This window comes from Apodemus sylvaticus, chromosome X (genome assembly GCF_947179515.1).
Source record: "Apodemus sylvaticus chromosome X, mApoSyl1.1, whole genome shotgun sequence".
Lineage (NCBI taxonomy): Eukaryota > Metazoa > Chordata > Mammalia > Rodentia > Muridae > Apodemus > Apodemus sylvaticus.
Window position 1 is genome coordinate 38,394,626 of NC_067495.1, and position 72,089 is coordinate 38,466,714.

At 42.2% G+C, this 72,089-nt stretch overlaps 1 protein-coding gene and 3 pseudogenes across 1 annotated transcript; 1 reads left to right on the forward strand and 3 right to left on the reverse strand.

Annotated features, from left to right (window-relative positions):
* The window catches only part of LOC127675236 (serine/threonine-protein kinase 38-like), a 1,397-nt pseudogene extending 1,064 nt beyond the window's left edge, over positions 1–333 (reverse strand).
* An 11,413-nt stretch (positions 334–11,746) lies between these two features.
* On the forward strand, positions 11,747–34,337 carry Anhx (anomalous homeobox). The gene is given in 10 exon segments (XM_052170216.1): positions 11,747–11,995; positions 20,858–20,985; positions 24,323–24,446; positions 25,342–25,549; positions 25,839–25,962; positions 26,760–26,880; positions 26,883–27,060; positions 31,896–32,007; positions 33,850–33,934; positions 34,215–34,337. Coding segments are annotated over 10 exon segments (1,452 nt in total).
* On the reverse strand, positions 12,865–13,014 carry LOC127675973 (uncharacterized; annotated as a pseudogene).
* A 3,652-nt stretch (positions 34,338–37,989) lies between the features above and the next one.
* LOC127675663 (60S ribosomal protein L28-like) lies at positions 37,990–38,403 on the reverse strand (annotated as a pseudogene).
* Between the last annotated feature and the right edge of the window lie 33,686 nt (positions 38,404–72,089).

Genomic DNA, 72,089 nt, shown 5'->3' on the forward strand with positions numbered 1-72,089 from the left:
TGTGTCTTTCTTCTGAACAAGCCCCACCTCACCAAATGCTCCTTGGCCTATGACTTTAAAAGACTCAAAATCTTCCAGTCCAAGCCTTGTTTGCTTTAATTGAAGAAATTCTGTTTCCTTCCAAGAGTGTGCAGATCTTCTGAGCCATTTCTCTTCGTCCTTCAGGCCTTCTTCTTCCACCACCTTTTCTAACTTCTTTTGTCTCATTTCTCGTTCTTCATGTTGAATGATAAGGTTGCTATAAAAAGTCTCCAGTGTTACTTTGGTCATTGACACCCTCTCCTTTTTATGATTACTCATGGATGAGCATGGGGTTGACCCTGTCATTGCCATGGCAGATCTGGGGTGGGGAGGCGAGGGATATGGAGACAGCCACAGACAGGACAGTGCAGGAGGCTTGAGAGCAACTTAAACACAGGGAGCCCACTGCCTAGCCACCAATTGCTGGAAAAGATGGCAGCGCGGAGGAGCCACCATGGTCCTTGTTCACATATCTTTGCTTGCAAATGTTTATTGCAATGAGTTATTGGTCTGTTAGAAACCTGGCTTCTGCTATACTATCAGTTCTGCATTTTCACTGAGACGTTTCTTGGATATACTATTTTTACCCTGTGTCATGGGAATCCTGCAACTTTGTATGTTAGGGACTGGCTCCATTCACATGCTCCTGTAGTTCACAGTTGGGGTAGATGTTGGGATGAACTAACACACATTTCTGGATTTGTGTCCCAGTAGCTGAGTTGGTCAGCTTCTAAGTTGTTCTGTACCCACACTACCAGGCAGTCTCCACAACACTACACTGTCTAGCTCACTCAGTGATACACCCAGCAAGGGGCAAGGGCAGCTATCCTGCTTGGGGCTAGCTCACATGTGCCTTCCTCACTAGGGCAAGCTGGATTGTGCTTTTCAGGTGATATGCACGGCCCCTTATCTTGAGTGCTACAGCTGGTGAGGGATAAAGCCAACTCTCAGGCAGCAGAGGATGGCCTTGTTAGACACCAAAGGGAGGAGAGGCCCTTGGTCCTGAAAAGACTTGATGCTATAGTGTAGAGGAATACAAGGACAGGGAAGTGGTAGAGGGTTGATTTGGAAAGAGGAGATGGCTTATGGGATTTTTTGGGGAGGGGGAACCAGGAAAGGGGACATTTGAAATGTAAATAAAGAATATATCTAATTAAATAAAAAGGAAAAGAAAATGCCTTGGTAAGATTGGGCTGTAAGCAAGCCTGTAAGGGCTCCCCAGTGGCTCGGCCCAGGTCAAGGCTGCAGGCAGGTGGCCAGGGAGGCAAAGGCAAGGCAGGCACCATAGCTGCAGTGTTGGGGGAGCCCTACTCAGTCTATGCCTGCCTACCCCATGGTGCCTGGGCGCCTGCTCACTCACCCGCCTGCCCTACCTGGTGCTGTGTCTGCACACAGCCCCCTGGCTAGCTACTTTTGGCCGCCCCTCATGTGTGCTACAGATTATTTTTTGTTTTCATGGGAACAGGCCTATGACATGGTTCTGCCTGGCAGCACCAAGAACCTTGGCCTGGGAGGAGGGCGAGCCTCCCTCAAGAGCGGAGCAGAGGAGGCCTTTCTTCCTTCTTCTTGAGCTTTATATGGTCTGTGAATTGTATCTTGGGTATTCTGAGCTTTTGGACTAATATCCACTTATCAGTGAGTGCATACCATGTGTGTTCTTTTATGATTGGGTTATCTCGCTCAGGATGATCTAGTTCCATCCATTTACCTAAGAATTTCATGAATTCATTGTTTTTAATAGCTGAGTAGTATTCCATTATGTAAATGTGCCACATTTTCTGTATCCATTTCTCTGTTGAGGGACATCTGGGTTCTTTGCAGCTGGGTTATTAGAAATAAGGCTCCTATGAACACAGTGGAGCATGTGTCCTTGTTACATGTTGAAGCAAATTTGGGGTATATGCCCAGGAGTGGCATAGTTGGGTCATCAAGTAGTACTATGCCCAATTTTGTGAGGAACTGCCAGACTGATTTCCAGAGTGGTTGTACCAACTTGTAATCCCACCAACACTGAAGGAGTGTTCCTCTTTCTCCACATCCTCTCCAACATCTGCTGTCTCCTGAGTTTTTTATCTTAGCCATTCTGACTGGTGTGAGGTAAAATCTCAGGGTTGTTTTGATTTGCAATTCCTTGATTACTAAGGATGTTGAATATTTCTTTAGGTGCTTCTCACCCATTCGATATTCCTCAGTTGAGAATTCTTTGTTTAGATCTGTACCCTATTTTTAGAAGGGTTATTTAGTTCTCTGGAGTCTAACTTCTTGAGTTCTTTGTATATTTTGGATATTATCCCTCTATTGAATGTAGGATTGGTAAAGATCTTTTCCCAATCTCATGGTTGCTTTTTTGTCCTATTGACAGTGTCCTTTGCCTTACAGAAGCTTTGCAGGAAATGATATAGAAATAATTGGGTTTTTGTTGTTGTTTGTTTGTTTGTTTGTTTTGCTTTTATTACCAAGAGGTGCTTTTTAATAAATGGAATTCTGAAGTTAGGGTGTTACTAATTTGATATATGGTTTCACAGTCCTAGCACACTGTCCTTTGAAATCTGCCTTTAAGACTTGGCTGAGTATCACACCAGTTTATCATCACAGATACGCAGTGTTATGCATGTGTATGTAAGTATGTGCACCAGCATCAAACATTGCGCATGTGGAAGGGAAGAAGCATGCTCCATTCTAAATGCAGTTGCCCATCTCATCACTTCAGGTCCTTAAGGGTAGACGCTAGCAACTTCCTGTGTGTGGAACTCATTTTCTGCTGTTTTGTGTTTAATTAGTACATTGTTTATGCCTCTCTTCTGTAGTGTCTCATCTCATTGACTGTAAATCTGTATATTAATCAAATGGCTACAGGTAATGCTCTTTTCTATTGTGAGGTCTCTTCATTTAATTCACTGTCCAGAAAGAGCCATGCATAAGAGTTATTTTCTGTGTGAGAAACTAACTACATGGAAAAGACTTCTGTGGACATAATTCTGACTTAAACCCATCTAATCCTTCATCATGAGAATGCTGTGTGGAAATCACCAAATATCTCACAACTTTATTTCATCTGACGTATATCTGAATATCAACATAGGAAAACTATCATGAGAAAATGAAAAAGCGTTAACACAAATGCAATGTGAAATGTGACTCTTAAACTGTAGATGGACTTGGATTAAGGGAATGGGGATTACAGATTTGGTGCTAAGTTAATCAGAAATTGTCAGCATTCACAGTGGTATGCTAGCCTGGATCATCTCTCCTGAAATGCTTACCTAGGAGAGCCATATTTGCTTGTGAAGGGAAAGAATGATATTACAGAAAAACCCAAGAAATGACCACGTGGTCAGTTTCATGGTGATGACTACTGTGTAGTGTGTAGGTTACCTGGGTCAAGACTGGTCCAGCTCAGAGTGCATGCTTTGTTCGTACTCAAGCCTGGCTCACGGTGACTTGTGCTTCACTGTCAGGATGCTCTGTAAAGTCCCTCATGCCCCATGACACAGGGGAAGAACAAAGATTCCTCTGGCTGCAGGAGAAAGGTGTAGTGCCAGGCAGTATCCTGTGAAGGGAGGGAGGAAAGGAGGGTGTAAACATGTTTACTGTGGATATTTTTTTCCTTTGAATTAAATTTTAGAGTGTCAGACTTATTTTTTAAACTTCGTTATTCCCATGCTAATTTAGTTTTTAGGTTTCTTTTTTTCCCCCATAACTTATTCTTACCTTCTCACCACAAGCATATGCATAACATTTAGACTTCACATAAAGTTTATGCGATAGAGACATACTCGTGAGGTTGGTAGAAAATATTTTTGGAAACAAGACCCTTAACACAGTTGGCTCAGGCCATTTTAAGGATGAAGGCTCTGCCTGGTCCTCCTGGTGTTGGGCATTTGTGACAGTCTCTTGGGGAGCTCATGAAACCTTTAAAAGAATGAGCTTTAACAAGTGTTTGGCCTTACAGCTTCCTCTGTGAGGTCTTGTTGTCCCAGTGGGCAGGCAGGACAAGGGTCCAGAACTGAAACGTGATTTTAAAATTTACCAAGGAAATGAAGTCTTAGCTCTTCATTAAAAGTGTGTACTTTATCTGTGAGAGACTGACTGTAGCAGAAGTGGATCTTAAGAAGGCAGACCTTGACCAAAGATGCTGAAATACATTATTGGGATCCTTGTACTCTGGAACCATGACATCATTGATGTCATGCTCATGCTAGCATGCAGGAGGATGCCGTCTGTCTCTTTGAGCCTTATTAGAGAAGGTAATGCTAGAAGAAGACTGTCAGTCACACAGATAACAGGCATTGGAAACAGCCGTACTATGGCTTCTTTGAGAGCTGTTTCCTTTTCTGGTTGTGGACAAGGTTGCCTTAGGACTCTGCTAAACCAATAAAAAACCTTTACATTCTTGTGTAGCCAGAGCCCCTCAGAAAGAAGGTGGTGGTGGTGGTGGTGGAGGAGGAGGAGGAGGAGGAGGAAGAGGAAGAACAAAGTGTGGATCCTTCAGTCCTTTTAAAAGTGGTTAACAAAATACTCATGGAAGGCAGAAGGTGGGAGGGACTTGGGAGGAAGAGAGGAGGGCGAGGGAGAAAAAGAAGGGGCAGGATCAAGTATCGGAAGAGATAGGGATGCTATACAGAGGGTCAGGAATTTGAACAGAGCTTTGTAGCAATGGGGGATGGGGAACTGGTGGTAGCCACCAGCAAGTCTCAGATGCCAGGAAAGCAAGAGGCTCCCAGGAACCAACAGGGATGAGATTAGTTGAAATGCCCAACAAAATGGAGGGAGAACCTGTAGAGACCATATCTAGGGGTTAGGCAAGACCCCCCCCCCAATTGGGGATGGGACCACCCACTCATCTTCAATTTCTTTTAGCCCAGAATTGCTCCTGTCTAAAGGAAAAACAGACACAAAGTGTGGATCAGAGACTGAAGGAAAATGGCCACCCAGAGACTGCCCCACCTGGGGATCCATCCCATATACTGTCACCAAACCCTGACACTATTGGGGATACCAACAAGTGCTTGCTGACAGGAGCCTGATATAGCTGTCTCCTGAGAGGCTGTGCCAGAGCCTGACAAATAAAGAGGTGGATGCTCACAGCCAACCAATGGACTGAGCACTGGGACCACAATGGAGGAGCTAGAGAAAGGACTCAAGGAGCTGAAGAAGGTTTGCAACCCCATAAGAGGAACCACAATATTAACCAACCAGACCCCCCAGAGCTCTCAGGGACTAGAGCACTAACAAAATAATACACATGGAGGGATCCACAGCTTCAACTGCATATGTAGCAGAGGATGACCTTGTCTTGCATCAAAGGGAGGAGAGCCCCTTGGTCCTGTGAGGGCTCAATGCCACAGTGTAGGTGAATGCCAGGGCAGTGAAGTGTGAGTAGGTAGGTGATCAGCACCATTATAGAAGCAGAAGGATGTATAGATAGGGGGTTTCTGGAAGAGAAACCGGGAAAGGGGCTAACATTTGAAATGTAAATAAATAAAATATCCAATAAAAACAAAAAGAAAATGACTTTGGAATTTCTGATTGAAAATATTTATTCTTTTTCCCCAAAGCAATTTTTGTTGTAAATCGTGAGGTTTTTGAAGTTATATCCTAATCAAAGTCATTCTGCATTATAACATCTATCAATAACATGCTCCATTACATTTCCAATACTACAATGTATTTTTATCTATTCTCAACTTCATACATAGATAGAATTAGGAACCACTACATTATAAAAAAGATATGAGTCATTATTTTAAAAAATATTTAAGGTTTAAATGGACAAAAATAATAATTTGATTCTGAAAATTAAATATTTTGTAGTTTTCAGATGAATGACAAATTCAGAATCCCTAGCCTTAACAGTTTCCTATGGTTTTGGTTTCCATTATCATCTTAGGCATTTATCCTCAATTCAGGTTGAGATTGAATGTTGAGATTGAATCAGAACAGCTTTTAAAATTATTTCTTTCTCTCTTCTTTTTTCCTACAGCTGATAAATCCATAAAAGTAGCCAGATATAAAATTAACTCAAACAAATCAGTAGCCTTCCTATACTCAAAGGATAAACAGTCTGAGAAAGAAATTAGGGAAAAGACAACCTTCACAATAGTCACAAACAATATAAAGTATCTTGGTGTGACTGTACCCAAACAAGTGAAAGATCTGTATGATAAGAACTTCTGGGGGAATCAGTATCCCAGACCTCAAGCAGTACTACATAAAGCTGAACACAGAAAATAGAAAAGAATAATAGAAAAGAAAGTGGGGAAGAGCCTTGAACACATGGGCACAGGGGATTTTTTTTTCTGAATAGAACACCAATAGATTATGTTCTAAGATCAACAATTGAGAAACAGGACCTCATAAAATTACAAAGTTTCAAAACCGTAGGAGATTGCTGGCAAGGATGTGGAGAAAAAGGAACACTCCTCTACTGCTGGTGGTATTGCAAACTGGTACAACCACTCTGGAAATCAGTTTGGTGGTTCTTCAGAAAATTGGGCATTGTACTGGCTGGTTTTGTGTGTTAACTTGACACAGGCTGGAGTTATCACAGAGAAAGGAGCTTCAGTTGGAGAAGTGCCTCCATGAGATCCAGCTGTGGGGCATTTTCTTAATTAATGATCAAGGTGGGAGGGCCCCTTGTGGGTGGTACTATCTCTGGGCTGGTATACTTGGGTTCTATAAGAGAGCAGGTTGAGTAATCCAGGGGAAGCAAACCAGTAAGAAACATCCCTCCATGGCCTCTGCATCAGCTCCTGCTTCCTAACCTGCTTGAGTTCCAGTCCTTACTTCCTTTGGTGATCAACAGAAGTATGGAAGTGTAAGCTGAATAAACACTTTCCTCCCCAACTTGTTTCTAGGTCATGATGTTTGTGCAGGAATAGAAACCCTGACTAAGACAGGCATAATACTACCAGAGGACCCTGATATACCACTCCTGGTCATATACCCAGAGAATTCTGCATGTATCAAGGATACATGCTCCAATATGTTCATAGCAGCCATGTTTATAATAGCCAGAAGCTGGAAAGAACCCAGATGTCCCTCAACAGAGGAATGGATACAGAAAATGTGGTATATTTACACAATGGAATACTACTCAGCAATCAAAAACAACGAATTCATAGCAAATGGATGGAACTACAAAATATCATCCTGAGTGAGGTAACCCAATCACAAAAGAACACATATGGTATGCATTCACTAAATACCCAAGATACAATTCACACACCAAATGAAGCTCAAGAAGTAGGAAGAACAAAGTATGGTTACTCTGGTTCTTCTTAGAAGGGGGAACAAAATACTCACAGGAGGAGATACAGAGACAAAGTGTGGACTGAGGGAAGGTCCATCCAGAGACTGCCCTGCTCCTCCTAGTCATCCATCCCATATACAACTACAAAACCCAGACACTATTATTGATGCCTACAAGTACTTGCTGACCTGAGTCAGATATAACTGTCACCTGGGTGGCTCTGCCAGTGCGTGACAAATACAGAGGGGGCCACTCTCAGCCAGCCATTGAACTGAGTACAGGGTCCCCAATGGAGGAGCTAGAGAAAATACCCAAGAAGCAGAAGGGGTTTGCAGCGGCATAGGAGGAACAACAATATGAACCAACCAGTACCCTCCCCCAGAGCTCCCAGGGACTAAACCATCAACCAGAGAGTGCACATGGAGTTACCGCTGACTCCAGCTGCATATGTAGTAGAGGAAGGCCTTGTTGGACATCAAAGTGAGGAGAGACCCTTGGTCCTGAGAAGTCTAGATGCCCAGTAAAAGGGGAATGCCAGGACAGGGAAGCAGGAGCAGGTGGATTGATGAGCAGGGGGAGGGGGATGGGTTAGGGGATTTTTTGGGGGGGGCAAACTAGGAAACGGGACAACATTTGAAATGTAAATAAATAATGTATCTAATAAAAATGACTAAGCATGGAAAAACAGCAAAAAAGGAAATAGATGCCTATAAACATACAAAAAGTTTACAGAACACTTATTTGAGTTTGCTAGAAAAGAAATCCTAGGAAACATAATAAGCCAAACACTAAATCTACAGAACAAAGAAAGAATATTAAAAGTTGCAAGGGAAAAAGTTCAAGTAACATACAAAGGATGACTGATCAACATCACACCTGGTTTCTCAGCACAGACTCTACAAGCTTGAAGAGCATGGACAGATGTCTTGTCAACCTAGACTACTATACCAGAAAAACTTTCAGTCAACACAGATGGAAAAATCATGCTATCCTTAGACAAAGCCATGTTTAAACAATATCTATCCATACATCAAGACCTACAGAAAAATACTTGAAGGAGAACTATGAGGGACATTCTTATATTATGAAAACTACCAGCAGAGCTAGTGGTAGGCAGCCTCATAAGAAAACCATATCTGTACAGTCTCTTCTTAGCTTTAGATATTTGTGGGAGATTTGGCTCTGTGATTAGTTTTATGTTGGCAATATAGGCTCTTGTTATAAAGCACAGGCTGGCCTCAATTCACAGTGCTCCTGCTGTAGGTTCAGCAGTAAGGGTGTCACAAACCAATGTGTAGTTTATTGTTTTTTTTTTTGTACTGATTTTGTGTGTGTGTATGTATGTGTGTGCTGATGTGTGAGCACATTTGTATATGTATGATGCATGCACATGTATGTGTGAAAGCTAGAGGACAATCTTGTGTGTCATTGTTCCTCAAGTGTCATTCACCTTGTCAAAAGCCAGACATTTATTTTTCTTTGTCTGATTCGGACTGGCTTACAAACTTGCACCACCATGAGGAACTTGTTACTTGGGTGCTGGGCCTTAAGTAATGCCCTGTCCTTGTGTTGAGATACACAATCTTTCCCAGCTGAACTATGTCTTCAGGTACACTTTATTCTGATTTTTGATGCACTCTTTACCTTGTATGAACGATATTCTCTCAACATACCAGTGATTTACCATCTGGTGCTTTAATAATGTTTGTTGCTGGTTGCTCGGGAGATGTGCGCCTGCCTAATGTGAGCCTTTACTGTACTATGGGAATGGAGGTGGTGGTGTATGGTGTAACAGGCGCCAAGACTCAATAGGTCCTGAGATCATAGCATACCCGGCCCCCAGATGGTGCCTTTCAAGTACTAGTGAGGCTGCAGAAACCATCACATAGACAGCCACACCTGCCAATACTAAAACAAAGACCTAATCCATCAAAATCTATATAATTCTGAGAAATTCTCTAAATGTACAAAGTTTTCAGTTTAGCTTCATTAGTTCTGCTCCTGATTAACTGTTCTTGTTAACTGCAGTAGGTCAACCCAGGACATGGTTGTCAGGTAAAAGCTCATCCCATGAGAAAGGTGCAGTGTTGCCCTGGCATCCTGAACACACAGTTTGTTTGCCAGCTGGCAAATTGTGTTCAATTTATGTCCCTGAAGTCTTCCCTGGCAAAAATCCCCAAAGAATGGGATGTGGTGGAGTAAATGCTGCAACAGAAAAGCTCTTACAGTCAATAAAGAGCAATTAAGAAGTAAAGAAGTGGTGTTTTTAGGTCTGTCCTACCTGGTATTTATTAAACAAAGAGAGAGAAAGGGAGAGGGGGGAGAGAGGGAGGGAGGGAGTGAATAAAAGAAAGAACAAGAAATAAGCAAATATAAACAAAACAAAAAATTGTTTATATACCCCAGAATGGCAGGACATCGCAGGCACAGAAGAGAGAGAAAGAGCCTAAGATTAGTAACTATCTGATTGAAAACTTTACATTTAGGAGCCAAAACTTTAACACATATCCCTTATCCCGAGGTATTGCTTACAGTGTTTAATTTATAATGTATGTCTAGCTATTTTTGCTTCAGCAAAATATCACAATGAAATTGGGAACACCCAAGCATGGACATGGAAAGGATTAGCACCACTAAACAGTCTGGTTTGGAACACCCCAACTTGATAAAAAGTTTTGTTTGAAACAGTGAACTATATAAAAGGATTATTTGATAAAAGAGGCAAGAATAGATAGGAAAGTGCATCATGACATAGGAAGAAACAGAAGATTTCATACATGAATGCATACACACATAGGTACACACATATCCTGAACACACCACATTCACATGTACTCACTCCACATACACATGCCTACAAATGCAAAAATGTACCAAACACATGTGCCCACACACACATAAGTGTACACACACACACACACACACACACACACACACACACCACACAAACACATCGCTGGGTATTTAGGGAGCCTAGAATAGTCTCCACTGAAGGACTGAGAAGCTCCACAACTTGGTTGTTCTCCTGGCTTGTGTCAGGAGTGCCCATAACCTCTCATGGTCATTGACCTGTCAAGGAGCACAGGGGACCAGAGTAATCCTACAAGGAAGACCCAGGGTGTGTCCTGAGTCAACTTTCCCCCACTGTGCTAAGTAACAGTGGTCACATGCAGTTTTTCAAGGTGCTTCTAGCCTGGAGGAGCAGAGTCTGATGTTTGGATACTTTGTATCTGTAGCTTGCTTGCGGCCCACGCAGAACCAGCCCTGAAACCACGGAAGTCATGCTGCAGGGTTTCAGGAGGAGTGGTTGGAAGAGGATAGGGCGGGACGATGTGGCAGGAAGGTGCTTAGGGTAGGCCAATAGGCAGTGATGTCCAGAAAGTCAGGTGGCTGCGGTGCAGACTATATTGTGCCTTCCCATCTCCACATCCGGGGTTTGGAATCTCGAGTCTGCGAGCACCTTCCTCAGAAGGAAGAGCATTTTGCAAAGGTACCAGGCAATGTGGACTGGCTTTCTGGTCCCAGCGTGGGTGGGTTTTCAGTGGGTGCCCCTTTCTTCTCAGATAAAGGTCTCATCAAGCAGACACTGAGCCTGACCCATCTGGGAGCTGCTCTAAGTATTGGATGAAACCGAGATCCCAAGATAGCCCTGCTCCTGGTCTGTGATAACCATGAACTCTCTCTCTTCTTTTGAGGGCTCATGAGGCACCTGAGGTACACACGCCGGTGTGTAAAGGAACTAGACGGGGGAGGCTCTTGGTAGCAGGCTTTACAGACTGGGCTCTCTGCATGCAGACAGTCCTCAGCCTCCATTTTGGAGGGTATTCCACAGAAACGGGATCTCCATGCTGAGGTTTTATGTCTGAAAAATCTAACAATATGAGGAACTAATGTCCTCAGCAAATGTCCTCAAGCGTGATTTGCTGAGAAATCGCTGCGATTTCTCTTCTAGCACCTCCCTCCTATTGTAAGATGCTTCAGAACCCAGCATTTCTTCAGGGAAATCTTGGTCCCCAGCTTGTGAAAAGAGTGAGTGTCTGTAATTGAGTGAGTGTCACGTCACCCATGTGGCTTTTGGGAAACCCACAGAGGCTACAGCAAAGAGCAAATGGAAACATGACCATGGCTTCTATGAAACCATGGAGCATATAAAGAATAAAAGAAATGAAAGGATCAGGCCAGGGGTAGAGGTTAAGGCTCAGAAAGTTGACATTGGGTGCTTGCAGGGAGCCCTGCTCAGTGGGCTCAGGACAGCTGCCTTCCTCAAGGACAGGGTTCTTTGAGGGATCTGGAAGGAGGATGTGTGTAACCAGCCTAGCTTTTCCCAGTTGAGTTAGCCCACCTTGGACATGGTATAACCTGAGACTCATATATCACATGCTGTGTGTAATGAAACTGAAAAGCTGTGGAACGAAACCAGTCGAAGTCACTGCTACTTGGAATGTTCTCGGTTGGCAGAGTCGGTCTTGCAGGATGCAGGATTTCCTGAGGCTGCTGAAGGCACATGCGGATGCCAGCTCTCCCCCACCTGACTTGGTGACCATGGCAGGCAAGCTGTGTCTGGACCTCGAGGACAACCCTGTTCAGGTGGTACAATTGGTGGAAGCCATTCTGGACAGCAAGCATCGTTGGGCTCTTCTGAAAAACATAGACGTGACCCTGGTGTGTGTCCAGGTCCTAATCCAGCAGGAGCAGCACCTTTTAGCCCTCCAGATTCTAGAGGTATGTTGGAGGCATGGTGGTGGGTATCGAGAGAAGTGGGGACACGGCAGCTTCCACTGTCCCCCAAGGTAATCCTAAGCTGAGGCAGGTTGGCACCACTGATTTAACAAAGTGACACCAAGCTTGGTAGCCTTAGAAACTGTCCTTTTAGTAAACCCTTCTTTGGTGGATATAGTGGACCAAGTGGTGAGCAAATGTGTAGTTCTGATATCCTTGTGTGAGAAAAATTTTCCTGGAAAGACACAACCCACTTGTCTACTCACCCCAGACAGGGAACCCACAATAGGCCATAGTAGGGATAACAGCAAAGTGCCTCTTGGATTCAATCTCTTCAGCCATCTGGTCTGATCAGTCTTCTTTGCAGCTAGATTTGTGTGAGTCTTTGCCTCTGGGCTCATATTGCTCTAGCAGGGAGGGGCCTAGTGAATCTTGAAGCTAACTTTTTAGTTGTTTGCCTCCCTTCTCGTGGAGCTCCACTGCAGGATGGAATGTTTTCATATAGGAAGAAACTGTTACACAACACTCCAACCCCTACTTTTGCATTTTCCTCTCCTCCTCATGCAATGACTCCTGTGCCTTGTGGGGGTGACTATAGATTTCTACCTGTGGGTAAGAAAAACAGCCCCCTATACCACAGTAACAGTCACTTGTGCTCAAGTGCTTCTTCACCAGTGGTTATGGGTGGAGGCTTATTACAACAGTGGCGTATGGGGACACGTGTGTTTACAGGCAGATTGATAGGAACATCATGTCCATAGAGTGAAAGCATAAATGTGACTTCCCATTGGGACCTGTGGCCTCTCCAGCCAGAGAATATTTTCCTGGCTTGCACTGCCAGTGTGAACTCAGTTGTGTGGAGCTATCCTTCAATATGTTCAGAAGGCTGGACCTAATTGCAATATCGGAGCCACTATTGCACAAACAGGCACATCCTGCCAGGCAGGTAAATATATTAGCTTGCAGGGTCCTTAGTCCAGCAGATACTACACTTGATCTTAGCCAAAAGGCCGAGAAGCGATCCTTAGTCCAGCAGAAATGTTGGTGACAGTTCTCTACCAGCAGCTCAGAAGGCCACTATGGGCATTGGGAAAGCCGATCAGCAGGCTGGGAGTTTCCAGTTCAGTCCCAGCTTAAGTTTTCCATCTCCTACAATCAGAGCATGGACATAGGGTGTCCTTAGCAATCAGGTCTTGCCATCCAACTTTGGCCTCCAGCTAGCAGCAACAGAAAGAGCTTTAATGGTCTGCCCAGCCTCAAGGACTTCCCTAACCAACAGGTAATAGGGAGGTAGCCTTCTCCTGGCACTGGGGTATTCATTCAGGAACCTAATGGCCTCAGTGTGTGTCCTTTTGGATTCCAGTTTTCTCAATCTTGGTAAAGCTGTAAGGTGATGGAAGTTCCATAGCCCATACATGTCTCTGCAATGGTTTTCCAAATCTGCACAACCCTCAGTGGTTGGCATTACGGCATCTGTATAACAAAAGCTTTGCCTGAGGATGGCAGAGCAAGGTAAATCCCAAATCACCATTCCATAAGGATCAGTGCAACTCAAAAATAACCTTTGCAAAACACTCTGATAGTGTATTGTCTTCTGTTCTCAGCAGAGGTCATGTTATCCCATAAATTCACAACAAAGAGCACACTAAAGTCTTGCATAAGCAAGGTCTTACACAGCCTAAAATGGTTCCACGCATATGTTATCAGTTGCTTCTTTGGTCCATCAGGGTAGGTAAAAAGCATGGATACAGGGAGCTAACTTTAATTGCTCCCTGTAACCCATGGTGTTTTTCTTTGAGCCCAAATGAATTCAGGCATTCCCTACATTGCTTTCTCCAGGCCTGATAAACTCAGTGTGCCTGACTTACTCTTCTGAGCTCTACCACCCAGTTCCAAAGGAGACCATGGTCTTTCTCTACTCTGCTGCACCACTGACTCTTAAGGTTGGCAGTAGGGACATATGAAGCTGTTGCCTCTCCTTTCACAATACCTGGCTGATAGAGAGTTTCTGACAGGGAAAACCATGTCCACCCCTAGCAGAAAGTTTGCTGTAGGAAAGTCCCCTTCCTTATTCTGGGGATAGGATTACCCACCTCTGGGATAGGGCAGGCATGATCATCATCCCCTGTATTTTTCTACCCTGGAAGTCCTCTGTGAAGTGGTCTTCGAGCTTTAAGGCTCCCAGAAGTTCTATAACATACAGTTTGTTTGGTTTGGTTTGCTGGTTTCTTTGTTGTTTTGTTTTTGTCTTTTTTTTTCTTTTTTTTTATTCGATATAATTTATTTACATTTCAAATGATTTCCCCTTTTCTAGCCCCCGACTCCCCGAAAGTCCCGTAAGTCCCCTTCTCTTCCCCTGTCTTCCCACCCACCCCTTCCCACTTCCCCATTCTGGTTTTGCCGAATACTGTTTCACTGAGTCTTTCCAGAACCAGGGGCCACTCCTCCTTTCTTCTTGTACCTCATTTGATGTGTGGATTATGTTTTGGGTATTCCAGTTTTCTAGGTTAATATCCACTTATTAGTGAGTGCATACCATGATTCACCTTTTGAGTCTGGGTTACCTCACTTAGTATGATGTTCTCCAGCTCCATCCATTTGCCTAAGAATTTCATGAATTCATTGTTTCTAATGGCTGAATAGTACTCCATTGTGTAGATATACCACATTTTTTGCATCCACTCTTCTGTTGAGGGATAGCTGGGTTCTTTCCAGCATCTGGCAATTATAAATAGGGCTGCTATGAACGTAGTAGAGCATGTATCCTTATTACATGGTGGGGAATCCTCTGGGTATATGCCAAGGAGTGGTATAGCAGGATCTTCTGGAAGTGAGGTGCCCAGTTTTCGGGGGAACCGCCAGACTGCTTTCCAGAGTGGTTGTACCAATTTGAAACCCCACCAGCAGTGGAGGAGTGTTCCTCTTTCTCCACACCCTCTCCAACACCTGCTGTCTCCTGAATTTTTAATCTTAGCCATTCTAATTGGTGTAAGATGAAATCTTAGGGTTGTTTTGATTTGCATTTCCCTAATGATTAATGAAGTTGAGCATTTTTTAAGATGCTTCTCTGCCATCTGAATTTCTTCAGGTGAGAATTCCTTGTTTAACTCTGTACCCCATTTTTTAATAGGGTTGTTTGGTTTTCTGGAGTCTAACTTCTTGAGTTCTTTATATATATTGGATATTAGCCCTCTCTCTGATGTAGGATTTGTGAAGATCTTTTCCCAATTTGTTGGTTGCCGATTTGTCCTCTTGATGGTGTCCTTTGCCTTACAGAAACTTTGTAATTTTATGAGGTCCCATTTGTCAATTCTTGCTCTTAGAGCATACGCTATTGGTGTTCTGTTCAGAAACTTTCTCCCTGTACCGATGTCCTCAAGGGTCTTCCCCAGTTTTTTTTTCTATTAGCTTCAGAGTGTCTGGCTTTATGTGGAGGTCCTTGATCCATTTGGATTTGAGCTTAGTACAAGGAGACAAGGATGGATCAATTTGCATTCTTCTGCATGCTGACCTCCAGTTGAACCAGCACCATTTGTTGAAAAGGCTATCTTTTTTCCATTGGATGTTTTCAGCCTCTTTGTCGAGGATCAAGTGGCCATAGGTGTGTGGGTTCATTTCTGGATCTTCAATCCTGTTCCATTGATCCTCCTGCCTGTCACTGTACCAATACCATGCAGTTTTTAACACTATTGCTCTGTAGTATTGCTTGAGGTCAGGGATACTGATTCCCCCAGATTTTCTTTTGTTGCTGAGAATAGTTTTAGCTATCCTGGATTTTTTGTTGTTCCAGATGAATTTGATAATTGCTCTTTCTAACTCTGTGAAGAATTGAGTTGGGATTTTGATGGGTATTGCATTGAATCTGTATATTGCTTTTGGCAAAATGGCCATTTTAACTATATTGATTCTACCGATCCATGAGCATGGGAGGTTTTCCCATTTTTTGAGGTCTTCTTCCATTTCCTTCTTCAGAGTCTTGAAGTTCTTGTCATACAGATCTTTCACATGTTTGGTAAGAGTCACCCCAAGATACTTTATACTGTTTGTGGCTATTGTGAAGGGGTTCATTTCCCTAATTTCTTTCTCAGCCTGCTTATCCTTTGAGTATAGGAAGGCCACTGATTTGCTTGAGTTGATTTTATAACCTGCCACTTTGCTGAAGTTGTTTATCAGCTGTAGGAGCTCTCTACTGGAGTTTTTTTGGGTCACTTAGGTAGACTATCATGTCGTCTGCAAATAATGATAGTTTGACTTCTTCCTTTCCAATTTGTATCCCTTTAACCTCCTTATGTTGTCGAATTGCCCGAGCTAGTACCTCAAGTACAATATTGAAAAGATAAGGAGAAAGGGGGTAGCCTTGTCTGGTCCCTGATTTCGGTGGGATTGCTTCAAGTTTCTCTCCATTTAGTTTGATGCTGGCTACCGGTTTGCTGTATATTGCTTTTACTATGTTTAGGTATGGGCCTTGAATTCCTGTTCTCTCCAAGACTTTAAGCATGAAAGGATGCTGAATTTTGTCAAATGCTTTTTCAGCATCCAATGAAATGACCATATGGTTTTGTTCTTTGAGTTTGTTTATGTAGTTGATTGTATTGATAGATTTCCGTATATTGAACCAACCCTGCATTCCCGGGATAAAGCCTACTTGATCATGGTGGATGATCGTTTTGATGTGTTCTTGGATTCGGTTGGCAAGAATTTTATTGAGTATTTTTGAATCGATGTTTATAAGGGAAATTGGTCTGAAGTTCTCTTTCTTTGTTGGATCTTTGTGTGGCTTTGGTATCAGCATAATTGTGGCTTCGTAGAAGGAATGGGGTAGTGTTCCTTCTGTTTCTATTTTGTGGAATAGTTTGAGGAGTATTGGTGTTAACTCTTCTTTGAAGGTCTGATAGAATTCTGCACTGAAACCATCTGGTCCTTTGCTTTTTTTGGTTGGAAGACTTTCTATGACTCCTTCTATCTCTTTAGGCAGTATGGGACTGTTTAGATGGTCTAGTTGGTCCTGATTTAATTTTGGTATTTGGTATCTGTCAAGGAAATTGTCCATTTCCTCCAGATTCTCCAGTTGTGTTGAGTACAGTCTCTTGTAGTAGGATCTGATGATTTTTTGGATTTCCTCAGTTTCCGTTGTTATATTTCCCTTTTCATTTCTAAGTTTGTTAATTTGGATACTTTCTCTGTGCCCTTTGGACAGTCTGGCTAAGGGTTTATCTATCTTGTTGATTTTCTCAAGGAACCAGCTCCTGGTTTTGTTGATTTTTTGTATGGTTCTCTTTGTTTCTACTTGATTGATTTTGGCCCTGAGTTTGATGATTTCCTCCCTTCTACTCCTCCTGGGCGAAATAGCTTCTTTTTGTTCCAGGGCTTTCAGGTGTGTCATTAAGCTGGTAATGTATGCTCTCTCCATTTTCTTTTTGGAGGCACTCAGGGCTATGAGTTTTCCTCTTAGCACTGCTTTCATTGTGTCCCATAGATTTGGGTATGTTGTGTTTTCATTTTCATTGTGTTCTAAAAAGTCTTTAATTTCTTTCTTTATTTCTTTCTTGACCAAGGTATCATTGAGTAGAATATTGTTCAGTTTCCACGTGTATGTGGGTTTTCTGTTGTTTCTGTTGCTATTGAAGACCACTTTTACTCCATAGTGATCAGATAGGATCCTTAGGAACTCTACTTCCACTCAAATCCAGACACATTTGCCTTTGAGTAAGCCAGATAGAACTCTTTCTCTGCTTGACTTCTTTCTCATCTCCTCTGGATTGTTCTCTAACTTTACAGACACTGCTTACAGACTGGATTAAGTTACTTTGATCAAGAAAGCCTTTCCTACTTTAAAAATATCTTGCCTTACCACAGATGACTCAGGAAAGTGAACTAACTCTCCCTGGGGGCTTCAAGGTCCTTGCTGTGCCAATTTTTCTTAGACCCCTTTATGAACATGGTTCTAATTGAGCCAGGGAACAGCTCCTTTTATTATTAGTTCCTTCAATAGCATCTGCCCCTTCTCTGTGGTCCTTCAACCACTTTTATTGGCCCTTTGGACACATAACCAAGTGTCCCTAGTGGCCTTGTTAATCCAATACATCAGGGATTTCTCAGAAGATCCTAGGTTCATCAGACTTTGCATTACAGATGGGTGGTTAGATATATTACTCAGTTTTCCAGGCTCTACCATGGTCGGACAAATCCCATCCACTCCCATGTCCTCAGAACAATAGCAGCCTCTTTCTTTTTTTATGTTTTTTTCTCTTGGATATTTTCTTTATTTAAATTTCAAATGTTATCCCCTTTCCCATCCCTCCTTTCCTTAAAACCCTATACCATCCTCCCTCCCACTGCTTCTATGTGGTTGTTTCTTCACCCATCACACTCCCTCCTCCCTGCCCTCAATTCCCCTACTCTGGGGCATCTATCAAGCTTTTGTAGGTCCAAGGACCTCTCCTCCCATTGATGTCTGACAAGGCATTACATGTGCAGCTGGAGCCATGTGTACTCTTTGGTTGATGGCTTAGTCCCTGGGAGCTCTGGGGGCTCTGGTTGGTTGATATTGTTGTTCTTCCTATGCACTTGCAAATCCCTTCAGCTCCTTCAGTCTTTCTCTCACTCCTCTACTGGGGACACTGTTTTCAGTCCAATGGTTGGCTGTGAGCATCTGCCTCTGTATTCACAAGGCTCTGGCACAGGGCCTCTGAGGAGACAGCCCTATCAGGTGCCATTCAGCAGGCATTTCTTGGCATCCACAATAGGGCCTGGGATTGGTGACTGTATCTGGGATGAATCCCCAGGTGGGATAACACCCAGGTGGGATTACATGTTTGAAAAATCTTCCCTCATTCCAGCTCTTCATGTGCTGAATAGGCCACACTAGTTTCTTGAATTGGGTCATGGTTAATGCTCCCATCTGAATGCTGGATTACATATTCTTACTCTTTGTCTATTAATCTTTGGACATGACAGGTGTCTTCAAGTGCTCTCTCTCTCTCTCTCTCTCTCTCTCTCATTCTTGTGTTTAATTTAAGTTGCTAAATCAACAGCAATGACTGGGATTGATGCAATCTTCATCTCCTATTTTTGTAATTGCTCCTATATAAAAACAAGTTACTGCTTGGGCCGCCATCTCTGCCTCAGATAAACTTCTAACTACACACAACAGTGCTCAGGGAACCTCTGCTGCTGATTATAGAAATACACACTCTAGTGCACTACTCTCAAAGACTGCAAAATTTCCTCTAGGCCTTCAACTGTTTTCAGCAATCTCTGTATTTACATGGCAGACCCCACTCTTGAATATCACAAGCTACCCTATTCCACACATAGGAGAATGGCATCCTTGGATTTCTTCCAAGGACACACCTAATCCTGATGACTCAGTCTTAGTTTCATGTCTCACTTGCCACATAAAGGACCATGTAACTGCTATCAGTGCACACAATCACCCAAAACACCACTCAGGAATGGTTAAACTGTGTCTGAATTTCCTGGACAGATGCTTGTCCCTGAGTCCTCCCAGCCTCAGTTTATATGCCCCGCAGGCATATAGAGGGCCATTCACAGAGTGCACCACCAACTCATCTGTCATTCTCTTTGGTCTGTGGGCCCCAATCATGGTGCCTGACTTATACAGAGGAGACAAAACCCTGTTGTGCTCTTACCCTGGAACAAGAACTCATGGCAGACCAAAGTATGGATACTATTAAAACCCAGATAGCGATCCGATGAGTTCTATTGGGGTTATTTACATGAATATGGGTGAGGGATTACTTACAGAAGTAGAAATGGCTCAGAGTGCCGCATCACCAAGACCCCCTCACCCCCAGCAGGTGAGACACTTTCACCAAAGCAGGGAGCCTGGAACATATTGCATGGCCTATAAACTGAGCCTTGTAAGCAGGGGCCTCTCAAAAGGATAGAGGGTGTCATTTCCACTTGCCTCACATGGACTGAACACCTTCCAGGCAGCTTGATTTGATTATCCTCATTCTAGGTAATTTGTCAGGTCTCAGTCTTCCTTGGAGCTCTGCTTGGCCGAGCATGTTCTTGGCATCTTGGCTCTTCTGTGTTCAGGGTCTTCTTGGCATCTAGGCTGTGTTTACTCTGGCACGAGGGGCTACAGTGATTCTGATCAGATTCAGGGTACCCTTGGGGCTAATTTTTTTAATCAGTGCTTTGTTTCCCTGCTTAAGGAGCAGCCCTCAGGGATCAGATGTTTTAGTCTGGGAGGAAAATATCACACAACACATGTGTTGACACATTCTACATAGAGCTGAATATAGATGTTTATACCTGTAATCTCAATACTCATGAGTCTGAGGAAAGACAGTGGTGAGTTGGAGGCCAGCCTATGATAAGTGAAAACACATAATCATTCAGAAAGAATGTAGTAAACGGAGAGGGACTACATGGTTGCTCTGAGGAGAATACAGAATGGTAGTCAGTAGCACTGGTGATTAGAACCCCTGAAGTGGGTCTTAAATTTTACTGAGGGAGCTCTTGCCTAGAGCCATATGAGGAGAACAAGGCATGGTTGGTGAATATGCCGTGCTTTGTTCTCTGTACTGGGGTGGTTGGTTACAGGACTGGCTTACTTATTTTTTGGAGGGTCGAAAGGCTTAAGATCAGAAACCAGGCCTCTGATCTATGCCTGGCTGGCACGAAGCCTGCCATGGTCTGTGTGGTAACTGGCTGGCCCAGGGTGTCACCTCCTCTGGGCCTGCTGCTACTGCAGGACTTTGAGTTTGGCTGATATTGGTGGTTTGCAGTCCCAGATGATGGCCTTTTCCAAAGGCTGGATTGCTGTGGATGACAGATTGCCACCCACTCCAGGAAGTACAGAGGTGACTGGGTTTCAGCAGGCTTTCCCTACAGGTGTGTCATGTGCCAGGAGGCAGCCAGGACCTGGTACATCTCTGGAATGACATCCACTACCAGCTGACCATGAGGAGACTGGGTGTCACGGAGCTGAGTGCAGCACAGAGGTTTCGCTGCAGGAAGAGGTAAATGCTGATTGTCCTCTGTGCAGGCGCCCTGATACTTCCTGGGGAAGAATGTGCCATACAAACCCCTAGGCACTGAGGAAACAAGGACACTAAGTCACCTTAGCAGTATTTATTACAATGTAATGAAGACCCTGGCTCCCATGTTTGGCATATCCTGGTGTGACCCTCACCAACCTGACACCTGAGTGTTGTGAAGGCTGGAAGTAGATGACTCTATGCATCTCTGGCATCTTGACTGTCCTGACTTCTCTTCATCCCTAGACACAGAGCCTGTGAGTGGGGATAGTGAATGTAGGGCAACTAATTGGGTTTTTCTTACTGGCTTCTAACATTGTCTAATCCCCATGCCCTACGCATCATGCTAGTCCCTGGGCATTGCAGGGGGAGTAGTCGTCAGCATTATTCTTGCCTTCATCATTCACAGAGGACAATTTGACAAGGAGCAGATAACACACCTTTCTGAGTTTCTCTCTCTGTCTCTGTCTCTCTGTCTCTCTGTCTCTCTGTCTCTCTGTCCCCCTCTCCCCGCCCCCCCCCCCCGTGTGTATGTGTTTGTGTGTGTGTGTATGTGTGTGTGTGTATCTGTGTGTGTGAGAGAGACAAGGCCAGGGTGGCCTAGACACTGAGACTGTCAAGCCTTTTCTCTTTATCTGAGGCCTCGCACCTGACTGAGGGCTGAATGCTCTCTCTGTTACTTGGATGAATGCAGGCTTGCTGAGTCACAGGGTCTACTCACTGAAGGAGGAAGAGGGTGTTTTGTTTTTGTGTTTTTGTTGGGTTTGCTTTGTTTTACTTTTTATCAGAGATTCTGCCACATATTGCATTGCTGAGACGTGTCCTAAGAAGCTCACTAGATACTTAGCCTTGACACAGGGGATTAAGACCACATCATAGCACAGGCTGATGGCCCAGCAGAGAACAGCTGAGCAGCGACAGTGTTGTGTCCCTTTGCTTGTGAACTGTTCTCAGAGTACTAGGTGCTTGCAAATTGTGGGTATAGACCCGGCCTAATTTTTTGCAGCTGGACAAGGGATAGGTCCAGGGACAATGGAGAAGAAATAAAGTAGCTTTCCTTATGTGGGGCTATGCCAGCAGTAAGAGGACTGAGACTGATAAGGTCTTTGCTGCTGGGAAGGGGCTATGTCTGACCATACTATCAATACAAGCCTATCCAGGCTTTGGAGAAGAGTGGGAAAAGCACACCGACAAAGTTTCCAGGCTGGAAGATCTCAAGCCAGAGATTAAGAGGTGCCACCTTGTCCTGACCTGCAGATAGTTAACAGGGTTCCTGAAGCTACCTAAAAGAAAGGCAATGGGACAAAACGACACAAAGAGAGACCAACAGCAAGTCTAATCCCGATCAAGCTATCAAATTTTAATTTTTACACAAGTCAATATAAAGAGAAGCTTACAAGGTCTGGGAGGTATAAAGGGGGAACAATCTCAGGGGTCTGGCATCATTTCTAAGAAACAGTTTCTCATAATTTCTGGTAAAGCTAGTTATTGCTGCTGGAAGTTTGGCATGATAAAAGGGTGGTCATGAAGAGGTGAAGTGGAAAGGGGTTGCTATAGTAACCTATCCACAGATGAACTTCAAAAGGAGGAGGTTTTGAGATTTACATAGGAATAGGTCCTGGCATGGAGATCTAAGTGAGAATGACTCCTGGTATCGAGGTCTCCTGGCATTGAGAGCCAGGTGGGGATGGCTCCTGGTATGGATAGTTCTTGGCATTGAGATCTAAGTGAGGATGGCTCCTGGCACTGGCTGTCTTGGAGCAGATAGCAGATGCCACAAGAATGTTTGCATGTAGCACTACTAAAATACAGATGGGTTCCCAGCCTGGGACCATATGAAAATGTGGGTTCCCTGTCACCAGGCTTCCTGGTACATTTGACAAGTAACCTCTGGACAGTGTGGGGAGAAAGCAGAACATGGGCTTTGCTGTAACTATGCTCTCCAGATCTACAGTGTTCTGAAGGCCAACTGTGGTCCAAGACTGATGTCTAGGCAGGAGGATCTCCCTACTTAGTATGAACCAACAGGCCTCAGGAAATTTTTTCTGGTTGTCTCTGGGCAGGAGGAGGCTCTGGGCTCACAGGTGGATTCTATTTGGGATGCTTTAGATGAGATGGTCCTCAGATGTGCATTCATGATACATATCTGTCATATCTATAGGCCATCTACTCAGAAAAGTGACCTTTATAGATGCCATGCGTCCTTTGTGAAGAAATTCAAAAGGAACAGCAGGAAAAATCAGTCTGGACACAAGAGATTGATAGCTACCGAGTCCTTCAGCCACCCTGAAATCCCTGTGCTGTGTAGAGACCAGAGAGGAAAAGCAACATCATGGGTCTGTTTTATGGTGCAGGGACTTCGCAAAACAGGAAGAGCAGCAAGAGGAGGGCAATGATGGACATGAGAAATGGAGAAGCTGAGTTCAGGGAATGAGTGAGATGGGACAAGTGGAAGCCAGCACTCAGGCATACTTGGGTTTGTCCACACAGACATGCAGCAATACACACACACACACACACACACACACACACACACACACATGCACAAGCACACACACAGGCACACACACATACATACACACCCATACACATGTACAGACACAGATACACACAAACACATGCACAAACACACACATACATATGCACTCACACACACACACACACACACACACACACAAGCACACACACAGGCACACACACATACATACACACCCATACACATGTACAGACACAGATACACACAAACACATGCACAAACACACACATACATATGCACTCACACACACACATACACACACATAAACACAAACACATGCACAAACACACACATACATATGTGCGTGCGCGCGCGCACACACACACACACACACACACACACACACACACACTGATATTTCTCATTCTCTGTGTAGTTGTTCTGCTAGGGACCAAGTCAGGGGAGGCAACTTGTGGGATTTATGCTTAAGGTGAGAGATTCATAGCTTTGCCAGCTCAAGCGGAGGCCACTGAACAAGAGAGGCAGATGGTGGGGAACAGTGACCATACACCTGATATAAACAGAGCAGGGGAGAGATGGTGCTTGTGCTGGCCTGGCTGGGGTGGGTGCAGCTGTGCTCACTCACTGGGTGAGATCAGAGAATGTTTGACCACCAACTGGCATCCCAGAAAGTCGGAATCTGGCCACTCTTGGGGACTTAGACTGAGGTACGGGGACAGACTTAAGAATGCTTTTCAGAACTCCTCTGCTGAGAAGTCCCAGGCCCTGAGATGTTGGAAGTTGTGCTATATAAATTCTTCTGCTCCCCTTCCCCTTATACAGGAATCCACCACCCCTTACCTTCTGCCCAGAAGGTCCTAAGAACCGTAACTTTCTCCCAGAGGTTCGGAGCTGTCTGCAGGACTTTGCCACAGGTGTGAGTGCTTATCCCAAGAAGGCCCAGTTGGTAAGGACAACACCCACTCTAGGTAGCTTCTCTGCTTCTTCTCCAGAGACTTCTTTCATCCATAAAGCCAGTCTCCCTACCTTCTTCTAAGGAATTCTTCCCTCTTCTTCCTAGGAAGCTCTCCCTACCTCCTCTCAGCAGACTTCTCCTAGGGAGCTTCATTGTCTTCTTTCCAGACAGGGCCCATTCTTTTAGTTAGCTCCCCCTCCACTGTGTAACTTTTTGTGTCTCCCTCTGGGCTCACTGGGTTCCACAGACCCCCCTCCCTGGTTATGTTTGCCCCCACCCACCATGTTCCCAACACCTCTGTGAGGCTTGGTTTTCTCTGAGGGGCTGTCCACATCCCAATCTGGTCAGTTCCCAGTTGTTCCCAAACCTCTGCTGTGTGATCCCAAGCTGAAAGTCAGAGTGCAGCAGAGAAGGGTCTTTGGCTGGAGACAGCACAGACACTGATCCAAGGGCTCAAGGTAATTTTGATCTGGCCCTGCTCTTTATTAAGGTCTTGGGTACTCATTAATGTCAGCTGGGCCAGAATGGAATGGGTACAGAAGTTCTCTCTCTCTCTCTCTCTCTCTCTCTCTCTCTCTCTCTCTCTCTCTCTCTCTCTCTCTCTCTCTCTCTCTCTCTCTCTCTCTCTCTCTCCCTGTGTGTGTCTGTGTGTGTGTGTGCATGCACCTGCATATGTGTTACCATCTACTTCTTCAGTACATGCTCAGGAGACTGTTTAATGTTTCCCACTATACCAGTTCACTGATCACAGTTTCTGCCATCCTTTCAGGGGTCAAACTGGGCTGTATGTCCCTAGTTAGTTTCCTACATGAAAAATTAGCTGACCCAGACAGTTTTGTGAACCCCTGTAACTCAAGGATTTTTTCGGGTTGTGGGGGTGTGACAGGAAAACCTGGCTTCAGAGACAGGCTTGACTACTGAGCAAGTGTACAGCTGGTTTGCCAATTATCGGCGGCGACAGAAGGTTCTTCTCCAGCATGTGGCAAGAGCCCAGGAGGCCACATCAGAAGATTCCCAGGAAAAGGATCATGTTCCTGAGACAGTGCAGCTCTCAGGAAACCATCTTGAGTCTCTCACTCTATCTCAGTGCACAGGTGAGTAACCCAAGGGCCTTTTGGGGGCAGATTTCTGGCAAGATCTAGTTGGCTCTGAATAGACCCTGGCATGGCTGTGTGGGTCTGGAGGCGGGGTTGGACATATCCATCAGGACCTAAATGGAGTTATTTGGGAAGCAGATTTGATCTCCAGGCTTGGACCTATTTGTTTGCACTGAAGTCAGACCAAGGGACAAGAATATTGGGATGAATAAAATCACTTCTTATTCTAGTGTGTGGAGCTGCTGGGGGCAGGGGGCTAGGACCTAACACACTCCTCTCTATCTAGTCTGCTTTCCAGAAGGAAATGGGCCTCTACAGTCCCCAGATACCACCCAGCAGTCTAAGGGACCCAAGTCCCTAGCGGAGAGTTTTTCTGGAAACCACATGATATCACAGTCACTAGGATTGAGGTAGTGTCATTCACTTAGTCCAGGGGACAGGTTTCCTCTTTACTCCCTTCCTCCTTTAGTTGGAGACCAGAGTGTAATTTAACCCTAAACCCAGGGCTTTTTCCTTCTGAGCTCTGAAGCTGTGGCTTGATTTGGTTTTCTTGTATTCCCGAGTGTTGGTTATCCATTTATTTCACAGAGTAAACAGCAGACTGTATATACCTCACAGTCTGGGGCCCCCCATGTTCTCTACTCCCTTTGGCAAGGCAAGAGCCTTCTGCATACAACGTAGAGCTGGTCAGTCATGCGGGCAGTGCCAGGATGGACACTGCCCAGGTGTGTGACCTCAGCAGTTTCTCATGAACTCTTACCTGTGAAATGGGAATATGGTAGGGCCCACCATATAGGCTGTGCCCACCATATAGGTTGAGGGTGTACTTCAGGAGAACTCTGATAATGTTTGAGATACATTAGCCCTGATGGAATATTACTAAATCACTGTCAGCTTCTGCCTAATGTTTCTTTAATATTAACCATCGTTTATTCACTTGAAATTAGGGTCTTGCAGATCATTCCATTCTCTCTCTTCTGCTTCTCTGTAATTATTGATATCCTATGACACTGGGCACATCAGGCCCATCCCTTGATAGCTGCAGGGACGATCAGTCAGGGGCAATAGTGGCAGTGATGTTCAACCTTCCACAGCATCATTGGTTTCAGCCCTTATTCCCAACCTTGGCTGCATTCCCCTCCTAACACGCACCCACCGCACCCTGGGCTCTGCCCACCAGGGCACATTGTTTGGTGATATTCCCCAGGTCACTCTATGAATGTGAAAGGCACCCTGAGTGGCGAGGCCATCATCCTGCGAGCCTCACATCCATGGCCCCTGCCCGTGGGCCTGGTCTCTGCCCTCTGGCTGCTGGCAGTAGTAACATGTCGATTCCTCTGTGAATGCCCCTGAGTCTTCAATAGCACCCCTTACACTGCCATCCTCCAAGGAAGTTTTCCACCCAGTGGAGCAAGCAGGCTGTAGACAAAATCCGAACTCTGGGATGGATTCTGAAGTTGCTCCTTTGCCCATGGCCGCTGCTGCCATCAGTGATCTCAGCCATGCAGGTGAGTCCACCGTACACAGACTATGATATTTTGGTCCAGGCCCTGTATCTACCCAGGTGCTCAGGTTCTGTGGTGGGCTGGATCTGTGGATGTAGCCACCATCGAATCAAGAATGTTCAGTGAAACTCATAACTGCCTGAGTCAGAACAGTCTTCAGAAATATCGAAGATTACTTTTTATTTGTGAGTTTTTTGGGGAAAACTGCATATGAATGGCAAACAGGACAGTTAGGGAATAGTTAGATTGGACAGCAATAGCTGCCTGCCCACATCAACACCCCTGCCACCCTTCCTTATCTGTCAGTACCTGTGCAGCAGAGGAAGGCATCCAGATGAGACTTGTTCTTCCATACTCTGCACATCATTCTGGGGGAAAGACTGTACAGTTTTCACCTTTTTTTTTGTCTCTAAAACAATGGAATTATGTGACGTTCCATCTTGTAAGGCTGGTGGGTTTGCTTGTGTTTCTTAGTATTCTGTGAGTATAATGCATGCTTTCATTTTCTGCAGTTTTTAACTTCCTCCTTAAAAACGAAAACTAAAAAACTAAAAGCCCCTGATTTTCTTTCCACTTTTTTTTTTTTAACACTTTCTATTATTTCTAGCATGCCATTTGAAAACTTGCATCTGGTAGCCTCCTTTTCCCAGTCTCTGAGTACATGAGAGCTCCCCAGGTCTGGGGTGGTAGCTTCATGCCAAAGTTAATCTTAATTCCCTACTCTAGACTTTGCACAAGGCCTCGCATTGCAGCTCCTGTTCTGCTGATCCCATTCCCACACTCGTGCAGATTCTAAGGAAGGTGAACTAGAAGTGGGGCAAGACTGTAATCTTTCAAAGCCCACCCCCAGGAATCCACTTTCTCTAGGAAACCTCCATCAACTAAAGGTTCCATATCCCCTACCCATGCAAAGCACCAGCAAAGGAGGACCACCTTTTCAAATACCTTGCCTAAGTGAGACTTTCTCATTCAAAGCACCACAGGCTCCACCTTAAAAGCAAATTCTCTGTATCTCTCTCTCTCTCTTTTAATTTATTGATGTATTTATTTACATTTCAAATGATTTCCCCTTTTCTGGACCCCCACTCCCCGAAAGTCCCATCAGTCCCCTTCCCTCCCCCTGTTTTCCCACCCAACCCTTCCCACTTCCCTGTTCTGATTTTGCTCTATACTGCTTCACTGAGTCTTTTCCGAACAAGGGGCCACTCCTCCTTTCTTCTTGTACCTCATTTGATGTGTAGATTATGTTTTGGGTATTCCAGTTTTCTAGGTTAATATCCACTTATTAGTGAGTGCATACCATGATTCATCTTTTGAGTCTGGGTTACCTCACTTAGTATGATGTTCTCCAGCTCCATCCATTTGCCTAAGAATTTCATGAATTCATTGTTTCTAATGGCCGAATAGTACTCCATTGTGTAGATATACCACATTTTTTGCATCCACTCTTCTGTTGAGGGATACCTGGGTTCTTTCCAGCATCTGGCAATTATAAATAGGGCTGCTATGAACATAGTAGAGCATGTATCCTTATTACATGGTCGGGAATCCTCTGGGTATATGCCCAGGAGTGGTATAGCAGGATCTTCTGGAAGTGAGGTGCCCAGTTTTTGGAGGAACTGCCAGACTGATTTCCAGAGTGGTTGTACCAATTTGCAACCCCACCAGCAGTGGAGGAGTGTTCCTCTTTCTCCACATCCTTGCCAGCACCTGCTGTCTCCTGAATTTTTAATCTTAGCCATTCTGACTGGTGTAAGGTGAAATCTCAGGGTTGTTTTGATTTGCATTTCCCTAATGACTAATGAAGTTGAGCATTTTTTAAGGTCTTAACTCTGCCATCCGAAGTTCTTCAGGTGAGAATTCTTTGTTTAACTCTGTACCCCATTTTTAATAGGGTTGTTTGGTTTTCTGGAGTCTAACTTCTTGAGTTTTTTATATATATTGGATATTAGCCCTCTATCTGATGTAGGATTGGTGAAGATCTTTTCCCAATTTGTTGGTCGCCGATTTGTCCTTTTGATGGTGTCCTTTGCCGTATAGAAACTTTGTAATTTTATGAGGTCCCATTTGTCAATTCTTGCTCTTAGAGCATACGCTATTGGTGTTCTGTTCAGAAAACTTCCCCCTGTACCGATGTCCTCAAGGGTCTTCCCCAGTTTCTTTTCTATTAGCTTCAGAGTGTCTGGCTTTATGTGGAGGTCCTTGATCCATTTGGATTTGAGCTTAGTACAAGGAGACAAGGATGGATCAATTCGCATTCTTGTGCATGCTGACCTCCAGTTGAACCAGCACCATTTGTTGAACAGGCTATCTTTTTTTCCATTGGATGTTTTCAGCCTCTTTGTCAAGGATCAATTGGCCATAGGTGTGTGGGTTCATTTCTGGATCTTCAATCCTGTTCCATTGATCTGCCTGCCAATACCATGTACCAATACCATGCAGTTTTTAACACTATTGCTCTGTAGTATTGCTTGAGGTCAGGGATACTGATTCTCCCAGAATTTCTTTTGTTGCTGAGAATAGTTTTAGCTATCCTGGGTTTTTTGTTATTCCAGATGAATTTGAGAATAAAGCACATTCTCTGTCTCTCTGTCTCTCTGTCTCCCTCTCCCTCTCCCTCTCCCTCTCCCTCGCCCTCTCAGTCTCCCCCTCTGTTTTTCCCTCCCTCCCTCCATGCCTTCTTCCCTCCCTCCATGCTTCTATGTGTGTATGGGAGGGTTCTTGCATGCCAGCACACAAAAGCAAGTCATACTTGGATCCTAGCTTTCTACCTCGTTCTAGAAAACATCTCTTGTTAGACTGTGAATGAACTCAGATAATTGGGTCAACACACACACACACACACACACACACACACACACACACACACACACACATTGGCGGTGGGAGCTGAGAGGCTACATATCCATGCTTTGCCATCCAGATGTTATAGGGGTTCCTGAACTCTGGTCCTCAGGGTTATATCACAAGCCCTTTTCACACTGTGCCATCTTCCCAGCCAAAGCTCCACATTTTGGTAACTGTGCAACTCTGCAAGCCACACGCCAGACAGGGTACCTGACCTTGCAGAGTTGTGGCAACTGGGCAGGTCCATTATTACTTTTCTATCACATGGAGAGAAAAGATAACAAAACCCTGTTGTGTTGTGTGTGACTGAGGATATCTGCTTTGGCCCTGCAACTTTGTAATATTTATTAAGAGTGGTGTCTTTCAAATTCTTCTGCAATGAAGAGATCAGAAACAGAGACTGAGGCAGGCACAATGTGGCCAGAAAGGGCTCTTTGACTTCAGAATGTGCTAGGCAGTGGGCAGATATTCTGGTGATCAGGTGGGAGGCTAGAACAGACCTTGCCTTAGGCCCCATGTTCTGGTCTGAGACCAATACTATGTTAGTGCTGACAGCACTACCCCATAATGGACTCAGGGCAATACGAAGCCTGCCTTTCAGGCTTCTCTCCTACCTCTGTTCAGGCTTCTCTCCTACCTCTGTTCAGGCTTCTCTCCTACCTGTGTGCCCATCTAGAGATCACCAAATCTACTAGCTTGTCTTTTAGATTCAAAGATCTGATGACTTACTCAGCCACCTTCAGAGAACCTCTCTCTACAAGAGACAGGAATAAATACAGAGACACACAAGACACAATATGCAGAGAGAGGGATGGAGTGTTAGAGAGAGGGACAGAGAGAGAGGAGGGGTACAGAGAGAGAGAGGGAGGGAGGGAGGGAGGGAGGGAGGGAGAGAGAGAGAGAGAGAGAGAGAGAGAGAGAGAGAGAGAGAGAGAGAGAAAGAGAGAGAGAGAGACAGAGATTTGGGAATACAAAGCTCTACATGTGATGATCTGATATCTCCATCAAATTTCTCAACAGGGAGCACAGAGAACCCATAGAAAAAGAGACTGAAAAAGTGGTGTAAGAGCCAGAGGTGTTGGAGGACACCAGGAGTACAAAGGCCTCTAAATTAACTGAGCAAAACTCATTTGAGTGCACAGATACCAGAGCACCAAGCACAGGGTCTAAAATGTCCTGTACAAGGTCCTGTGCATAAATATTATTGCTTTCAGCTTAGTGCTTTTGTGGGATTCCTGAGTGTGTGAATGAATGGGCCTTTGATTCTTGAGCCCTTGCTCAGGCTTCCTTTCTTCTGCTGCTTTGCCTTGCCCAAATTCAATGTGGTAGTTTTCTATTGTATATTATTATACTTTAGTTTGTTGCATCTTGTTGCTATCTCTTAGAAGCCTCTTCTTTTTAAATGAGGGACATAATCTGAGTGGCTCTGGATGGGGGAGGGTGGTGGAAAGGAAGTGCGAGGAGTAGAGTGAGGAGAAACTGTTATCAGGATATACTGCATAAAACAGGAACCTATTTTTCAACAGATGGGGGAGGGAGAAAGTGTCAAAGATCTTCCAAGGTACTCTCTGGCTAATGGGGAGAGAAGGCCAAAGAGCAGAGTGAGGTAGCAACAGCTTTCACCTCAAGAAAATCTCAGTGAAGTAGGGGGTAAGGAGTGGAAGCAGCAAAGCAGGCACATGTGGCTGGGGCCTGAAGCCTGTGTAGAAGAGATTGAGACTCTGGCCTTGGACAGTGGGAAGCCCACAGCGGCAAAAGCCAGATTAGACTCAGGAGAAATGGACTTACACTCAGTTCCTGGAGTTCTATCATGGGTGATAGAGGTGGAGAGTCTGTCCATCCTTATCTTGGGAGGGGAGATGGGTCCCAGCGGTGGTGAACTCATTTTTGTACAGTCGACTCTATCCTGCAGAAAAGTAAGTGGCTGTGCCTTACGTGTGCTGCATGCCTTCCTTTTTCACCTGTGGTTTGTGGAATTTTGTTATCTGTAGGATGTACTGAGCAGCAGGGAAGTCATCCTCAGAGCTTGTACCCAGAGGAGGATCCTGGACCCAGAAGTGGGCAGGTAGCTTCCAGTGCACTCTCTAAAAATCATCACCGTAGGTAAGCCTGAAGGTCCCTGGGCTTTCTTTGGGTCACAAGGCAGGATAGACTCACTATCTCAGAATTTGAAGATCATATCTCTCCTTAAGTCTTTTTGAAAAACTTTACACTTTTTCTAATCAAAAAAGACCCCAAACAGAGGCAATGTGGTTTGGTATCCCACACGTTGGACAGTGTGCAGTCACCACTGGCATAGATCTCTTAGTTTTATAGCCCTATTATTCATGATTACTTCATAAACAAAGCCTGCTGCTTTCTGAGAGGCATGCATGTTTTCCCTCTTGATATGGCAAGTTGTTGTCTAGAAAGGCTGGAAAGTCCTAAGATATGCCAACATATGCACTATGAACATAGAGGACCTGGCCTTCTGAGAGGACTGCAGAGATATGAGTCTAGTGGTCTTGTAATAAAACAGATAACATCTAAGTCCCAAGGGATTGCAGAGGCAAAATTGGCTACTGTCCATGGTGGTCCAGCCCCTGTGATTGAGAGAAGATGCCCAAGGTTTTCACGTGACTGCAGATAGTCAGGATATGGAGTGGTCTGAGGTCTTCTGACTACTTCTGCTCTATTCTACTAGAGAAGAGTTGCCAAATATCTCCAGGTGGGGCGCTAGCTCCAGAAAGCTGTAAGTGTTGTCTGGGTGTCTTCTGGTAGACAGGGAATTGATACCACTCACCCTGTTTCTGGGGACACTTGTCATGTCTATATTGGGGTTAAACAATTCCACAAGATTCCAGGTCATGATAGAACCTTCCTTGTCTCATCCACCATGTCTGTGATACTATTGGTCTAGGATATGTCCTTCTGTTGAAATGATTAGCTGTATTTCTGTGTGTGACACTGGTCCTGGGGGAGATAAGAATAAATGTCTACTCACCCCAGATAGCAAACAGATTTCTACTCATGCTAGACAGGGAACAGATGACAGAGTAACAAAAAAGTCCATCTTAGTGAATGGATGAGTTTACTGGGGTAAGGAGTTGCTTACAGAACAGGCATGGCCAAGGGTAGTTGGGCATCACCAAACTGGAGCCAGTGTGGGTGATGACTCCTGAAAGATGTCATCTTGCAAGCAGCTTGTCAAGTGCAGTGTCCTTGCTAGGCAGCTTAGCTCATCAGAGGGAGTCTTCTCCAGGCAGCTTGGCAGGTCAGAGTTCCTGCCCTCAGCAGGTGCTTGCTGCTTCAGCAACTCTGGGAAGGGGGGAGGGGTCTTTGCAGATCTTAACATTTCAGCTTCCCCAGACATTAATTAGTTTAATTCCCTAGTCCATTTGCCTTGCTGCTTCTTCCTGGAGGGAACGTTTCAAATGGAGGAAATGAACCCATGACAATTCAGTAGGACTCCATGTAAACAGAATCACATACTGTGCACCAATGTTTGGTTTTGAAAGGTGGCATAAGGTCTCCTTGTGTAGATCTGACTAGCCTCTAAATGTCAGCTGTCCTCCTGCTATGGCGTGTGGAGTGCTGTGATGGAGTGCTGCTTCAGACCAGACTTGGGTTTACTTTTTTTTTTTTTTTTGGTTTGTTTCTTTTGCATTGCTTAGTGTGTCCACTAAGATTGGTCTTGCCAGGACTGCGTCAGAATCAGTGATGCTGTCCTCAGTGGCTCCCTATGACTTGCTGGATGAGGCTGTTCACAATAGCATGCCTCCCTCCAGGCTAGCCCTGCACAGAGTACCTTGTCTGAACAGTGTTCCCAATTCCATCAGTCACTCAGGATGGCTTTGATGTAGAGATGGGGGACTGTGGGGATCATGCCACCCAGTGTTGCCATGAGACAAAACCTATTCTGATGTGAGAAGCACTCTTGTAAAGGATACAACTCTTTCCTTTCAGTTCTCTGGAAGTGATGCCAGCCTTACCTGCCATGTCAGCACCTCTGTCCACGATGGAGCTGAGCCAACCCTTGCCCTTCAGCCAGGTGAGGCATTCTGGAGTTTGCATGGTTTTCTTCTTAGAGCTAGTGCTGCTTCATGGCCAATAATGAGCACAAATGACTTCTGGGTAGATGCTAATAGATTCAGAACTGTGCTGGAATATTTTTTTTCTTGGGGTGTGTGCGCACTGTGATAGACATGTCTCCTAAGTTCAGAATAGGTTTTATACTGACAAAAGGCACCCCAGTGGGAAGGTAAGTATCCCAAAACCTGGCTGAGCCTGCCTCTGTTTGTAATGCTTTGCTGTGTTTTGTTTTCTTTCAGGTGCAAACGGCTGATGACCAGCCCTCATGGGATACTTTCTGGGGAGCCACAATGCTCCTTGAGTTTTCTGAGTGTGCCCTGGGTCGAACTGCCCGTGTGGAGATGGAGCAGCACACAGAATGAACAAGTGTGGATTGGGCACCTGTTCATCACCAGTTTCAGAGATTCACTGTCCCAGAGTTTCCCCCAAACAAGTCTGCTAGGAAGCCCAAAGAGCATCAGTCACACTGTACTTTTTGAGTAGCTTGGATGGTAACTTTCTTGATTGCAAAGTTTTTTGAGAACTGTCTGTGGTGTCATAAGTCCACAGTGGTTCTGCTTCCCTCAGGTAATGATAAATGTTTAGTTGAGCCTTCCATGTTGGGAAGTGCTGGGAAAAGGCTCACTAGATCAGAGAAGAATATTCTCGTGAGCCTCCTACTCCTGGAGAGCCTTCCTACCTCCTTGTAGGCATGGATACCCTCTTCCACTCATTAACTTTGTGAGTGCCACAGAGAGTGATTTACTATTTTTCTGGACATGAGACCTACATCCTTGTGTGCTGAGTAGCAAAGTTGACTAGAGTTGGCCCATATTTGGTTCAGCAGAAAGGGTTTTCTTGCCACCTGGCATTTGCTATGCTTCTGAAAGAAATGTTTTATTAAACTAAATTCAGGTTTTTGTACCAAACTTCTAGCTGCATCCTAACATTTATTTCTGTCAGTGCAAAAGGATTTACACTAGCTGTTTAGACCAGAATTTGTGATGGGGTTGTGGTAACAGCTCCCTGACTGCCCCTTGTCACCTCCTTCCCTACAGATGTGACTGCTTCCTAGGCTATTACATGAATGCAATTTGTTTTGTATCTCTCTCTCTTCTGTTCTTTGTTCCTTCCCCTTTCCTTAGTTATATTTTAATTATAAGGTTCTGGATGCTACATTTCTTGGTCCTGGGTGCCTGCCTATTTCAACTTCTGTAGACTCTGGGCACCTGGTAACACTCTTCTTAACTCCCCAGGTATCTAGGACTGAGTAGAAACCATATATGATCTGAGAGATCCTATAAATGGGACCTGCACATCAAGGTATTAATCCTGATGTCAGAAGCTTCAAAGTCTGTGTGGGACAATAGACACATAAGACCTCCTATTGTAGGAGGTGGGTACAAGAATGAGGAGCTTCTGCTGATTTTTCCATTTTCTGAGGTCTTCTTCGATTTCCTTCTTTAGAGACCTGAAGTTCTTGTTGTATAGATCTTTCACTTGTTTGGTTAGAGTCACACCAAGATACTTTATATTGTTTGTGGCTATTGTGAAGGGTGTCATTTCCCTAACTTCTTTCTCAGCCTGCTTATCCTTTGAGTATAGGAAGGCAACTGATTTGCTTGAGTTGATTTTATAACCAACCACTTTGCTGAAGTTGTTTATCAGCTGTAGGAGTCCTCTGGTGGAGGTTTTCGGGTGACTTAAGTAGACTATCATGTTATCTGCAAATAGTGATAATTTGACTTCTTCCTTTCCAATTTGTATCCCCTTGACCTCCTTATGTTGTCTAATTGCTCTAGCTAGAACTTCAAGTACTATATTGAAAATATATGGAAAGAGGAGGCAGCCTTGTCTAGTCCCTGATTTTAGTGGGATTGCTTCAAGTTTCTCTCCATTTAGTTTGATGTTGGCTATCGGTTTTCTGTATATTGCTTTAACGATGTTTAGGTATGGGCCTTGAATTCCTGTTCTTTCCAAGACTTTTAGCATGAAAGGATGCTGAATTTTGTCAAATGCTTTTTCTGCATCTAATGAGATGATCATATGGTTTTTTTTCTTTGAGTTTGTTTATATAGTAGATAGCATTGATGGATTTTCTTATATTGAACCATCCCTGCATCCCTGGTATGAAGCCTACTTGATCATGGTTGATGATCATTTTGATGTGTTCTTGGATTCAGTTGGCAAGAATTTTATTAAGTATTTTTGCATCAATATTCATAAGGGAAGTTGGCCTGAAGTTCTCTTTCTTTGTTGGATCTTTGTGTGGTTTTGGTATCAGCGTAATTGTGGCTTCATAGAACGAGTTGGGTAGAGTTCCTTCTGTTTCTATTTTGTGGAATAGTTTGAAGAGTATTGGTGTTAGGTCTTCTATGAAGGTCTGATAGAATTCTGCAGTGAAGCCATCTGGTCCTGTGCTTTTTTTGGTTGGGAGACTTTCTATGACCCAGGTGTTATGGGACTGTTTAGATGATCTATTTGGTCCTGATTTAATTTTGGTGTCAGATATCTGACTAGGAAACTGTCCATTTCCTCCAGATTCTCCAGTTGTGTTGAGTATAGGCTTTTGTAGTAGGATCTAATGATTTTTTGAATTTCCTCAGTTTCTGTTGTTATATACCCCTTTTCATTTCTAAGTTTGTTAATCTGTATACTGTCTCTGTGCCCTTTGGTTAGTCTGGCTAAGGGTTTATCTATCTTGTTGATTTTCTCAAAAATAGGTCTTTGTTTTAGTATTGGCAGGTGTGGCTGTCTATGTGATGGTTTCTGCAGCCTCACTAGTACTTGAAAGGCACCATCTGGGGGCCGGGTATGCTATGATCTCAGGACCTATTGAGTCTTGGCACCTGTTACACCATACACCACCACCTCCATTCCCATAGTACAGTAAAGGCTCACATTAGGCAGGCGCACATCTCCCGAGCAACCAGCAACAAACATTATTAAAGCACCAGATGGTAAATCACTGGTATGTTGAGAGAATAACGTTCATACAAGGTAAAGAGTGCATCAAAAATCAGAATAAAGTGTACCTGAAGACATAGTTCAGCTGGGAAAGATTGTGTATCTCAACACAAGGACAGGGCATTACTTAAGGCCCAGCACCCAAGTAACAAGTTCCTCATGGTGGTGCAAGTTTGTAAGCCAGTCCGAATCAGACAAAGAAAAAAAAATGTCTGGCTTTTGACAAGGTGAATGACACTTGAGGAACAATGACACACAAGATTGTCCTCTAGCTTTCACACATACATGTGCATGCATCATACATATACAAATGTGCTCACACATCAGCACACACATACATACACACACACAAAATCAGTACAAAAAACAATAAACTACACATTGGTTTGTGACACCCTTACTACTGAATCTACAGCAGGAGCACTGTGAATTGAGGCCAGCCTGTGCTTTATAACAAGAGCCTATATTGCCAACATAAAAGTAATCACAGAGCCAAATCTCCCACAAATATCTAAAGCCAAGAAGAGACTGTACAGATATGGTTTCCTTATGAGGCTGCCTACCACTAGCTCTGCTGGTAGTTTTCATAATATAAGAATGTCCCTCATAGTTCTCCTTCAAGTATTTTTCTGTAGGTCTTGATGTATGGATAGATATTGTTTAAACTTGGCTTTGTCTAAGGATAGCATGGTTTTTCCATCTGTGTTGACTGAAAATTTTTCTGGTATAGTAGTCTAGGTTCGCAAGTGTGTTTCCTTAGTGGCTACAAGACATCTGTCTATGCTCTTCAAGCTTGTAGAGACTCTTTTGAGAAATCAGGTGTGATGTTGATCAGTCATCCTTTGTATGTTGCTTGAACTTTTTCCCTTGCAACTTTTAATATTCTTTCTTTGTTCTGTAGATTTAGTGTTTGGATTATTATGTTTCCATAGGATTTTCTTTTCTACTCCACACTAACTGGTGTTCTATAAGGTTTTTGTATGTTTATAGGCATCTATTTCTTTAGGTTAGGGAATTTTTGGGGTTGAACAGGTCAGTGGACCTTTCATTGTTTCTGGGGTGTGCGGCTCAGGATCTCTTAGTGGGGTGGGTCTGTTTTGTCTTCACCACAACAGGATTCTGGCTTCAAAGGATGGTACTGTCTCTGTGGATGGCCGCCATATGAAGATCAGGGTAGTACTTGTTCTTTTGAATCATGTACCTCATGCTGCTGAGGCTAGCCCAAGCATTCCTGTTGATGGTGGTCGTAATGTAAGAAGTGGCAGGTTTTCTCTAGCTGGATCTATGTTTCATAACTACCCTGACCCCTTTGCCATCAGCAGTGTGCTCTACTCTGATGGCCTTCTGTTGAATTATCCCATTGTAACAGAAGGAGTTTGGAGCCTTCAGATTATTGAGCTCTGTGCTGTACATCTGCTTCTTATTCTTGATCAAGAAATTGGAGCACTACTGAATGACCATCCATTGCAGATATGTGGACATGGCAGGGGCTCCTCTTCCTATGGTGGTTGGATACATTTTCTTCTGAAATTTTTCTTCTATGATTTTGTAGAAAATATTTTCTGGCCCTTGGAGCTAAGACTTTCCTTCTTCTCTTCCTTTTGATCTTAGGTTATGTATTTTCATGGTATCCAAGATTTCCTGGATGTTTTGTGTCAGGAAATTTTTAGATTTAATGTTTCTTTGTCTGTTGTATCAGGTTCTTCTATCTTATCTTCTTTGCCTGAGATTTTCTCTTCTATCTCTTATATTCTGTTGTTGATGCTTTTGTTTCTAATTCCTCTTCTCTTCCCTAGGTTTTCCAAATCCAGGAATCCCTCAGTTGCTCTTTTGCTTATTGCTTCTATTTCCATTTTCAGGTTTTGAATAATTTTGTTCTTTTTCTTCACCTGTTTGATTGTAGTTTCCAGTATATCTTTAAGCAGTTTATTCCTTTCCTCTTCAAAAGCATCTGCCTGCTTTTCTTGGAGCAGAAGTTGTCTCTCACGGTTGCCTGTAACTAAAACCCCTTCCCTGTACTGGACTGCCTCGTTGGGCCCCAGTGCAAGAGACTTCAGTTTGTCCTCTTATGAATGAGTATCCCAGGGTGTGGCAGTACCCAAGGTGGGCTTCCCCTTTTCAGGGGATAATGAGATTCAAAGGGGGAAAGGATTTGGAAGGGTGATCCTGGGAAGAGACAGGAGGATAGTGTTCAGGATGCATAGTGAATAGATAAATAGATAGATAGATAGACATGTTGATAAATTAAAAAATGAAATAAAAATGTCTATCCCCTATAGGTTCATAGGTTTGAATACTTTGTCACCAGGGAGTGGCACAATTATAAATGATTAGGAAAGATTTCCTTGATGAAGTATGTCACTGGAACTTGGTTTTGTGGTTTCAGAATTTCATCCCAAGCTCAGCGTCTGTCTTACTGCTGCCTACACATCTGTATGTAGAACTCTCAACTACCATGTCTATCTGTGTGACTCCATGTTCTCTAATGATAATGATAATAGACTTAGCCTCTGAAACAGAAGCAAGCCCCAGTTAAATTCTTTCCTTTGTAAGAGTTAGTGTGGTCATGATGTATCCTCACAGCAACTGAACACTGACTGAGGCACCAGTGAAATGATTTTAACCTTTTATTTGTTCCTGACTGAAACATATTCTAGTACATTTCAGAGCAAGGTATTACTACTGAGTCTTTCACATGGTATGCAACAATGTTCTGGAAAAATCTACTTACTGGTAGGAAGAAGTGCTGACAGTCAACCGGGGATGTACAAAGAAGTTGAGATTCTTCATATACTACATATCTACGTGAATACTGAGAGCAAGGAATTGTATGGGATGAGAGGATAAATATAGGCACTTTCATATTTTGATTCACAAATACTCTATGACTGGTGAGATATCTCAAGATAAAAACACACAATTTTGAGTTTGACCTCATATTCATTTAAAAAACAGGATGTGGTAGTATGCATCGATAACCCCAGAATTTCTTTTGTAAGATGCTGGTGTTTAGAGGGGGTGTAGTTGGAAATCACTTGGATGGAGGATTTGAGTCCAGATAGCTGGAATATGGAGCTTCCACAGGGTCAGACAAGCTGTGTCTATTGTTTTAACAATGATATTGGTATTGTGGAGTAACTAAATGGCATTTTGCTTGGTTTTAAAGACAGCTCCATGGGTGTGAATTTCATGCCTCTCACTGCAGTCCTGGAAAGTGTTGTTGTCAAATTACTTTCTACATATTTACTTTTATGCCCATCTGTGTTAGTTTCTTTTCTTTTGGTGTGGCAAGACACTATGGCCAAGGCACTTTGTGTAAGAAATCACTGAAGCTGGGCTTGAGTGTTCAGATGGTTGGACTCCATGGTGGTGGTCCAAAGGCAAAGTGGCAGAAAAATAGCTGAGAGCATAACTCTTGATACAAAAGTAGAGGGCAGGAGACATGAGAATATTGTGGGGGTTTTGAACTTCAAAGCTTGCCCTCCTGCCACCATTTCCTTCAAGAAGGCCATATCTCACAATCATTTCCAGCTAGTTCCACCAACTGGGCATGGTGTGTAGAAACCTAGGAGCTTGTAGGGTCCATTCTCCTTCAAACCACCAGAACATGGATGTTGATTGCTCCCAACATTTGTCAGAGAAGTTTTTGTTTTCATTGTATTATAGTAATCAATTTAGAGATACAACCAGTCAGGGGCTGAGAATAAGAAACTGAGTGCACAAGTCTCCATGAGCAAGGCTCAAGGAACATTACAGAAAAAGAGTTTGGAGAGAATATAAAACCCAAAGAATATGGAGTAGTGCTGTGAATGCTGTCTTGTGGATGTGGCAGGAACATCACAATAATAAACCCAGGGAAGGTGGACTATATATAGCTTAAATAATAGCAACAATGCCAAAATTTTACCACAGATGAAGTATCATCTCCAGGCCCAATTACTTACTGGAGCTATTTGCAGTTGGTAGTTGCTTAGGAAGGTAAAGACACTCATTTATAGCAGTGTGTCAATAAGGTTTCGCTTGCTGCACAGGGCAGCCCACCACCATGCACATGTGCATAGTCTAACTGGACTTACTAAATTACCAAGGGAAATAAAAATATTGGGAGAGTGCATGGTGGGAGAGGGTCCTTTCCCCCTACTGTATTGAGCTGGGCTGTTCAGCCCATTCAGTCAGCCTGTGACATTCCTGGCTGCCAGCACCAGTGCCTTCTGCTTGTGTTAACCCTGGCCTTTGTTCTTCTGAGAACAATACAGCTGCTTTCATCTGGAAGTCAAGGCAGCCTCAGGGCAGTCTCACCTGGAAACATCCAGGAGAAAGAAATTAGGGAAATGACACCCTTCACAATAGCCACAAACAATATAAAGTACCTTGGTGTGACTCTGACCAAACAAGTGAAAGATCTGTATGACGAGAACTTCAATTCTCTGAAGAAGGAAATGGAAGAATACCTCAGAAAATGGAAAAATCTCCCATGCTCATGGATTGGCAGGATTAATATAGTTAAAATGGCCATTTTGCCAAAAGCAATATACAGATTCAATGCAAGAGCCATCAAAATCCCAACTCAGTTCTTCATAGAGTTAGAAAGAGCAATTCTCAAATTCATCTGGAAAAAACAAAAAAACCCTGGATAGCTAAAACTATTCTCAACAACATAAGAAATTCTGGGGGAATCAGTATCCTTGACCTCAAGCAATACTACAGAGCAATAGTGTTAAAAACTGCATGGTATTGGCACAGTGACCGGCAGGCAGATCAATGGAATAGGATTGAAGACCCAGAAATGAACCCACACACCTATGGCCACTTCATCCTTGGCAAAGGGGCTGAAAACATCCGGTGGAAAAAAGATAGCCTTTTCATCAAATGGTGCTGGTTCAACTGGAGGTTAGCATGCAGAAGAATGTGAATTGATCCATCCTTATCTCCTTGTACTAAGCTCAACTCCAATTGGATCAAGGACCTTGATATAAAGCCAGACACTCTGAAGCTAATAGCAAAGAAACTGGGGAAGACCCTTGAGTACAACGGTATCGGGGGAAGTTCCGGAACAGAACACCAATAGCTTATGCTCTAAGATCAAGAATTGACAAATGGGACCTCATAAAATTACAAAGTTTCTGTAAAGCAAAGAACACCATCAAAAGGACAAATCGGCAACCAATAAATTGGGAAAAGATCTTCACCAACTCTACATCTGACAGAGGGCTAATATACAATATATACAAACTTGTTGGCATCTACAATTATGGGTCAGAGTTTTTGACTGTGGGATGGCAACCAAATCCCTCCAGTTGATGCTGTGTCTTTCTACTAGAGATGGACCCTGAGTTCCATCTCTTCATTTTTTAAATATTTTTTATTAGATATATTCTTTATTTACATTTCAAATGATTTCCCCTTTCCAAGATTCCCTCCTCCCCAAAATTCCCATAAGCCCTCTCCCCCCTCCCCCATTCTCCAATCAACCTCTTCCTATCATGGTATTCCCCTAGACTGTTGCACTGAGCCTTTCTAGGATCTGGAGCCTCTCCTTCCTTCTTCTTGGGCATCATTTTATATGTTAATTATTTCCTGGGTATTCCAAGCTTCTGGGCGAATATATAATTAAACTATCACTATTTGCTGATGATATGATAGAATACTTAAGAAACCCAAAAAACTCCACTAGAAAACTCCTGCAGCTGATAAACAACTTCAGCTAAATAGCCTGATATAAAATTAACTCAAACAGATCAGTAGCCTTCCTATACTCAAAGAATAAACAGGCTGAGAAAAAAATTATGGAAATGACACCGTTCACAATAGTTACAAACAATATAAAGTATCTTGGAGTGACTCTCAACAAAACAATGGCTAAGATAAAAAACTCAGGAGACAGCAGGTGCTGGAGAGAATGTGGAGAAAGAGGAACACTCCTTCACTGCTGGTGGGATTGAAAGCTGGTATAACCACTCTGGAAATCAATTTGGCTGTTCCTCAGAAAACTGGGCATGATACTACCAGAGGAGCCCGTTATACCACTCCTGGGCATATACCCAGAGGATTCCCCAGCATGTAATAAGGACAAATGCTCCACTATGTTTGTATTAGCCCTATTTATAATAGCCAGAAGCTGGAAAGAACCCAGATGTCCCTCAAAGTAGAAATGGATACAGAAAATGTGGGATATATACACAATGGAATTCTACTCAGCTATTAAAAACAATGAACTCATGAAATTCTTAGGCAAATGTTTGGAACTGGAAAATACCATCCTAAGTGAGGTAACCCAATCACAAAATAACACACATGGTATGCACTCACTGATAAGTGGATATTAGCCCAGAAGCTCAGAATTCCCAAGACACAATTCACATATCAAATGATGTCCAAAAAGAAGGAAGGAGAGGCCCCTGGACCTGGAAAAGCTCGATGCAGCAGTTTTGGGGAATACTAGGACAGGGAATTGGGAGGGGGTTGATTGGGGAACAGGGGGAGGGATGAGGGCTTATGGGACATTTCTGGAGGGGGAACCAGGAAAGGGGAAATCATTTGAAACATAAATAAAGAATATATCTAATAAAAAAACAACCCTGAGATCCCATTTGACACTAGTCAGAATGGCTAATATATATATAACAAAAACACACAAACAAACAAAAAACCTCAAGTGGTAGCACCTGTTGGTGAGGATGTGGAGAAAGAGGAACACTCCTCCATTGCTAATTGGATTGCAAACTGGTACAACTACTGTGCAAATCAATCTGGCAGTTCCTCAGAAAATTGGACATAGTAGTACCTGAAGATCCAGCTATATCACTTTTGGGCATATACCCAAAAGATGCCCTACTGCACCATAGGGTCATGTGTTCCTCTATGTGTATATTAGTCTTATTTGTAATAGTCAGAAGCTGGAAACACCCAGATGTCTCTCAACTGAAGAATGGATAGATAAAATGTGGTTCATCTACACAATGGAATACTGTTCATCTATTAAAAATTAGGACATTATGAATTTTGGGTCAAATGGATGGAACTAGAAATTATCACCTTGAGTGAAGTAACCCAGACACAAAAGGACATGCATGGTGTGTGCTTGCTGATGAGTAGATGGAAAGTAGTCAAAAAGTACAGAATACCTTGGAAACAACCCCACAGTCTGTAAGAAGTTTACTAAGCAGGCAAAGGGAGGAAGGGATCTGGATGGGAGAGGGGAGAAGAAGGGGAAAAGGGGAACAGGAACCAAGAAGGCCAGCAGAATGAATGTAAATTTGCAGTCTCTAGGCATGGGAGGTAGGGAGACCCTCTAGATAGTACCAGAGAGTTGGGAACTGAGAGATTCTCAGGATGTAGTGGGAGTAACCTTAGATGAAATTCTCAACAGCATGGAGAGGGAACTGGAAAAGTCCACCTCCAGTGGCTCAAGTGGAGGCATAGGGTTGCTATTCCATAGTCAAAAACTCTGACTCAGAATTGTTCCTGTCTGAAAGAACTGTAGGGACAAAATGGAGAAGAGACTGGCTAAAAGTGGTCCAGTAACTAGCCCAACTTGGAATCCATCACTTGGGGAGGCATCAAGGCCTGATGCTATGGTGTGGACATAGACAGGAGACTAGTATGGCTGTCTGCTGAGAGGACCAAATAGAAATAGACTAAGACAGAAGGAGATACCTACACCAAACCATTGGACTGAAGTTGGGGACCTCTATGGTTGAATTAGGGAAAGGTTGGAAGAAGCTGAGGAAGTGAATGATCCTGTAGGAAGACCAGCAATCTCGAGTAATCCAGACCACTGGGAGCTCCCAAACACCAAGTCACCAACCAGGCAGCATACTGGAGCTGGTCTGCAGCCACTAACACATATATAGCAGAGGACTGCCTGATCTGACCTCAGTGGGAGAAGACAAGCCTAATTTGTGAGAGACCTGAGGCCCCAGTGATTGGGAAGTCCTACTAAGGAGGAAAAATCCTCTTGGAAACAGGGGAGAAGGTATGGGATGTGGAACTGTGGGAAGGGAGACCAGGATGGGGGGCAATGGCTGGATTGTAAACTATAAAAGTAATTTAAAATATAAAACCAGGTACACTGAACCTAATAGAAAAGAAACTGAAGATTATCCTTGAACACATTGGCACAGGATGTCTGTTTGAACAAAACCCCAGTAGTACAGGCACTAAGACTGACAATTAATACCTGGGACCTCATGAAACTGTAAGGCAAAGGGCATCAATAGGACAAAATGGCAAGCTACAGAATAGGAAAAGATTTTCACCAATTCCATATCTGACAGAGGCCCATTTTCTCAAATAAGAACTCAAGAAACTAGACATTAATAAACTAATCTATTTAAAAGGGGATAGATGTAAACAGAATTCTCACAGAGGCATCCTAAATGGGTGAGAAGCACTTAAACAAATGTCCAGCATTCTTAGCCCTCACAGAATTGTAAATCAAAACAACGCTGAAATTCCATCTTATACCTGTCAAAATGGCTAAGATCATTAACACAAGTGACAAATTATGCTGGCAAGGATGGGGAGCAAGGAAACACTTTTCTATTGCTGCTGGTAGTGAATATTTGTACAGCCACTTTGAAAATAAATATGGAGTACTCAGAAAACTGAAAATCTGTCTCAAGAGAAAGCTATAACAAACTTAGGCATGTACCCAAAAGATGCTCTGTCTTACCACAAGGAAACTTGCACAACTATGTTCACAGAAGCTTTTTAATAGCCACAAACTTAAAACAATATAGATATCTTTCAAACCAAGAATGAATAAAGAATATGTAGTTCACTTACACAATGGTTTATTACTCATCTGTTTAAAAAATATTATGAAATTTGAAGGCACTATTGCCTTGAGAAAAATCTTCCTGAGTGAGGCAACCAAGACTCAGAAAGATAAACATGGTATGTCCTACCTTATAAGAGGATATTACCTGTGTCATAAAGGATACTCATGCCACAATCTACAGATCCAGGGAGGCTAGTTGCCAAAGAGGACTCAACAATGGAACTCATTGATCTCTTTGGGAAGGGGAAACAGAATAGATTTTGTGGGTGTGGAGAGGATGGAGGGAGAAAGTCCTGAGAGAGACAACTGGAATTAGGAGGAATTTTAGGGATGAGGCAGAAATGTAGTGCAATGGAAACCCTCGGGAATCTGCCAGAGTGACCCCAGTGAAGCCTCCTAGCAATTGCACATGGAGCCCGAAGCCAGGCAATGCTTCCAGTAGAGTATTTGGGACAATAACCCTGACAGAAATCCTTAGAACTACAATTTGTCCTGCCTAAAATAGTATACTAGGGTAAATGTGGTGCAGAGCTTGTGGGAGTGGCAAACCAATGACTAGTCCAACTTGAGACTCTTGACTCAAGAGGGAGTCCATACCTAACACAGCCTGGAGGGCCAGGAAGCAGAAGCAATATAGCCTAGAGACCTAGAATAGAATCAAACACAACTGACAAAAAATAAAATAGTCAATGAATGAACTGATTCCTAATGATACTGTGATATTATTGTTCTTCAGAGCCTAGCATAATTGTGATCAGAGAGGCTTCATCTGTCAATTGATAGAAACAGATGCAGAGATCCACAGCCAAATGGTAGGTACAGAAGAATGGGAGAAAAGATTGTAAGGGTCAGAAGAATCAAGGCCACCACAAGAAAATGGCCCATAGATTCAACTAAGCAGGGCTGTTAGGGGCTCATAGAGACTGAACCAATAACCAAGGAGCCTGCATAGGTTTGACTTAGGTCCTATACATATATACTGTGGTTGTGTAACTTGATGTTCTTGTGGGACTCCTAACCATTGGAGTAAGAGCTGGCTCTGATTTTTTTGCCTGCCTTTGTGACCCTTTTTCTTCTACTGGGTTGCCTTATTCAACTTTAATGTGAGGTGTATGTCTAGTCCTATTGAAACTTGGTATACCATATTTAGTTGATATCCTTGGGATGCCTGTTCTTTCCTAAAGTAAAATGGAGGAGAGGTGACAGGGGAGAGACTGAGTGGAGAAGAGGGAAAGAAAGTGGGAATGTAATATATGAAAGAAGAATAAAAAAATAAAATAATAATATAACCAAAAACAAGTTGAAGAGGAAAGGGTTTATTTGGATTATAATTCTATAGCACTGTTCATCACTGAATGAAGTGAGAGCAGGAATTCAATCAGGGCAGGAACCAGGATGCAGGAGCTGATGCAGAGGACATGGAAGGATGCTGTTTAGTAACTTGCTTCTCATGGCTTGCTCAGTCTACTTTCTTATAAAAATAGGACCATCAGCCCAGGGCTACCTTCATCCACAATGGATTGCCCCCCCCCCCCACAGCGATCACTCATTAAGAAAAATGCCCTACAGGCTTGACTACAGCCCACTTTTATAGAAACATTTCCTCCATTCATGTTCTCTTTTTGATGACTTCAGTTTGTACCAAGTTTACAAAAAAAATTATCCAGGACACTTGTAATGAACTTTTCAACTTGAGACATACTTAAATGTCTATAAATAGTCTTATTTCAGGGCAGAACAGAGCCACACATGGAGAATGACAAATCCATACCCTCAGCTTGTTAAAGTAGACCAATGACTCATTGCAATGAATAACTGCATGCAAAGCTGTCACACACACACACACACACACACACACACACACACACTTTGTGACACACTGCAGTTTCCAATGCCACTACTATGAATAATGAATAGATATTCATATTTGATGTAGAGGTGGGAAAGTCAGAGGAATGTAGCATGAGTGAGTGGTGATGAGAGGCTGAACCAGAGGTACAAAGGCATGTGAGAAAAGCCTGAGGTGGATCAGGGAACAAGTTGTTGCAGAGTTGGGTCAACAGTGTGGTATGCAGCAGCCTGGAGCTTGCACTCTAACTTGGCTCCCTAACATGTTGCCCTGAAACATGATTGCCCTGGTTAAGAGCAACTACAGAATGTCCAAGATGAAGAATGGTTCAGTTTTGGGATTAAGACTTCTCCAAAGACCATTTATGCTGTTCCTGGAAGCCACTTTGATATTCATGGTCTACTGCCCTAGGCTAGATTCAAGTGGATGTCTGTGATCCTATAGCAGCTGAGAGCCATGTTGAGGTCCCTAGCCAGAGTTACCACTGGAGGCCATTGTGATGTCCTTGGCCTGTGCTGCTGTTAAGACTATGATAGTGTCTTTGTCCCATGTTGATGTGTGTGGTCTGTACTCCCACCAGAGACCATGGTGAGGTCTGTGGCAAGTGCTGATAGTAGAAACCATGTGGATATATGTGGTCCATGCTGTTGCCAGAAACCATGTATAAGTCTATGATCTGTGTCCTCACTGACTGTAAAGGCAAGAAAGCTACATTTGCCATATTATTGATGACTATAGACTCAAAGTTGAGAAAGAGTGACATAGAAGGCTTCTGTGATAACTCCTAAATCTATCCCCTCACTTACCCCCCAAAGTAACAACCTAGACTGAAAATCATTTAAGAGGCCAGTTTAAAATTGTTATAATGATGCTGAAGTATGTAGTGCTCCACAGTTAATGGCTTGTAGTGGGGATGAAAATAGGGACAGACTCATTTTTTAAGGAGATGGCACTAGGAGTTTAACCATGTTCCAATTTGTATATAGAAAACACAGATTGGACTTTTTAAAAATTCTTTTTTTGTGGGGGTCATGAGGATGGGTTGGAATAGACTAGGGTGAGTGGGAAGCTAGTGTGCTCAGGGCTTTATGAAATGAAATTCCCAAATAATGAAAAATAATATAAGTAAAAGTGAAAAGAGAGGAAAAAAACGAAGAGACAGTCAGGGAAACAAATAAACAAACAAAAAATCAATCAAACAAAAACCTAAACATTCCAGAAAACAACAGACTCTAAATTTTGCTCTTTCACCAAAAACTAGGAATGGTCACACCCTGGTGTATGGATTTCCTTCCAGCTACTGTCTGAGAACAATGACTGATGTGACTCACCTGAAAAATAAAGCATTTTGAATAACACTAACTTTCCATCCATCATAATGTTATGAGGACTAGGTATTTGAGAAGAAACACCTGCTTGCAGGTAAAATGTGAAATAAGAAGATCTTGTGTGCTTTTCTTAAAATTTTATTTATTTATTTTTTATTTTATTATTATTATTTTTTTACCTACCAATTTTCCTCCGAATCCTTTTATAGCATAGCACCCATTTGTATGGGTAAAATTTGGCTTCAGCTCAGTGGTTCTCATTAGGTGTATACATTGTCAGAGGATGTTTAGAAATGAATGTTCTTCACAATGGGGAACAGAAGGGCACTAGAGCCTCCTGCTGGGAAGGGCACATAGATTCTACTAATTTAGCACCATTACACACTCTGATCTCCTTATCCCCTAAATACCCACCAAGGAGATGGTGCCAAAGCTTAGAGGTCTTTTTCCAACCTCCAAGACTGCATTAACACTAAGGACCCCATGGTGCAGATATAGTTTCAAGCTTGTTTGTAGGTGTGAGCTTATTTATGAACCTCCTATCATCCTGGAGTAGATAATGTGCAAATATGCAACATGGACTCTATATGCAGTCTTTTCTGTCACTGTCAAAAGTATCTATATGTAAGATCTTGGCCTACAGATTTCCAGAAATGAAGACTTTCAAAGATAGAAATGCATTTGGAGCACAGAGGAGACTGTAAGCAAGTATCACACTGCAGGGAATTAAGTGAATGCTTCCTTTTGAATGAGTAGATGACAACAGTAGGTTTTCTTTTTTATTTTTTCTTTATTGATATGTTTTTATTTACATTTCAAATGATTTCCCCTTTTCTGGGTCCCTACTCCCCGCGAGTCCCATAAGCCCTCTTCCCTCCCCCTGTTCCTCCATCCACCCCTTCCCACTTCCCTGTTCTGGTATTGCCTTCTACTGCTACATTGAGTCTTTCCAGAACCAGGGGCCACTCCTCTGTTTGGACATCATTTAATATGTGGATTATTTCTTGGGTATTCCAAGTTTCTAGGTTAATATCCACTTATCAGTGAGTGCATACCATGACTGATCTTTTGAGACTGGGTTACCTCACTTAGTATGATGTTCTCCAGCTCCATCCATTTGTCTAAGAATTTCATGAATTCATTGTTTCTAATGGAGTACTAACTCCATTGTGTATATATACCACATTTTTTGTATCCATTCCTCTGTTGAGGGATACCTGGGTTCTTTCCAGCTTCTGGCTATTATAAATAGGGCTGCTATGAACATAGTGGAGCATGTGTCCTTTATTGCATGCTGAAGAATCCTCTGGGTATATGCCCAGGAGTGGTATAGCAGGGTCCTCAGGAAGTGTCATGCCCAGTTTTCTGAGGAACTGCCAGACTGATTTCCAAAGTGGTTTCACCATCTTGCAATCCCACCAGGAGTGGAGGAGTGTTCCTCTTTCTCCACATCCTCCCCAACAGCTGCTATCTCCTGCATTTTTGACCTTGTGAGGTGTGAAGTGAAATCTCAGGGTTGTTTTAATTTGCATTTCCCTAATGATTAATGATGTTGAACATTTCTTAAGGTGTTTCTCAGCCCTCTGAAGTTCTTCATGTGAAAATTCTTTGTTTAGCTCTGTACCCCACTTTTTAATGAGGTTATTTGGTTCTCTGGGTTCTACCTTCTTGAGTTCTTCGTATATATTAGATATTAACACTCTGTCAGATTTAGAAAACAGGATAGCTAAAACTATTCTCAACAGTAAAAGAACTTCAGGGGGATTCAGTATCCCAGACCTTAAACTTTACTACAGAACAATAGTGATAAAAATCTGCATGGTATTGGTACAATATCAGGCAAGCGGATCAATGCAATAGGATTGAAGACCCAGAAATGAACCAACACACCTATGGTCACTTGATCTTCGACAAAGGAGCTGAAAAAATCCAGTAGATAAAAGATAGTCTTTTTAACAAATGGTGCTGTTTCAATTGGAAGTCAGCATGCAGAAGAATGGGAATCGATCCATTCTTATCTCCTTGTACTAAGCTCAATTCCAAATGGATCAAGGACCTCCACATAACACCTGACACACTGAAACTAATAGAAAAGAAACTGGGGAAGACCCTTGAGGACATGGGCACAGGGGAAAAGTTCCTGAATAGAACACCAATAGCTTATGCTCTAAGATCAAGAATTGACAAATGGGACTTCATAAAACTACAAAGTTTCTGTAAGGCAAAGGACACAGTCAAAAGGACAAAACATCAACCAACAGATTGGAAAAGGATCTTCGACAACAGTAGGTTTATGTGCATTTAATAAGTATCTTGAAGGAGTTTCCTGGCAGATATTGCTGATACTGAAGCCCTCAGCTCAAGTCTTCAGATGTGGATGTTTCTCAAGAACTGCAGGCTTAACTCTGGTCTTCAGTTTAATTAATCACATCTCATACAACAACATAGAGATACTGATGACTGAAAGCACCACTGTCTGCATCCCAACAGAAAATGCTAGTAGAAAGCCAAGGGTACTTTCACCATAAATGTTCTCCACATGATTCTAGTTCACAGTCAATACTGTGCAAATGGTGTTGAGACCCAGAAACAAGACAGGAGTGTTGTAGAAATTTCATGTAGGATAATGAATTTAGAGTATGGGGCTCTGATTCAGCAGAACACAATGGTTAAAGAGTTGAAAATAGAGAGGATGGTCTGCATAAAAGTAGCCAATAATATCAGGCCCCTTGCATATGAAATTTCAATTACAATGGTCCAGCTGGAGTTCATAGCAATGCACTGCCACCCTGCTAATTGGGCCTGATTTGCTGACTTCTTGATAATAGTAAGCTTCCCACCATCCAATGTCTACCTAGTGTAAAGCCTTGTAGCTTAATTCCTACAGACATTAGTATCTAATGGTAGCTAGGCTTATTTAACAAAACAAAACCAGAAAGCTGTAAAGGAGGCTTGTCAATCTGAAGATCCACTCCACTCACTTCAACAGAAGTATAGATGATGTTGAAGGAATGTGTAGTCAACCAGCAACACCAGGGAAAAGAGAGGCATTGAGTCATTGTTAGAGAGGTCCAGTAGTCATAATTTGTTAGTCCTGTCTACAAAATGCATTTAAGATAACTACAGATTGCTGTTTCATATACTGTAGAGAAGAATTTCAAAAAGAAGCTGTTAGTGGATAAAAGCAACTGCTGTTCTCATAGATGACCACAGTGTGTTTCTCAGCACTCTCCTTGGGGAGTTCAGAGCCATCTTTAGAGGATACAATGCCCTCTTCTGGCCCACACGGGAATGACATCCACTTTTTCTTTTATATTTTTTATTTATTTTCTATATTCTTTGTTTGCATTATAAAAGCTTTCCCCTTTCCCAGTCCCCCCCCCCCATATGTCCCATAAGTCCTCTTCTCTCCATCCATTCTCCTATCTTTCCCCCTCCCTTTTCTCTGTCCTGGTACTCCCCTACAATGCTGGATCAAGCCTTTCCAGGATTAGGGCCCTCTTCTTCCATCTTCATGGGAATTATTTGATATGCTAATTGTATCTTCAGTATTCAGAGGTTCAGGGCTAATTAATATCCACTTATCCATGATTGCATTCCATGTGTATTCTTTTGTGATTGCGTTACCTCGCTTAGGATGATATTTTCCAGTTCCATCCATTTGCCTAAAAAATTCATTAATTCATTGTTTTTAATTGCTGAATAGTATTCCATTGCGTATACATACCACATTTTCTGTATCCATTCCTCCATTGAGGGATATCTGGGTTCTTTCCAGCTTTTGGCTATTATAAATAAGGCTTCTATGAACATAGTAGAGCATGTGTCCTTATTGCATGCTGGGGAATACTCTGGGTATATGTCCAGGAGAGGTATGGCAGGGTCCTCCGGAAGTGTCATGTCCAGTTTTCTTAGGAACCACCAGACTAATTTCCTGAGTGGTTATGCCAGCTTGCAATCCCACCAGCAGTGGAGGAGGGAGTGTTCCTCTTTCTCCACATCCTTGACAACACCTGCTGTCTCCTGAGTTTTTAACCTTAGCCATTCTGACTGGTGTGAGGTGAAATCTCAGGGTTGTTTTGATTTGCATTTCCCTAATGGTTAATGATGTTGAGCATTTCTTAAGGTGCTTCTTGGCTACCCAAATTTCTTCAGGTGAAAATTCTTTGTTTAGGTCTGTATCCCATTTTTAATAGGGTTATTTGGTTCCCTGGGGTCTAACTTCTTGAGTTCTTTGTATATATTGGATAATAGCCCTCTATCGGATGTAGGGTTGGTGAAGATCTTTTCCCAATTTGTTGGTTGCCATTTTGTCCTTTTGACGGTGTCCTTTGCCTTACAGAAACTTTATAATTGTATAAGATCCCATTTGTCAATTCTTGATCTTAGAGCATAAGCTATTGGTGCTCTGTTCAGGAACTTTTCCCCTGTGCCTATGTCCTCAAGGGTTTTCTCTGGTTTCTTTTCTATTAGTTTCAGTGTGTCTTTTTAAAAAAATATTTTCTATATTCTTTGTTTACCTTCCAAATGATTTCCCCTTTCCTAGTTCCCAGCTCCCCATAAGTACCATAAGCTCTCTTCCCTCTGCCTATTCCATAATCAACCCCCTCCAACTTCTCTGTCCTGGTAATCCCCTACAATGCTGCTTCAAGCCTTTCCAGCACCAGGACCCTCTCTTTCCTTCTTGGGAATCATTTGATATGTGAATTGTGTCTTGGGTATTCAGAGCTTCTGGGCTAATATCCACTTATCAGTGACTGCATTCCATGTGTGTCCTTTAGTGAATGTGTTACTTCACTTAGGATGATATTTTCCAATTCCACCCATTTGCCTAAGAATTTTATGAATTCATTGTTTTTAATAGCTGAGTACTATTCCATTGTGTAAATATACCACATTTTCTGTATCCATTCCTCCTTTGAGGAACATCTGGGTTCTTTCCAGCTTCTGGCTATTATAAATAAGGCTGCTATGAACATAGCGGAGCATGTAGCCTTATTGCATGCCAGGGAATCCATTCTTATCTCATGTACTAAGCTAAATTCCAAGTGGATCAAGGAACTCCACATAAAACCAGACACACTGAAAGTAATAGAAAAGAAACTGGGGAAGACCCTTGAGGACATGGGCACAGGGGAAAAGTTCCTGAACAGAACATCAATAGCTTATGCTCTAATATCAAGAATTGACAAATGGAACCTCATAAAATTACAAATTTTCTGTAAGACAAAGGACACTGTCAATTGGACAAAAACAGCAAACAACAAATTGGGAAAAGATCTTCACCAACCCTACATCTGATAGAAGGCTAATATCCAATATATACAAAGCACTCAAGAAGTTAGTCTCCAGAGAGCCAAATAACCCTACTAAAAATGGGGTACAGAGCTAAACAAAGAATTTTCACCTGAAGAATTTCAAATGGCTGAGAAGCACCTTAAGAAATAGTCAACATCATTAGTCATTAGGGAAATGCAAATAAAAACAACCCTGAGATTTCACCTCACACCAGTCAGAATGGCTAAGATTAAAAACTCCGGAGAAAACAGGTGCTGGCTAGGATGTGGAGAAAGAGGAACACTCCTCCACTTCTAGTGGGGTTGCAACCTGGCACAACCACTTTGGAAATCAGTCTGGCAGTTCCTCAGAAAACTAGGCATGGCATTTCCAGAGGACCCTGCTATACTACTCCTGGGCATATACCCAGAGGATTTTCTGGCATGCAATAATGGCATCCACTTATACACAACCAGCACGGACACATACATCTATAATAAGTGAAATAAAAGAAAACATTTTACAATTAGTATTTGATTTTTGGAGTGTTTTCCCTGCATGTACATCTATTGCTTAGGGCAGGCTCTGTGCCCAGTAGTAGATAAGCAACACAGATGAACCCAATAGCATTTTTAGTGGTTCCTTATCTCATAATACTTTGATTGCACATTCTTTTTTCTTCTTTTTTCCTTTCCCTCTTTTTTCCTTACAGGTATTTTTGGTTTCCAGTGTTGTGATTTTATAGTTTTTTTTTTTTTTTTGTTTGTGCTCATGTATATGTGCCTCAGTATGTGTGTCTTGTGCTTCTCCTTTGGCTTTTTCTTCTGGTAGTTCATTTGCTTCAGCCTATTTCTATTTGTTTTTATTTTATGTCATTATTTTCAGATGACTCTCTGTATTTGTAGGTGTGGATTTTGGTAGAGGGGAAATCAGGGATGATTTGGGAGGAGTCAGAGGAGAGGAAACCATAACCAGAATATATTCCATGAAAAAAATTTTCACTGAAAAAAATGAGTTTTAAGCCTCATAAAAATTAAATAATATACATCTAACTATGATTACTGATGATTTACAGATTAGGAACAAATTGAAAGTCTATGAAATCTTCTTCAATAAGTTAGAGAGATATAACAGACAATACACTGTCCAGACAACTCATAGTCAAATGCAGTTAGACCTGGCTCTGCTGATAGTGGATGATATTTATTCACGTAGAAAGATTGCCAACAAATAGAAGAATCATATGTTTTATATATATATATATATATATATATATATATATATATATATATATATATATATATATATATATACAGCAATGTTCAACAGTGCCCATATCTATGTCCTATAAAAGAAAAGTGATGAATGATAGAAATTTGTCGTAAAATATAAAATACTTGCTTTTTTCTCCTTATCGCAGCTTGAATAAAACCTTTTATGTAAAATACATTTATTTAAGAAGGGAAGCACAGTACTACATGTGAAGGAATAAGATAGTTAAAATCTTTGTGCATTGCTAGTGAATCAGGCAGTGTATAAAACTAAATAGACTTTCCTCAAAGGATAAAACAAATAGTTATAATAAAATCTATCATTTTGATTTTGGCACCTTCCCCCAAAAATTTAAGAATCATCTTGCACACATGCTTATACAGCAATGGTTATGCTATTACTCACAGTGAGCGAGGGTGTCATCTATGTGTATGTATGTTCACCTATGTCTGAAGGCATGAGCAAATCTGACATATTTTATTGGTGAGATTTTTGAGTACATAATATTAAATGAAAGGATAAAATCACAGAGGAACAAATTTTACCACATCTTACACATATGAGATAACTGGTAGAGTAAAAGCCACAGAGATGAAACATATAGTGGGATTTAGCAGGGACTGGGCAATGGGTGAGGATAAATCTTCATAAGGGAAACACAAAAATGTTCCTGAAATGTCTATAAGTAATTAAATGACCTCATGTCACACTGAACTCTATCCTTCAAACCCAAGCCAGGAGGTTTTCTGTTAAATGTGTTCCCAATAGAAGTGCATCACCAAACAATAGGGAGGTGGGGAGGATCATGGAGGAATTGAGGTAAGGGCAAAACATAATCAAACTATAATGTATGAAAAAAACTAGTGAAAAATGTTTAAAAATATAGAATTTAAAAGGTTCTAACATGGATTTAATTTATAAAAGGAAAGACATCCTGTAGTGGCAACACCACCATTTGAATAATTGAGTCATAATTCAGCCATTTCATTTATGGCTGAATTTACAAATCATTTATAATTCAGCACATATTTAATAGTATGACTATTTGCATATAACGGAAGATGTGATGGTGCATATTACATGACCCAATCCTGGGAGTTTTTCCTTTTCGAATAGAATCTCAGAATTCCTTAACTAAAAATACAGACTGCCGAGTCTAGTAGATAGTGCTGAAAAAAATGGATGGCTATATGTGAAAGGCATCATGGATTTAGATGAGCAGGTTTGGACCACCATCTAATGGCACTGAAGTTCTTTCTGAAGACCATCAGCTATTTAGACTAAGCAGACACCCAAGAAGTCTCAGTGTTCTCAAACTATCCTCTAGGATAGAAAAATGTCAATGACTGTTGAGTTTAGAGAAATAAGTAACTCTAAACATTTTAATGCTTCCATGACTAGATAGTAGATTACAAGCAATGAAAATGTCCATCTTTATCGCCTTGTACTAAGCTCAAATCCAAATGGATCAAGGACCTCCACATAAAGCCAGACACTCTGAAGCTAATAGAAAAGAAACTGGGGAAGACCCTTGAGGACATTAGTACAGGGAGAAAATTTCTGAACAGAACACCAATAGCGTATGCTCTAAGATCAAGAATTGACAAATGGGACCTCATAAAATTACAAAGTTTCTGTACAGCATAGGACACCATCAAAAGGACAAATCGGCAACCAACAAATTGGGAAAAGATCTTCACCAATCTTACATCAGATAGAGGGCTAATATCCAATATATATAAAGAACTTAAGAAGTTAGACTCCAGAAAACCAAACAACCCTATTAAAAAATGGGGTACAGAGTTAAACAGGGAATTCTCACCTGAAGAACTTCGGATGGCGGAAAAGCATCTTAAAAAATGCTCAACTTCATTAGTCATTAGGGAAATGCAAATCAAAACAACCCTGAGATTTCACCTTACACCAGTCAGAATGGCTAAGATTAAAAATTCAGGAGACAGGTCACTGGATGTGGGCTTTAAGACCCTCATCCTCATTTTTTTTTCTTATAAAGGACAACATTTGGGCGGCAGTGCAGCAGTGGCTGGTCCAGTTGAAGGGCCATCAGCAGTGGAACCAAGGCGACACAGGGTCCAGTTAGGCTCTGCGCCCACGGCCACTGACCTTCGCTGACCAGCCGGGCGGCAAGCAGCTGCAGTTGTGCGGCGCCTTTCCTGCACTGAAGCCACTTCAGAACTTGGCCTCCCACCAGTCAGGAGAGGTGCATCCATCTTGGTTCCGGACTACAGGGATCGGACAGACTGAGGTACACAAACATAATCCAAGGCCAACACCGCGGTGGTCTGAGCCCGACGGGCGTTGGCCTGCACCCAGGCCCTGGGCTGGTCGGGGGGCCATCGGGGTGCCAACCCAGCCAGGAGGTTTTTTGCCCAGGCCTGTGCGCGCACCGCCATTTTGCCTGCAGGACGACAGAGAGCTCTGGCGGGCAGACCTGTAACAGGCATAGCCTGAGGCTAACAAAGCGGGGGTCTAGGCCCCAAAAGGCACAGGACTGACCCCAAGAACTGGGCGGCTTGGTGGGCCATCTGTGAGTCAACCCGCCCAGGAGGTTGTTAGCCAGCAGACTCTCCCGGCGCTTTCAGGGAGCACGGGCGCACACGCCCATCATCCTAGTCACCTGGCGGACCCAATTAACAGTCATAGTCCTAGGGGAACTTTGCTCGGACCTTGGCCTCCCAGGCTTTTGCCTGGACTCAGGGACTGGGCGGCCAGGCTAACCTTGTGTGCGCCAGCCCGGTTGGCGGATCGGCTGCCCATCGGAGTGAGCGGAACACAGGGGAGGTCACAGCAGCATATACCGTCGGCACTCCCTGGGGGTGCACACGGGCTCCATCTGGTCCACAGACACAATCTGGGGCAAGGCCTCAGGCGGAAGCCCTCAGCTCTACTCTCTCCGCTTCCGGATCCAGATCAGCCTGGGCAGCAGCACCACATCTCCAAGTCCTGCAAGAGGCTAGCTGGGCTTCCGGGCAGCCAGCTGGGAGAAGTCAGTGTGCTCCAGTGAATCCAGCGGGCCCCAGCAGGAGCCTTCGGGTGCCTGCTTTGGGATCTGAACAGCCTGGGCAGCAGCACCCTGTCTACAAGCAGTGCAGGAGGTAAGCTGTGCACCAGAGGCCAACTGGGAAGGGGCAGCTTGCACTGGTGAGTCCAGCACTGACAAGACAAACTAACACCAGTGAGAACTAGATGGCAAAAGGCAAACGCAGGAACGTCACTAACAGAAATCAAGGCAATATGGCAACATCTGAACGCAATTCTCCTCTACCAACATGTCCTGGATGCCCCATCACACCAGTAAAACAAGATCTGGATTTAAAATCACTGGTCATGATGCTGGTACAGGAACACATGAAGGACATACTTAAAGAAATTCAGGAGAAAATGGATCAAAAGTTAGAAGCCCTTGCAAGGGAAACACAAAAATCATTGAAAGAAATCCAGGAGAATACAAAAGCCAACAAGGAGGAAATGCAAAAAACACTTAAAGAAATACAGGAGAACTTTGGTCAACAGGCTGAGGTCATGAAAGACGAAACACAAAAATCTCTTAAAGAAATACAGGAGAACTTTGGTCAACAGGCTGAGGTCATGAAAGACGAAACACAAAAATCTCTTAAAGAATTACAGGAAAGCACAAACAAGCAAGTGAAGGAGCTAAGCAAAACCATCCAGGATCTAAAATCAGAAGTAGAAACAACTAAGAAAGCTCAAAGGGAGACAACTTTGGAGATAGAAAGCCTTGGGAAGAAATCAGGGGACAGAGATGCAAATATCAACAACAGAATACAAGAGATAGAAGAAAGAATCTCAGATGCTGAAGATTCCATAGAAACCATGGACTCAACAGTTAAAGAAAATGCAAAATGCAAAAAGCTTGTAACCCAAAATATCCAGGAAATCCAGGACACAATGAGAAGAACAAACCTAAGGATTATAGGCATAGATGAGAGTGAAGATTTACAACTTAAAGGGCCAGCAAATATCTTCAATAAAATTATGGAAGAAAACTTCCCTAACCTAAAGAGAGAGATGCCCATGAATATACAAGAAGCCTACAGAACTCCAAACAGACTGGACCTGAGCAGAAATACTTCCCGTCACATAATAATCAAAACACCAAATGTTCTAAACAAAGAAAGAATACTAAAGGCAGTAAGAGAAAAAGGCCAAGTAACATATAAAGGAAGACCTATCAGAATCACAGCAGACTTTTCACCTGAGACTATGAAGGCTGGAAGGTCCTGGGCAGATCTCATGCAGACTCTAAGAGAACACAAATGCCAACCAAAACTAGTATATCCAGCAAAACTCTCAATCACCATAGATGGAGAAACTAAGATATTTCATGACAAAACCAAGTTTACCCAATAACTATCCACAAACCCAGCCCTAAAAAGGATAATAGGAGGACAACACCAATACAAGGAGGGAAACTTCACCCTGGAAAAAGCAAGATAGTAACCTTTCATCAAACCCAAAAGAAGTTAAGCATTCACATTTAAAAAATAACGTCAAAAATGATAGGAAGTAACAATCACTATTCCTTAATATCTCTTAACATCAATGGACTTAATGCCCCAATAAAAAGACACAGACTAAGTGAATGGATATGTAAACAGGACCCTACATTTTGCTGCTTACAGGAAACACACCTCAGGGTCAAAGACAAACACTACCTTAGAGTAAAAGGTTGGAAGACAATTTTACAAGCAAATGGTCTCAGGAAACAAGCTGGAGTAGCCATTTTAATATCAGATAAAATTGACTTTCAACCCAAAGTCATCAAAAGAGACCCTGAGGGACACTTCTTGCTGGTCAAAGGAAAAATACAAAAAGAAGAACTGTCAATCCTGAACATCTATGCCCCAAATGCAAGGGCACCCTCTTTCATAAAAGAAACTTTATTAAAACTAAAAGCACACATTGCACCTAACACAATAATTGTGGGTGACTTCAACACTGCACTTTCCCTAATGGACCGATCAGGAAAACAAAAACTAAACAGGGACACAATGAAACTAATTGAAGCTTTGGACCAATTAGATTTAACAGACATATATAGAACATTCTATCCTAAAACAAAAGAATATACCTTTTTCTCAGCACCTCATTGTACCTTCTCCAAAATCGACCATATAATTGGTCACAAGACAGACCTCAACAAATATAAGAAGATAGAACTAATCCCATGCCTCCTATCTGATCACTATGGAGTAAAAGTGGTCTTCAATAGCAACAGAAACAACAGAAAACCCACATACACGTGGAAACTGAACAATACTCTACTCAATGATACCTTGGTCAAGGAAGAAATAAAGAAAGAAATTAAAGACTTTTTAGAACACAATGAAAATGAAAACACAACATACCCAAATCTATGGGACACAATGAAAGCAGTGCTAAGAGGAAAACTCATAGCCCTGAGTGCCTCCAAAAAGAAAATGGAGAGAGCATACATTACCAGCTTAATGACACACCTGAAAGCCCTAGAACAAAAAGAAGCTATTTCACCCAAGAGGAGTAGAAGGCAGGAAATCATCAAACTCAGGGCCGAAATCAATCAAGTAGAAACAAAGAGAACCATACAAAAAAATCAACAAAACCAGGAGCTGGTTCTTTGAGAAAATCAACAAGATAGATAAACCCTTAGCCAGACTGACCAAAGGGCACAGAGAAAGTATCCAAATTAACAAACTTAGAAATGAAAAGGGAGATATAACAACGGAAACTGAGGAAATCCAAAAAATCATCAGATCCTACTACAAGAGCCTATACTCAACACAACTGGAGAATCTGGAGGAAATGGACAATTTCCTTGACAGATACCAAATACCAAAATTAAATCAGGAACAACTAGACCATCTAAACAGTCCCATAATGTCTAAAGAAATAGAAGGAGTCATAGAAAGTCTTCCAACCAAAAAAAGCACAGGACCAGATGGCATCAGTGCAGAATTCTACCATACCTTCAAAGAGGCGTTAACACCAATACTCTTCAAACTATTCCACAAAATAGAAACAGAAGGAACACTACCCAATTCCTTCTACGAAGCCACAATTACGCTGATACCAAAGCCACAAAAAGATCCAACAAAGAAAGAGAACTTCAGACCAATTTCCCTTATGAACATCGATGCAAAAATACGCAATAAAATTCTTGCCAACCGAATCCAAGAACACATCAAAACGATCATCCACCATGATCAAGTAGGCTTTATCCCGGGAATGCAGGGTTGGTTCAATATACGGAAATCCATCAATACAATCCACTACATAAACAAACTCAAAGAACAAAACCATATGGTCATTTCATTGGATGCTGAAAAAGCATTTGACAAAATTCAGCATCCTTTCATGCTTAAAGTCTTGGAGAGAACAGGAATTCAAGGCCCATACCTAAACATAGTAAAAGCAATATACATCAAACCGGTAGCCAACATCAAACTAAATGGAGAGAAACTTGAAGCAATCCCACTGAAATCAGGGACCAAACAAGGCTGCCCCCTTTCTCCTTATCTTTTCAATATTGTACTTGAGGTACTAGCTCGGGCAATTCGACAACATAAGGAGGTCAAAGGGATACAAATTGGAAAGGAAGAAGTCAAACTATCATTATTTGCAGACGACATGTTCGTCTACCTAAGTGACCCAAAGAACTCCACTAGAGAGCTCCTTCAGCTGATAAACAACTTCAGCAAAGTGGCAGGTTATAAAATCAACTCAAGCAAATCAGTGGCCTTCCTATACTCAAAGGATAAGCAGGCTGAGAAAGAAATTAGGGAAATGACCCCCTTCACAATAGCCACAAACAGTATAAAGTATCTTGGGGTGACCCTTACCAAACATGTGAAAGATCTGTATGACAAGAACTTCAAGAATCTGAAGAAGGAAATGGAAGAAGACCTCAAAAATGGGAAAACCTCTCATGCTCATGGATCAGTAGAATCAATATAGTTAAAATGGCCATTTTGCCTAAAGCAATATACAGATTCAATGCAATACCCATCAAAATTCCAACTCAATTCTTCAGAGTTAGAAAGAGCAATTATCAAATTCATCTGGAACAACAAAAAACCCAGGATAGCTAAAACTATTCTCAGCAACAAAAGAAAATCTGGGGGAATCAGTATCCCTGACCTCAAGCAATACTACAGAGCAATAGTGTTAAAAACTGCATGGTATTGGTACAGTGACAGGCAGGAGGATCAATGGAACAGGATTGAAGATCCAGAAATGAACCCACACACCTATGGCCACTTGATCCTCGACAAAGAGGCTGAAAACATCCAATGGAAAAAAGATAGCCTTTTCAACAAATGGTGCTGGTTCAACTGGAGGTCAGCATGCAGAAGAATGCGAATTGATCCATCCTTGTCTCCTTGTACTAAGCTCAAATCCAAGTGGATCAAGGACCTCCACATAAAGCCAGACACTCTGAAGGTAATAGAAAAGAAACTGGGGAAGACCCTTGAGGACATCGGTACAGGGAGAAAGTTTCTGAACAGAACACCAATAGCGTATGCTCTAAGAGCAAGAATTGACAAATGGGACCTCATAAAATTACAAAGTTTCTGTAAGGCAAAGGACACCATCAAGAGGACAAATCGGCAACCAACAAATTGGGAAAAGATCTTCACCAATCCTACATCAGATAGAGGGCTAATATCCAATATATATAAAGAACTCAAGAAGTTAGACTCCAGAAAAACAAACAACCCTATTAAAAAATGGGGTATAGAGTTAAACAAAGAATTCTCACCTGAAGAACTTCGGATGGCAGAGTTAAGACCTTAAAAAATGCTCAACTTCATTAGTCATTAGGGAAATGCAAATCAAAACAACCCTTAGATTTCATCTTACACCAGTGAGAATGGCTAAGATTAAAAATTCAGGAGACAGCAGGTGTTGGAGAGGGTGTGGAGAAAGAGGAACACTCCTCCACTGCTGGTGGGGTTGCATATTGGTACAACCACTCTGGAAAGCAGTCTGGCAGTTCCTCTGAAAACTGGGCACCTCACTTCCAGCAGATCCTGCTATACCATAGCATATACCCAGAAGACTCCCCACCATGTAATAAGGATACATGTTCTACTATGTTCATAGCAGCCCTATTTATAATTGCCAGATGCTGGAAAGAACCCAGGTATCCCTCAACAGAAGAGTGGATGCAAAAAATGTGGTATATCTACACAATGGAGTACTATTCAGCCATTAGAAACAATGAATTCATGAAATTCTTAGGCAAATGGATGGAGCTAGAGAATATCATACTAAGTGAGGTAACCCAGACTCAAAAGGTGAATCATGGTATGCACTCACTAATAAGTGGATATTAACCTAGAAAACTGGAATACCCAAAACATAATCCACACATCAAATGAGGTACAAGAAGAAAGGAGGAGTGGCCCCTGGTTCTGGAAAGACTCAGTGAAACAGTATTCGGCAAAACCAGAACGGGGAAGTGGGAAGGGGTGGGTGGGAGGACAGGGGAAGAGAAGGGGGCTTACGGGACTTTCGGGTAGTGGGGGGGGCTAGAAAAGGGAAATCATTTGAAATGTAAATAAATTATATCGAATAAAAAAAAAGGAAAAAAAAATCAGGAGACAGCAGGTGTTGGAGAGGATGTGGAGAAAGAGGAACACTCCTCCACTGCTGGTGGGGTTGCAAATTGGTACAACCACTCTGGAAATCAGTCTGGCGGTTCCTCTGAAAACTGGGCACCTCACTTCCAGAAGATCCTGCTATACCACTCCTGGGCATATACCCAGAGGATTCCCCACCATGTAATAAGGATACATGCTCTACTATGTTCATAGCAGCTCTATTTATAATTGCCAGATGCTGGAAAGAACCCAGGTATCCCTCAACAGAAGAGTGGATGCAAAAAATGTGGTATATCTACACAATGGAGTACTATTCAGCCATTAGAAACAATGAATTCATGAAATTCTTAGGCAAATGGATGGAGCTAGAAAACATCATACTAAGTGAGGTAACCCAGACTCAAAAGGTGACTCATGGTATGCACTCACTAATAAGTGGATATTAACCTAGAAAACTGGAATACCCCAAACATAATCCATACATCAAATGAGGTACAAGAAGAAAGGAGGAGTGGCCCCTTGTTCTAGAAAGACTCAGTGAAGAAGTATAGGGCAAAACCAGAATGGGGAAGTGGGAAGGGGTGGGTGGGAGGACAGGGGGAGAGAAGGGGGCTTATGGGACTTTCGGGGAGTGGGCTAGAAAAGGGGAAATCATTTGATATGTATATAAAAAATATATCGAATAAAAAAAAGACAAAAAAAAAAAAGAAAAGAAAATGTCCTAGGACTTGTAATCCTAAAGAACCAATATCTATTGTCCCCTAAGAAATCTTGAAAAGTCTGTATATAGCAGAAATCTGTTTTTGTTTGTCCCATATCAAATAACCAGTAAAATTTATGAAGACCATAAGGAGGAAATTTGATAAAAATGAAAGGAATATAAATAATAATATTATTATTAATACACAGACTAGCCAGAAGAGAGACCCACAAAACCACAGCCCCAACTGAACTACTTTGTCAACTAAATGATACTGGTTTTGGAAGAGTCCATTTTTTCAGAGCACTCCATTCTTGTTAAGATTTCTATCTCTGAGAGACCTGCACACCTTCTGGTTTTTACCTGCCCGGAACAGAATCTTAGCTCTTGATCCAAACCCACACAGCCCACAACCCAGTTGCAGGTAGACTCCTTAGGCATTCTGATACATCCAGGATCACAGGATCACAGGATCACAGGATGACAGGCTCACAGCAAGGACAGATTCCAGTCAGAGACAGGGAGACCAGTTATCTCCAAAGATAACCAGATGGAGAGATGCTAACATAAGAACATTAGCAACAGAAATCAACTTGACTTGGCAATATCAGAACATAGTTCTCCCACCACGGCAAATCCTGGATACTCTAACACACCTGTATAGCAATATTTAGACATAAACTCTCATTTCATAAAGATGATAGAGGACTTTAAGAAGGACATAAATAACTCCCTTAAAGAAACACAGGAGAACACAAGTAAGCAAGTAGAAACCCTTAAAGAGAAAACATAAATCCCTTAACAAAATGCAGAAGAACACAAACAGATGAAGGAATTGAACAAAACCATCCAGGATCTAAAAATGGAAATAGAAACAATAAAGCAAACATAAAGGGAGACAACCCTGGAGATGGAAAGTCTAGGAAAGAGATCAGGAGCCACAGATGCAAGCATCACCAACAGAATTCAAGAGATAGAAGAGAGTGTCTCAGTAGTAGAAGATACCATAGAAGTCATTAAAACAATGGTCAAGGAAAACAGAAAAGCAAAAAACTCCTATCTCAAAACATTCAAGAAATCCAGGACACAATGCAAAGACCAAACCTGAGAATAATAGGTATAGAAGAGAGTGGAGATTACCAACTTACAGGGCTAGCAAATATCTTCAACAAAATTATAGAAGAAAACATTTCTAACCTAAAAAAAAAGAGATGTCCATAAACATACAAGAAGCCTACAGAACACCAAACAGATGGGACCAGAAACATTCCTCTCATCACATAACTAGAACACCAAATGCACAGAACAAAGAAAGAATACTGAAAGCAGTAAGGGAAAAAAGGACAAGTAATATATAAATGCAGACCAATCAGAATTACACCAGACTTCTCAACAGAGACTCTAAAAGCCAGATGATTCTGGAGAGATTTCATATAGATCTTAAGAGAACACAAATGCCATCCCAGGCTACTATACCCAAGAAAACTTTCAATTACCATAGATGGAGAAACCAAGGTATTTCAAGACAAAACCAAATTTAAATAATATCTTTCCACAAATCCAACCCTACAGAGGATAATTGAAGGAAAAGACCACCACAAGGTAGGAAAGTACACCCAAGAAAAAGCAAAAAATTCAACCTCTAACAACAAAAGTAACAGTAATCAATGGTACCTAATATCTCTTACCATCAATGGATTCAATTCCCCAATAGAAAGACATAGGTTAACAGACTGGATACGTAAACAGGACCCAGCATTTTGCTGCATACAGGAAACACACCTCAGTGACCAAGACAGACACTACCTCAGAGTAAAAGGCTAGGAAAAATTTGCAAATAAATGGTGTGAAGAAACAAACTGGAGTACCCATTCTACTATCCAATAAAGTAGACTTTCAACCAAAGTTTATCAAAAAAGATGAGGAGGGACACTACATACTCATCAAAGAAAAAAACCTACCAAGATGAGCTCTCAATTCTGAACATCTAAGTCCCAAATGTAAGTGAACACACACATGTAAAAGAAACATTCCTGAAGTTTAAAGCCTGCATTGAACCTCATGCAATAATAGATTTCATTACCCTACTCTCACCAGTGGACAGACTATGGGAACAGAAACCAAACAGAGACACAGTGAAAGTTAAAGAAGTTATAAACCAAATGGATTTAAAAGATTGCTACAGAACATTTCACCCTAAAACAAAATAACTTCTTCTCAGCTCCTCATGGTACCTTCTCAAAAATATACCATATACTCAAACACAAAAGAAACATCAAGAGATACAAGAACATTGAATTACTCCCATGTATTCTATTGGAAGATCATGGATTAAGGCTGGTCTTCAATAGCAACAAAAACAACAGAAATCTGACATACATGTGGAAGCCAAACAACTTTCTACTCAATGATAACTTGGTCAGGGAAGAAATAAAGAAAAAAAAAATTAAAGACTTTTTGGAATTCAATGAAAATGAAGGCCCAACATATCCAAACTTATGGGACACAATGAAAGCAGTGCTGAAAGGAAAACTCATACCCCTGAGTGTCTCCATAAGAAATTGAAGATGTCATATTTATCAGCTTAACAACTCATCTGAAAGCTCTAGAATAAAAAGAAGCAAATTACATTTGCAGACACCAAACCCCAAAGTCATTGCTGATACCAAGACATCAGTGCTTGCTGACAGGAACCTGGTATGACTGTTCTCTGCATCAGGGCACCTTTTACCTGTTCAGTATTTCCTGTTTTACTCATGGATTGTATATGACTTCTTGTCTCTGAACTGAGATGCTCAGTCTTAAGGTCAGGTTATACTGAGATAATTAATTGAGCATTTCTGTCAGAGTGAAATGATTTTTTTTATGAGTGTTCAAGAGCAATGATTTTTCCTTCCTTGACAAAAATGACAGATGAAGGTAATAATGTTTTAACATATGTTCTATTCAATGCACTTAACCATGAAGATATCTGTTTTAACTTACATTTGGAACCTTAGCATAACACTGCAAATAAGCCAAATTCATACTGTGCCTGTCAAATATGAACCAGAAACCACAATCTCAGGTGAAGCTATGTTTACAGTTATAGTTGTTTTCCTATTAAGATGTATACATACCTCTTCTCACATATGGAAACCCCTATAGATATTGAGGCCTTTATTCTTTTATGTGATTCTGTCATTGATACAAAGCTACAAAAGAGAAATCATGGACACATAATTGTACAAATAAAGAAAAGTTTCTGTGAGATCTACTCTAGTAATACATATTTCATACATGGGTTGGTCCGTGGCTTCTGGGCAAATCTGTAGCAGAAGAATATCTTGTATGGACTCAGTGGAAGGGGACACACCTAATACTATAGAGGCTTGATGCCCCTGGGAAGGAGGATGCTGGGTAGAATGGGTGTGTGTGTGTGGGGGGGCACACTCTCAGAGGCAAAGTAGATGGGGATGGGGTGAAGAACTCTGGAAGGGGAACTTGAGATATTTGAGATGTAAATAACTAAAATAATTTAAAAATTTCTAGACATAAATAGAAAACAAAACAAAACAAAAAATCCAAACAAACCAAGTAGAAGAATGTAGAAAAATAATGATGTGTGTTGAACGTAGAGATTCACTCCTTTATTCTCCAAACCTGAGAGGCAGAAATGCGGGAGTCTCTGTGAGTTTGAGGCTAGCCTGATCTCCATAGAGTTCTAGGCTAGTCATTGTACATAGGGAGGAAGTGTCTAAAAAAGTTGTATGAAAAAGTAAACTCCAGCTCCATCCATTTGTCTAAGAATTTCATGAATTCATTGTTTCTAATGGCTGAATAGTACTCCATTGTGTATATATACCATTTTTTTTTGCATCCACTGTTCTGTTGAGGGATACCTGGGTTCTTTCCAGCTTCTGGCAATTATAAATAGGGCTGCTATGAACATAGTGGAACATGTATCCTTATTACATGCTGGGGAATTCTGTGGGTATATGCCCAGGAGTGATATAGCAGGATCCTCCGGAAGTGATGTGCCCAGTTTTCTGAGGAACCTCCAGACTGATTTCCAGAGTGGTTGTACCATCTTACAGCCCCACCAGCATCCTTGCCAATACCTGCTGTCTCCTGAATTTTTAATCTTAGCCATTCTGACTGGTGTAAGGTGAAATCTCAGGGATGTTTTGATTTGCATTTCCATAATGACTAATCATGTTGAACATTTTTTAAATTCGATTTATTCTTTATTTACATTTCAAATGATTTCCCCTTTTCTGGGTCCCCACTCCCCGCGAGTCCCATAAGCCCTCTTCCCTCCCCCTGTTGCTCCATCTACTCCTTCCCACTTCCCTGTTCTGGTATTGCCTTCTACTGCTACATTGAGTCTTTCCAGAACCAGGGGCCACTCCTCTGTTTGGACATCATTTAATATGTGGATTATTTCTTGGGTATTCCAAGTTTCTAGGTTAATATCCATTTATCAGTGAGTGCATACCATGACTGATCTTTTGAGACTGGGTTACCTCACTTAGTATGATGTTCTCCAGCTCCATCCATTTGTCTAAGAATTTCATGAATTCATTGTTTCTAATGGATGAGTAGTATTCCATTGTGTAAAATTTTTGTATCCATTCCTCTGTTGAGGGACAACTGGGTTCTTTCCAGCTTCTGGCTACTACAAATAGGGCTGCTATGAATGTAGTAGAGCATGTGTCCTTATTACATATTGGGGAATCCTCTGGGTATATGCCTAGGAGTGGTATAGCAGTAGCAGGGTCCTCTGGAAGTGCCATGCCCAGTTTTCTGAGGAACCTCCAGACTGATTTCCAAAGTGGTTGCACCATCTTACAATCCCACCAGCAGTGGAGGTGTGTTCCTCTTTCTCCACATCCTTGCCAACACCTGCTGTCTCCTGAGTTTTTAAACTTGGCCATTCTGACTGGTATGAGGTGAAATCTCAGGGTTGTTTTGATTTGCATTTCCCTAATGACTAATGATGCTGAACATTTTTTAAGATGCTTCTTGGCCATCTGAAGTTATTCATGTGAAAATTCTTTGTTTGGCTTGGTACCCAACTTTTTATTGGGGTTATTTGGTTTTTTGGGTTCTACCTTCTTGAGTTCTTTGTATATATTAGATATTAGCCCTCTGTCAGATTTAGGGTTGGTGAAGATACTTTCCCAATCTGTTGGTTGATGTTTTGTCCTTTTGACAGTGTCCTTTGCCTTACAAAAACTTTGTAGTTTTATGAGGTCCCATTTGTCAATTCTTGATCTTAGAGCATAAGCTATTGGTGTTTTATTCAGGAACTTTTCCCTTGTGCCCATGTCCTCAAGGTTCTTCCTCAGTTTCTTTTCTATTAGTTTCAGTGTGTCTGGCTTTAGGTGGAGTTCCTTGGTCCATTTGGAGTTGAGCTTAGTACAAGGAGATAAGAATGGATCAATTCGCATTCTTCTGCATGCTGACCTCCAGTTGAACCAGCACCATTTGTTGAAAAGACTATCTTTTTTACACTGGATGCTTTTAGCTCCTTTGTCGAAGATCAAGTCACCATAGGTGTGTGGGTTCATTTCTGGGTCTTCTATCCTATTCCATTGATCAACTTGCCTGACATTGTACCAATACCATGCAGTTTTTTATCACTATTGCTCTGTAGTAAAGTTTGAGGTCTGGGATACTGAATCCCCCTAAAGTTCTTTTACTGTTGAAGAATAGTTTTAGCTATCCTGGGTTTTTTGTTATTCCAGATGAATTTGAGCATTGCTCTTTCTAGCTCTATGAAGAACTGGGTTGGGATTTTGATGGGGATTGCATTGAATCTGTAGATTGACTTTGACAAGATGGCCATTTTAACTATATTAATCCTGCCAATCCATGAGCATGGAAGATTTTTCCATTTTATGAGATCTTCTTCGATTTCCTTCTTCAGAGTTCTGAAGTTCTTGTTATATAGGTTTGTCACTTGTTTGGTTAGAGTCACACCAAGATACTTTATGCTGTTTGTGGCTATTGTGAAGGGTGTCATTTCCCTAATTTCTTTCTCAGTCTGCTTATCCTTTGAGCATATAAAGGCTACTGATTTTCTTGAGTTGATTTTGTAACCAGCCACATTGCTGAAGTTGTTTATCAGCTGTAGGAGTTCTCTAGTAGAGTTTTTTGGGTCACTTAAGTATACTATCATATCATCTGCAAATTGTGATAGTTTGACTTCGTCCTTTCCAATTTGTATCCTTTTGATCTCCTTATGTTGTTTAATTCCTCTATTTAGGACTTCAAGAACTATATTGAAAAGACATGGAGAGAGGGGACAGCCTTGTATAGTCCCTGATTTTAGTGGGATTGCTTCAAGTTTCTCTCCATTTAGTTTGATGTTGGCTACCAGTTTGCTGTATATTGCTTTTTACTATGTTTAGATATGGGCCTTGAATTCCTGTCCTTTCCAAGACTTTTAGCATGAAAGGAAGTTGAATTTTGTCAAATACTTTTTCAGCATCTAATGAAATGATCATGTGTGTGTGTGTGTGTGTGTGTTTTTTGATTTGAGTTTGTTTATGTAGTGGATTGCATTGATGGATTTCCTTATATTGAACCATCCCTGCATCCCTGGGATGAAGCCTATTTGATCCTGGTGGATGATCATTTTGATGTGTTCTTGGATTCGGTGGGCAAGAATTTTACTGAGTATTTTTGCATCGATATTCATAAGAGAAATTGGCCTGAAATTCTCTTTCTTAGTTGGATCTTTGTGTGGTTTTGGTATCAGCATAATTGTGGCTTCATAGAAGGAGTTGGGTAGTGTTCCTTCTGTTTCTATTTGGTGGAATAGTTTGAAGAGTATTGGTGTTAAGTCTTTTTTGAAGGTCTGATAGAATTCTGCACTGAAACTATCTGGTCCTGTGCTTTTTTTGGTCAGAAGGCTATCTATGACCCCTTCTATTTCTTTAGGGGTTATGGGTCTGTTTAGATGATCTATTAGATCCTGGTTTAATTTTTTTTATTCGATATATTTTTTATTTACATTTTCAATGGTTTCCCCTTTTCTAGCCTCCCACTCCCTGAAAGTCCCATAAGCCCCCTTCTCTCCCCCTGTCCTCCCACCCACCCCTTTCCACTTCCCCGTTCTGGCTTTGCCCTATACTGCTTCACTGAGTCTTTCCAAAACAAGGGGCCACTCCTCCGTTCTTCTTGTACCTCATTTGATGTGTGGATTATGTTTTGGGTATTCCAGTTTTCTAGGTTAATATCCACTTATTAGTGAGTGCATACCATGATTCATCTTTTGAGTCTGGGTTACCTCACTTAGTATGATGTTCTCCAGCTCCATCCATTTGCCTAAGAATTTCAATTTTGGTAT